Raw genomic sequence first — 72089 nt, 5'->3', positions numbered from 1 at the left:
GAGTCACAGTGATGCTGATCATTCAAGTGGCAGACCTCTCTCAGTCACAGACAAGTCACAGTGAACTATGTGGATTGTGAAAACACTGGAAGACAGAGACTGAAGCTCCGTGCCAGAGTAGATTTGTGTGTTGTGCAGCACCCTACTATTTTGGAGGTCACTGTGATGCAGAGTGTATGGTGCCAAACACCCTTCTGCATTCAGCTCAGCACCCGTGCCAAGTATGGGATAAATTAGCCTGCAAAGAGCTGCCTCCTGCTGCAGCTATTCTGCAGTGAGGGTCTGAACCATCTCATTTACATATAGCCTCACTTATATGTAGTTCAGGTATGTCTACCTTGCACTGAAGGCTATGATGTAAATTTACTTCTGAAAGAGTAGTATTTGCATTTCACTCATATTCCGTATCTTTTCACCAGCCAATGGCTGTATTCAGAAACCAGACAATTGTGAAGTTTTTACTATTCATTGAAGAATATTCCTTCTCAACTAAGTAGCTGGATCAGCTTTTTCTGTTATCCTTCTAATTTTTCCCTGCTTGTCCCATTATTAGATTTTATGTTTGGAATTAGATTGTTATGTCTCAGGAAAATAGCCATTTGCATTTGCAAAGCATTTCTCATTCTTGTGAATGTTTTACTGACAATTTTTCAGTCTTGCAAAATCAGAAAATTGTTATATGAAAAAAGCAGATGACAAACTGGTGAAAATGCATATACTGTACTTACACTGTAATTTTATATTTGGCTTTCATTTCCTGACTTTGTTTTCATAACCACATCCAGGGAAAGATTTTAGAAAGTGTGCCTCATGACAAGTTTTAAATTTTGGGTTTGGATTCTGGTATATTTATAAAATTTCTAGTTAGATGGCCAAAATTGCTAAAAGTGCTTTGAAAGTAGAAGGTTCCTTATCTCTAAGAGAATGAATGAAAGTTAGTGGGGGAGGTTAATATTTTTATTTTATATATGACTTCTCTCTCCCTCTAATGTGTGTATGCATGTCTTTTTTAATACTTGTATTTATGGTTATGTTGGGAGATAGACTTGGTCTAGAGAGTCTCCTTGATTAACAGTATTCTAGAAAGGAATTTGAAAGAAGCCAAAATTGAATTAGGATCCAAACTTATAATTCAATGGTATGATAATCTATAACATAAGAAACACTATTAAATCAATAGGAAATGAAAAAGATTGCAGTTAGCCAAGCAACCATCACTCACCACAGATGCTAAGTGATCCTTGAACTGGATGAATCAATCTAGGCTGCCAAGGTCATTGAGTTGCCATGCTGGAGGAAATATGAACATATGCAGTAGGAACCTAGCAATAAAATGAGCCATGCCTGCCATCTTTTGTTAATAGAAGTTTTATCTGATTAAGGGAGGCAGCCCATTTATCAGCAAATTTATACTAACTTTTGGAGCAAATTGGCTGACATGGTTCAAAGAAGAGTTATGAAGTAGCAATGTTGCAGCATAGTTGTACACCACTAAGCTGAGCAGAAAGGTACTGCAGACAACAGATTTTAGTATCTCTATACACCTGAAAGTGTTTTAAATAGGTATGTTTAGTATTAAAAGATCTTGTATGCTACTTTATTTTTGGTCAAGTTAGGCACAAAGCTGAGATTTTTTTTTTATCTTTTATTTTTAAAAAAAAACATGAAGTTGGAATCTCAAACACTTTTCCAGAACGTGAATAGAAATATATTTGTCTTCACCCTTGTACATTTTTTTCGTACATAACTTAGTGTCTCTTTTGCCTTTCAGTCTCAAATCACTTCTGGTACTCTCATATCTATTTCACAGAATAGGATTTGCATAATGAACAATTTTTAAGAGATTCAAAATATATTTATTTATTTATTTTTCTGACACTGCAATGAAAGAAATTTGAAAAAATGTGATCTTTATTGTTAGCACAGTCAGCAGGGGTGGAAGTTAAGTTGTGTAGAAAGCACAGCAATTATGCTTTTCATTAGAACTTACATTTTCTCACTGACTGTGCTCAGTGCATCATGCAGATGGAAGACCTATCTTAAATATGACCTATTATAGTATTTCCCACATATGAGCATAATAATTCACTGTGTTTTCAGTTACAGTATAAGACCTTAACGCTGGCTACACTCATTTCTGTAGTCAAATAAAGCTAGTTACTAAAACACCTAGTAGTGATAATAAGCACTGAAGGGAATTATATTAGTGCCTTTAACCATTAAGAACTCTTTCCTGCTCTGTTGAGATTCTGGATTAAAATGTGATTATTTGAAAGAGGATAGCAGAGAGACTGCTTTAAGGACAGTGATAAGAAATTGCAAGGCTTGCTGTTATGCGAGAAGCAGCTGAAATGGAAATTGTTCCATCCTGAATGCCAACACCTGTCATTGGTCAAAATAAAAGCACTTGCAGCATACTTCTGAATGCTTTTTCAGAGTGGTTTTCATATGGGAATATGCATTTCTGAATGCCTTAATGAAAAGGCAAGAGTTGCAAGAGATACCAGTGGGTTAAGGGAATCTGTAGTGTGACTCTGTGAGGAGAGAGAATTTTTGAGTTTAATGCTGGATAGAAGGAGTTGAAGCTTCAGAAGAAATATGCTCTTCTGTTGGATTCCTTTTACAATTAGGAAACTGTTTTTTTCAGGTTCTTTGCAAGTAAACAAGTATGTGTACCAGACACATTTAATATTTTTTCCTTCCCAAAGAAACAATTTGCAAGGTCAGAACTTTAGATAACTGCTTATGTAAAACAGGGATATGCTAACCTGTGATCTTTGTGTTGATGAGAAATTTCCCTAAATAGAACCAACAGCATGAAAAATAGTCATGTCTCTTTTGGAGGATTTTTGGTGACCCTAGCTATCATAAGTCCTACAGTCCAATGAATTTTGTATAATCTTTCAAAACTACTACTCTATAACATGCATTATTGAAGTTCTAAATTGATGTGGTCGAGAATTGGCACAGTAAACATCTTCATAGGATTCAGTTATCAAAAAGGACTCATACTTTTTCATATATTTTGGAAAGATGATTTGAAAATTGTAGCCTTTACATGCCATCTTAGTTTATAGTAAACATTACCTCTTCAGAGATAACCAAGGCAGTCTAGGAAAGTATCCCAGAAGAAACACTTGGCTTATCCAAATTCTTTTACCAGACTTAGAGAAGAAAAGGAGTTAATCTGTACATCAACCAGTGGTGTAACTGAAGTATAATTAGGGCTAGCCATTAATCTATCTTGTATGAGCAGTAACGTAAATGAAGATCCAATACATGAGCTCTGGAGCAGGCTGTCACTAGAAAAAAGTTTGTCACTCTGTCATTCATGGTGCCCTTCGCTGCTAGTAAATAAATGATACGTTTCACTTGTTTACATTGAGTGACCACATTGTGGACATTCCCAGGGAGGGTTTTCTCAAGTGTGCTTCAGGATGTGTTGAGACTGCGAGGTCTTGATGAAAAACAATTGTTTCACCCATTATGAAAACAGAAAGGTTCATGAGGTATCCTTCAAACTGCAGTTAGAGCTTTGACATAGGGTGTTTCTTGTTGATGGGACCGAACTTTTTCTAGCTGTGTACTGATTTCTAGGAGATATAATTTATTATGTGACCATTTAAATACACTGTCTCTTCATGTTTTAAGATCTTTCTCTAGATTACGGTCTTCAGTAAGGTACTTTAAAAAATATTGCTTCAGACTAACACTGGTGAGGTTATTTTGAAACTACACTACTTCCCAGTGGTTTGCAGATGGCTGTCAAGGTGATTAAAGTATGTGCTGCCTCTGTAGCTCAAGTACCAGACGGTAGCATTTACTGAGAATATGATAGCTCCAAAGGTTGGTGACAGGCTTCTGCTAGGGCAGCTTGCTTAGTAATGGCTAGGCAAAATGAACAAAATCAACCTCCTCTTTTCACATTTATTATTAAATATCTAATACTAATAGCAGTGATTTATTATTATTATTATTTTAATATTGTCAGAGACTCATCCGAAAATGTGTTTCTGAAAGTCCATGTCTCAGCTCCAACTAGCACTCAAGCATTTTTAAATGATAATAATTTATAGGTGTGGTTGAATGCCCTTCACCAGTGTTATTGGTGGGATTCTAAACACAATCTCAGCTCCAGTGCAAAGCTGAAGCATTACATTTAATCTATTTCAGCTACAATTAAAATAAATTACTTTTGGAAGATTCTTTGAAGCAAGAAATCTTCCCCAGTCAGGTACCTTTATACCTGTGATAGTCCTGGACTGTCTGCCACCTCAATATCAAGCCCCCAGTAGCCAGGAAATAGGACAAGTTAGACATGTTTTTTCAGAACATCTATACCTAGTGTTACTGAAGATAACATCGTTTCAATTGATGTATTGCATAAAATTACTAAGAAGACTCAGCAAAAGTGAGAGGCTGAATTAATCCACTGAAAAATGTTTACATGCAGAAAAGTGGAGTGTCTATGATGCTAGCCAAGTGCTTCCCCAGCCTTCTGCCAGTAGGTTATCTGGGTCTACTGCACTTTCATAATTCCTAAAGACATTGTGAAAGAAGAGGAATCATGTTTATATATGAAATATGTGGAATGTGCTTCTAAGATGATGATCTGTTCCAAATAGCTTTATCACAAGCATCTTTGAAAATGATCAAAACTGAGAGATTTTAGGGACAATGATTGCAAACTTTAGCAATGAAACAAACATAGTGATTGAAAAACAATTGTGGAAAAACTGAAACTCACCGTAACCTAGACAAAAAAGCCACACTCGTAGGCAGTAAATCTTTCATGTGAAAGAAGACACAGCACTTCAAAATGAACTAATCATCCCTGTCCCTGGAATGAATTGAGCTAGACTACCAAATATTTTCTGTTATTGAAAGAAATATCAGATATACTGCATTCAAATAAAAAGATCTGTCCACAATCAGCAGAAATTTCCTTTTCACCCTGAAAAGATGGATATGCTCGATTATGAACGGGTATGGTTGATTAAGGTATCAACCAGATATCAACAAAACAGTCAAAAAGCAGTCCATATGATCAATATTTACTTTAATAAAATCTGAAATTGTAAGTACTATATAAAGTTGCTTGGAATAGGAATATCATTACATCAGTTTTAACAGCTGATGTTTAAGATAACCTTATTAAAATGGCATGTACATGATAATTATTTACAACAGACCAACATAACATATTGGAATTTCCTGTGCTCTCTAGAAAGCTAAATATATTAATTGTTGCTCTTTACATTAATAGAAGAAAAAAATAGAAAGGTACACCATTTAATGGTTTTGAACACAGGCCAAGAAAGTTTAAAATTACCCTAAAGAAAACAAGGCTTAACGCAAATTAAATAATTAAGTGTGCTCATTACTGATGTAAGGACCCATAATTAAGCTTATTAATAACTGACTTAAGGCTTGTAGTTAAGCATACTCATAACTGGCTTTTATTCCAGTAGAAATTGGATCATATTCTTAGAAAACATTAATGGCTCTGTCACACTAGGGTGCTTAAGGACTGGGTCCTAATTAAAAATTACCTGTTTTTAAGAAGGGTTGAGCTATTTTCAACCCTGCTAACCTGCAAGGGGCTGTGATAAACCCTCTGTGATGGCTGAGATGAATCCTACCACAGGGCAGCTGAGGTGCAGGAGCTGCCATCCTGACTTCTCTCCATTTCCTCCTGTCTCATGATTTTCTCATGTCCCATTGGTGAAACCCCCCAAAAAACGGAGTAAGGTACTGCTTCAGGCATGAACTTTGCTATAAAAATAATCATTAGGATGAAAATTTTCAAAGCGGAGTGGCTAAAGGAGCTAACTAGATAGCCTAATCCTTCAAAACACTGAAACCTCCAACATATTCAGGTCTTTGACTGAATACCCGGAGTGCTTGCAAATGGGTACTTGCACTGTTTATCAGCATTACTGACATCTCAAGTTTCCCTGAGATTGTTTTTACCACCAGGTCTCTGACACTCTGATGCCCATAGCTGCCACGTTATTAAGTGTAGTGTAAGCATATGTATATAAAAAATTTTCAATTGTACTTCCAGTTGTAAGTCTTGTATTGGCAGTTCTTCCACTTTGCCTCCATGTGATGCTCCACTCTTTTTTTTTTTCGTCCTATACATAGTGTAATTGTTATTTGTCTAGTAAAGAAGAACTGTCGTATTTTCAAGAATCTTCCTGAGCATATTTTTGCAAAATATTTATTTCTGAAAAATGTAAATGTATCATTTGTGCTGCTTAGTCCTGTAACTTTACTGCCTGTTTCAATTTGGATATATCCCCACTGATCACTCCTACTACATCTGTTTTAGTGAACTAAGACAATAATAAAAAATATTATCCTAACTATTCATCATCTGGTCTCCTTTTCTTTCCTGCTTTCCTCTTCCGCAGGATTGCTAACTTTAACCAGTAAATTCAAATGTACATTTTATAGCTTATTGCTCTGAGAATAGGGATGATGTTGATAACACTCCAAGGTGTTTAACGTGTCTTGGAATTAAGATTACAGTCGAGGGAGTGTACAAAGAGAAAGGATTTACAAAATGTTAGAGGCCTAATTAAATGAAGGGGTATTGCAAAACTTCTTTTTAGATGCATCAAAATATGAGATCTTCCCTGATGTTTGACAGAGTGGCTTTTATATCACATTTTCTGTGAAAAGTCAAATCCCACTTTCCATACTCAAGAACAGAATCTTCAAATACTAGACACTTTGTGATGAGAAATAAATGTAAATTCTACAGTGCAAGAATTAAGAGTTAAGATCATCCAGGATTGCACTAGGGAGGGCCTTTTCATCACTGCATAGCAAACTTACCTTCTGCTTTATATCCTCAGAAAAGATGTGAAATCCCACTCCTTTTTCCCTCCACCCTATTTCAGGGGGATGTTTCTTTGAAATCTCTGTATGAACAGTGAATTAAAAAAAATAAAAAAAAGAGACAGAGAGAGAGAGACAAGAAAGCTTTATCTTAAGGGGAAGAAAGTTTGTATTGACTTTGAAAATGGAGAAAAGTGTAGTCCACAGGAGTAACCAGCAGACTTGAGAAAATAACAAATGCTCTCAACCCTAATGTGTATACATACAGACATGAAGCAATCAAACAAAAATGAGATTGTGCAGCTAATAAAATAAAGCACACTGGGCTAGCTACAGCCATGTACAAATGGCCATTGAGAGTTCCACATCACTTCTGAATGGCTACTGGCAAATATGTACCAACACTTGATCTCTCTTGGGAAGCTATTTCATTTATCTCCAAATCAACTATCTAAGTCCTGGGTGGGTGTATATTTTATATCACTATGTTTCTTTTATTGCTAAAGGATTCCTTTCATTTGACTAGTTTTTTCCTATATTCCCTCTTTATTTGCAGATTGTTTATCTTCAATTTTCTTACTCTAGGGAAGTATGTGCATAATTTGTTTGTCAATAATAAATAATGGTCACATTTTTATTATGTGTTGCTAATGGTTCTGTGTAAAAGGACAGAAGGAAAAAATCTTATAAAACTGCAAATGCACTGACTGTGCATAAAAAAATAGTGGTATTCAGCATATATGTTTCTATTTTTTTTTCATTTTTTTCTTCCATATTTACATTTTTCTCTTTCTTTACAAGTATATATGCATATACATAACATTCACTTTATTAATGGCATGTTAGGTGATCTGAGCTTTTCCTTTGTAAAGACAAAAAGTTTCTGGTTACTTCAGAAAATAAATAAATGGCTAAAAGTTTTGATATAGTCATTTGATATACTTTATCATTTTTCTCTGTCTATGACTGTCAACCTGAAATTCCTTTCTTCCTAAGTACACTGACTACTGCGAGAAACAACCTGCACCCAAACTCAGGCAAGAATCTCAGTGAAGTTACCTTTTTATTCGCGATTGCAATGGTGAGAGTTCTGCAAGCAGGAGCGCACAGCAGAAGTGTATCGTAACCTTATATCCCGTATTACCTGATGCTTGATTCCTTCCCTGTTTCCTCATTGGCTGATTACTACACGTTCACAACTGATTCTGCAACTGCTTGTCTTGTTTTTCTTAGCCATCCTCCTTATTTTAGGACAGTGGGACCTTCCACTCTCCCTTTATCTGCTTAACATACCACCCACTGTTATGCCTGCACAATCACTTTTGAATATGCAAGGCTAGTGGCATTTTCCACTGCAAAAACATAATCTTAATTCTCATACTACCTTCTGATTTCTTCTTTTTAATGTCTTCAGCAATGACTTGAACTTGCCTGAACTGTCTGTATTAGGTAGTGTTACAGGATCAAATCTTGTTGCCTTTGCTCAGTTTTGGTAGCATCTTGCTTTTCAGTTATGGTTTCCTTGGAGAAAATAATCCCATGAGTTATTGGCTCTTCCTTAGCTGCCAAGGTCCTGTGACACAAACAGACTGGACAAGAGTATACAGGGCTTCGGGATGTTCAGATGGGCAGAATTTAAGACAGAAGCAAAGCTGATATAATGACAAACATAAATAAAGATACCATAGTGTTTAGTGTAATGGCTGTGATGCTGTAAAATACTACAGGCATAAATTATGTGATTCTGCATTTTGGGAAACAAAGCCTACATCTTTCCTCTGTGCGTCTTGCTCCATTCCAGTTCTGTGCTTTGACTGAAGGCATAAAACTTCCAGCCTAGGTGTAGTCCCTGCCAGCGGCAATGAGAATGAACTGCCTTTACAGAGCAGGTTCCTCTCCTCATGGCTTGGAGGGGTCTTTTGGATACTTCAGTCTAAGACACTGTAACGGTAACACCATCACAGGGATTTCTGAAAGCATACCAAGCACTGCTTTTAAATATATTAGCCTTTGATCCTCACAATTGCTTTGAAAATTGCAAACCTGTTCTGATTTATGACATATGTATTCACAGCAGTTTTATCTCCATTTGCTCTTCTTTCAGCACTGTCCTTGTCTTTAATATTTGTGCTTGATGTTCACTTCTTGATGCACTAGGACAAACCAGTCATGTTACTCTTGTTCTCCATTTTAGACTTCTGGGCAGGCTTGTCCATCTGTTCCCTTAATCATTCTTACATGTCTGAACTGATTCCAGACCAAACACGTCTTTTGTAGTGATGGCTCTACACACAGCTCCCCTGAACTCTTACCAGCTTCCTGCACAATAGATTGCCTGAAGATTTGCTAGGTTTACTGGAAAACACCTTGGTGGCTATATTTTAAGCTTCTATTGCCTTTTCACAGGCATAACATTGATGAATTATATATGTAATGAAATCAAAACAAGCACCAATTTATTTCATTCAGTCATCTCAATCTACCATCTCCAGAAATCAGCATTATTTTATTCACCCAGTATGAGGCCTTCTATTTTGTGCTATTTCTGTACCATTCTGTACATTTCTCTCCATTTTCTATTTCAACCCTTATTTCAAGGTGATTCTTTCTATAAGGTCTGTCCTTCATTCAATACCTCTCAGCTTCACTCTGTGAACAGATTTTATTAAGATACATCTATATTTCTCAGGAAAAAAATCTAACTTTGCTCCCATCCATATGATTCCAGTAGGGTCTTTCCAGATTATATCTGTGCATATTTTGACTAGTCTCTGAATTAAGAGCCACAGCCAGTCAATGGCTTTTATGGTAGAAAGCTGTTCTACCACAAAAAACTTTGTATTGATTTCACTGTATAAATACCCTGGGTCTTCTGGCTGGTATAAAATCCATGCCACAAGATTCTTGCATATACACATACAATTATTTATATATATAAAACTGATGCTGAATTTACTTTCAAAATCAGTGGTGAATATAAGGCATGACTGCCACAAAACCAAAACAAAATTCACTATTCAAGATAGATGTATTCCTCACACAACAACTGCAAGAACAGGTTCTGTGCCTTGATCTTTCCCTGGGAATAGAACCAACTCAGCTGTCTGTAATTAAGAAATGTACATCAGTCTCTCAGTGAGGAGCTGGAGTAAATTCAAGCACTGCCCACCAGTGAAAGAAGGGTTGTATTAATGATGCTCCACAGATAAGGGTGGCATAATGAGAAGGAGGAAAAATGATAACTAAGCTCTTCTATTTGTGTTTTGTTGCGACATTCCTGAAGGCAGACCAATATGACAGGTGTTTGTTTCATTCATGTGGCCTTACACTTAAACCTTCAGCTATGATTCAACTGTGTGAGTGGGGAATTATGATCCAATTCAGTCATTTCTTTCTCTCACATAGAGAGCTTTGGCTGGGATATTACCTCACCACGGCTTGTGTTTCTCTGAGTTCTTGCTTATAGTTCTCATATTTATAAAGACATCAATGACTGACAGTGGAACAAAATAGTTATTTTGTTTCCCCACAACATTCTTGCAATCTTGAAAAATACATAAAGTGGAAATAAAATAATTTTACTTTAGTGTCAGGGATAATGCAACAATTATTGCACTCCCATGAATGTGAAGAGGTGGGAAAAATATAAATGTCACATATTATATAATTTTTAATCTTCAGTCTTTGTGCAATCATAGAGACTGGAAATATATTTTAAATGATTGTTCCCCAAAACAAGCCCAAATTCTGCAGGGCTTCAAGAATGGTGAGCTCTAGTCTTTAGTGGTTTTGTGTGGATATTCCCATGACTGATATCCAAGAGAGTAACATATAAGCAATTATAATAATAAAGACTACAAAGAGTCTGAGGTGAGACATTTTTAAAGCAGAACAGTATGTCAAAGCGATGTTCTTCTGTTTACTTTAGAGAAGGATTGTATGCAGTGAAAGATGCCATGGGTAGCATCTGCTTGTTTGTGACATTAAATAAAAAAAGCTATGTTGGTCCCATTAATACATTTTCCTGCTTGTGGCTATCAATAGAATGTGCAAAGGGTTTAGTTTCCTTTTACAGGCAGCTTGGTTTTGAACAAGTAATCTCTTATTTCTGAGATACTTTTTGTTTCTGTCTCTCTTTTGTAGATTTTTTTTTCAAACCAAAGATAAAGTAAATACTCTTAAAAAGAAATCCAGATATTGGTGCAAACAAAATCATACCTCTAACAGTATCAGAAGTCAAACTAATAGCTTAAATATGTACACCAGAGGTGCTACTGTTTAACAAGGCTAGATGACTAATAAGAATTAAAACAATTAATCCACAGATAGGCAATAAAAGTAGCAGGGATTTGACAGATTTTCACAAATATAAAGATAGTTAATATTTAAGTGTTTTCCAAATGACTAGTTTAGAGATTCCTGTTTTCAGGTGCACAAAATTAAGTTCTAAGCTGATTCTCAATCATTAGTACTTTTCCATTCCCTCCTATAGGATATTCACTTGTTGGAGATAAGAGGTGAAATACAGTGTCACTGGACATCATGCATAATAACAAGCAGATCATAGACACAAGTTTTTGCATTTATTAAACTCTTGCATACCTAGATGCATAAATGAAAAAGCATCTTCAGGCATGAATTGTTCTTTGTTCAAAATCCAACACATTACAGTTTCTTCGTAGTGGTTTGTTTTCCTGCTCTGACAGTGTGAGCTCTATTAATAATCTGTGTTCATACAGCCACTGGCAAACCAGGAAAGTAAGTGATGTGGTGGCACAGCAGAAACAAGAGCTTTTAATCACACCAACATTGTTGTCTGGAGGGAAAAAGAGGAAGTCAGTGCTAGATGTGCAGAGGAAGTAGAGAGAGACCGGAGCAAGTCCGTGGAGGGTTTTATAATCAAGAAGTTCATTTTGCACAGGGTTCTGAAATTAATGATGAGCCGGTGGAGTTGTTTGACAATGGGGGTGATATGAGTTAGTGTCCAGGGATCACAGAAGTTATTCTGAGCCAAGACATATTGAATTGTGCATTGTTTTCTCCTAATAAACACTCTTATAATTCAAATACTTCATCATAAAGAATTACCAGGTTCTCTCTCTCTGATTTCAGCTTTCTCACCTTTCTCAGCTGGCTGATCATGCCTCAGATAACCAGACTCATCTCTCAGACATATATATACCTGATGCCTCCCCTGTCCCTCCGTGCCTGTCTTCTCCTTTGTACTGTTGCTCTAGTTACTACTTCATATTTCCTAGCTATTACCTCCAGTCTTCTTGCATCGTTTTGTTGGAGCAATGGCCTGACTTACAGAATTAAAAGCAGGAAGACCGTAACCTAAATTCCATGCCGCCCCTGCTATTTCTTTCTTATATTGTTCTGTCCTCATTCCTTTTTCACTCTGTGGTATGCCGTATCTCACTTGTTAGATAGAAATGCCCTTTTGAAGCTCATATATCAGGATATTACAGATTTCACTAATCACACTTTTGTTTATGACCTCTTGTCTTTTGCAGATTGCATTTCCCAGCCACATCCTTGGTCCTGGGCATCCTACTGACTTAAACAGAATTCTGCCTTATGCAATCAAAGCAGATTTCCCTGCAGGATAATAGCTCAGAGTTTTGAACTCCTTCACTTACTCTGAGTTTTAACATAAAAAACAGAGTGTATAGTATGTACAGACATACTTATCAGCCGCGAGTGCTGCCTGATTGCAAGGTTCTCTTACGTAAAAGCATTTAGCACTGACTATGGAGAAGCGAGATGTAAGTGGGTAATAGCCACAATGGAGAATAACTGAAAATATCTTGGCAGAAGCAACTTCAAATTTTACTTCTCTGTGTCTAATTATTCTTCAAATAAAACAATCAAATTCAAGATGTTCAGGAATAATTTTTTGGATAATTGTTTGTATACTTTTCTTGAAGACAAAAGAAAAGTGAGATAATCACAGAATTTTCAGAGGACTTAGTAACACACAAGTCAAATGGATTTATCAATAGAAACAGAAGTGCACCTTTTTGGAGTTAAGAGAAAAAAAGTATCCTGGCCCCACTGGGCTTTAAAAATGATAAATCTTTGGCACAAGGAAGGGCTTTTTTAAATTAAATTTTCTTTGCAGCCTAAGGCTTTTTTGATTTATACCATCTAGCCCCAAGCAAGGGTCTTAATTATTTGTGATTTATTTCCTTCGTTCCTGAGAAAGGTCTTTCAGTTTTTCTTTATTATTATTATTATTATTATTTCAGGCTTTCTTCTCCTTCTCTAGGCATATCTATATATTTTTTAGCTCCTTTACTACTAGTTTTTCATGTTTTCTTTCCTTCTGAGGTGAAATAGGCTAAAGCCTTCAGGTCTGACTCAAGCAAGTCTGGGCTTGTTTTTAGAAATGTAATACTAGATTTGAGTCTCTTTTTTCTCTTAATTTCAATTTGTTTGTTTTTTTTTTTTTTTTTCTTTCCATAACTTCTGTTACTTTGCTATAAATGTAGTGTGTTGTGCCATCTTTTCAAGCAAAAAGTTTCCTTTGGTTAATAAGAACTCTTTTTCCTTTCAATTGCTATTTTTAGGTAAAATATGCTGTACAAGCTTTGCAACATTTTCACTTGGAGGTAAAATGGAGCTTTATCACTGTTTTCTATTCTTAATGAGATATAATTCTGCTTTCATTTTATATAAGGAAAGATATAAAAGGCAATATATAAAAAAGCATTTTACTTTTTTTGTATATAAATGGAAAGAGTGTCTCTCTTTTGCCCTAGACACTTTCATAAAAATGGGAGGAAAATACACGTGCACAGCAAGCTCAGAAATTAGAGCAATCTCTACAACTGCAAAACCTTCATTCAGGGAAGGGAATTGAACCTTTCTCTCTTCAGATTCAGCAAGCTGTGGATGTTATATAAAAGGAAGAGCTATTTTTGAGGAGTGTTGATGCTTTTCTAGCCCTGCCATTGCAGGCTGCTGTGAGATATCTTGCCTGAGATGGGTTTGTCCTCTTGGGTTGAGGTGTAAGCAGCACTTGGGGTTGCTCAGCTTGTACAAGACCAGGCAGTTCTGCCAAAATGCAGAACTGTGAAACTGAGTGCCTTGCAGGAAAAAATGAAAACATGGGAATTTAGGTAAACCTCTAGAGTTTACTGAGCGGGAGCTTTTAGTATCCTCATTTTGGACTTCAGTACCTATTTTCTCCCTAAGTCCCGCTGAAAGTGCCCAGGAGCTTTTTTGTATTACACTGCTGTTCCCATACCAGTAAGATAAAGAAAGTGAAACCTTCAAATGACTTTAAATAGGTGGCAAAAGCAAATTTATTAAAGAGTATTTAGACATTAAACAAGAGCTCTCTCTCTATATGTATATATTATATATAAATACCTGGAGATAATTTTTAGATGTGTGCTTTTTGATTTTTCATTTGTCTTTACATTCATATATTTCCTTTATGAGTAACATTTCTATAGAGGTATTTTTATTATGGTGTCAGTGCTACCACCTCATGCTGAAGGTTATTGCAGGTAGAAGGGGTTATACTGCAGCAGAGAAAATCTTGTCAACAAACCCTGTGGTTCTGTTGGAGTTTATGTTGGAAGGAGCACCCAGATAGTTACAAACACAAAAACATCCGTTTGTGCCTGTCATTAGACAGTTGTTAGATTGTATCCCATTCTGTTAAGCTCTGAATTGGTTAGAAGCTTGATTAGGGTCTCTATCCAGAAACGAAGCTACAGAATATCAAAAAAAAAAAAAAAAAAAGTAATTATTTTGCAGATCTACATTAGAGAGCTGACTCCCTCAGCACACTGGTTTACACTTTGATAAAATGAATGAGTTTTGCTCCCCATCGCACCCCCTCACATTAGCTGCAGCTGAAGTTCAAACACTGAGGAAATACTGAGCAGCTACTTTCCATTTAATCATGAGTTTGTATACAAAAGAAGATGAGAAAGCCAGGTTCCACAGGACTTGGACTTCGAGTGTATAATGTCCTCAGGCCAAAACCAAACATAGAATTCAACATAGCAGTAATAGTAGGAACATACATGTCTAATGACATTTTATTAGTTTAAATAAAAAATATTTTCACTGCATCTATAAAAACCTGTGGCTATAGCCAGTTAAGTACTTTGTGTGTATTGAACACTGTAACCTGACTTTTCGTTTCATGAGAAATTCAATGGTAGCATTTGTCATGGCAACAAGTACAAGATGGAAAATATTGACATTGATATATGCCATAACAGGATCAAGAGAAGCTTTTTCTTTTATACAACTGAATATTTTGTTTCTATATTAACATTTTAAATACCCTAAAATGTATTTTTTTACATAAAAGATCAATTTTATATAAAAAACTAGTCAGAATGGAAAACATAAACCCTTTCTCTGGAAAGAAATATTATTCAGAACTATGACAAATACTAATTATAAATACTTTTTTTCCTATAAAAATGTAAAAAGTCTAAGTCTAAAATTATCTAAATCTGTGATATATTCTAGACAACTTTTTATAGTCATTGTATATTTAATGATTAATAGAAGGATTTTTGAAGCAAAAGACTTGTGAAGCACTGATACTCATTTCAATTCCCACTACATATCAAAGATATCAGTTAAGGCCTGATGCAGAAGGGCAAAACATCCATTGCCTTTGCTGAAAACAATTATAAGCTAAAAGAAGGATTTTGTGTGATCTTACTGAAGATTAGCCCAGCCCCAGACATAAAAAATAACATGATCAGCACCCAGTTACTTGACTTCACAAGAAATCAGAGGCAGCATTTTTGCAGCAGTGTAAGTACCTAAAAAGCAAACCAGCAAAAGCAAAATTAAATGCAGAAGAACAAAGGCGAAGAAACATAACTTTTTGCCATGTCTTCACAATGACTGAAAGTAGATTGACAATTTCAGGCCCAGGGCCTGAAGTTAACTTCGAGCCTTATGAAATTGTGTTTAAACATGTTTTGATGAATGTTGTTCAAGACAACATGTTGTTTTATTAAAAAATATTTAGTGATGTGGGCTTTGTAGTAAGGAAATTACAAGGAGACAAATATATTCTGATACAAAGCATGGAAAACCCAGAGTGGAGGATGGGATCTGCTGTGTAGGACATGTAGACCATGTAGACTGTTGAAGTATATACAAAGTAAAATTCAAGGCAAAGCCTCTGTGATTGCTCATTCATGCAAAGATGGGGTTAATTCAGGAAATTTAATTCAGGAAATACCTTTGCCAGTTATATAGATTTTATTTTGTTTTATTTTTCATTATGATAAATTAGGCTTTAGTGGTCCAAAGAGGAAGAGTAGAAATGTATTGCCAGGATGGCTTTACTTTCTTTTTAGCCTTCTGCGTGTATAGAACATAGCCCTTTGAATTTCCATACAGAGGAAGGGCTAAAACACAGAGATCAGTGATTCCAGGGTAAAAGCCCTCATGTCACTGCCTGTAAAAGAGAGTGTGGATAAGCTGAGAGTTTCAATGCATCTGCACATTAATAAATGTGAAATTGCTGTGAGCAAAAGCTCTGCAGTAAGGTAAAGAAAGACTCTACTTTATGTCAAATTATTTCTGTTCATGTGGGATGGACCTACAAATATTTTAGATATCCCACCAGCCTAGCTACTAGTGCAAAGCTATCTTAATCTGCTTTTAGGATTGAATGACACAAAGGGAACATGGAGTGCTGTTATTTGTCAAAATGTGACATAAATATGGAAGGTAATAAATCAGAGAAGGCAGCTTTGAGTGGTGTAAAAAATGTCCCGTTTTATTTGATGACACCACATAAACAATGCGAATGCAAGCTCCAGAACTATTCTGCAACTGGGGGGTAAAGGGTACAGAGCTCTTTCTGGATCTTAATAAAAATGACACAACGGCAAATAGTATAGTAAATTTGGTTTTAATAATAAAACAGAAATAGGAAGAGAAATATAGACAGTAAACGTTACATCCCTACAGGTGAGGAAATACCAGGTGGACAGTGACAGCATGCTGTGCACATCCCATCCATGGCGAGGTTCACCTTGTCCCCTATACTGTACCTCTTCATATCTAGCGTAACAAACAAAACTATATATCTTGTCTGAAGAGGTAGGAATTTTCTCTCTTTCTTAATGCCCACCAGAGTATATCCATCTATACATCTCTTGGATCTGTATCTAGGAACAACATGTATCCAGGGTATTCCAGCACATTCCCTTACATTGCTATATATATATATGGGGTTATACTGTCATCACTCAGGCTAACATATGGGCTTTTCAAGCCCTGAGTACAGGACCCTGCAGAGCAGACATGGCTTGCTCAGGATCACTGACTCTTTGAATACAACTCCTTCCACAAGACTCCCAATACACAGGATCAGATCTACAAAACAGAAAAAAATCATAGGCAAATAAAATACAGTTGACGGGTATGTAAGTTCACATTATGACTACAGGGTATTGATCTAAATAGAATGGCAATAGCTGGACAGAAATCAAGAAAAAAATAAACAGGATAATCAAAAAAGTAGATGTTTAGAGGATATTCACCCTTAGGTTATGCTGCTAAACATACATGATTCATCCCATGTGGAATGACTTAAAGTAAATAAAGTATCAGAGTAAGATATTAAGGCTAGTGGCTAAAGAAGATAACTAACTATAGCTGAGTAAGCTCATGTTTTATAAGCAAATACATAGACAGAGCCTCTGCTACCTTTCTGCGCTTAAGGTCATTTGCACTACAACCAAAGTTACAGTCCTATTGAACCTGTAGAGTTATCTGTGGTTTATCTTTGGCCTCATCTGATTACAATCCAAAATGTTAAATCTTGCTTTGAAATAACTGGGAGTTGGAATAGGACTCTAAATTTACCTTAGACCAAGACTGCAATATTGGTTCCTGAGGATGTAGTGAAAAGCTTGAACAGTGTTAATAAGATGATTCTTTCTTAATTCAGAAGAACTAAATGGATCCAGAAAATGCAAAAGTATTATCACTACCCTCTCACTATGTAATATCAAGCAGTTAAACATGGATCAACGTTCTTATTGGAGGCATCTCACTGCTTACTCCTGTAGAATACAAAATAAGGGAAAAAATGAGAAATGTAATGCATAACATGAACAAAAGAAGTATATATATATGTATTAAAGAAAAAAAAGAAATTGAAGATTTACAGAAGACAAATGCAATCAAAACCTGTTGGCTATAGAAAGGCTACTAGCTAAAGCTCTAGCTTTGCTAACAAAGCCATGTGAGCAGGGAAGAAGTGGTTAGTGTCAGCCATGAAATTCAGCCTCGGAACACAGTGGTGCCTTTTCTAATTTTGACGAAATAGATAACCAGAAAGAGATGTGTAGGCAGGATAATAAATTCTGAGTAAAAAGTGTGCTTTTTGTTATGTTCTTTGAATTCAAGATAGTTTATCAGTCACATACTTACACCTAGTGGATACTTCCACCTGACAGGCAGACTCTTGCAGCTATTCCTTCAGGTCATGATGCACTTTTGTCTTATATGTATTCTGATGAGTCTTGTCGGTCCTTCTTCTTCAGCTGGTCTTCTTCATTGGAGAAGTAGATGGTCTATCTATCTGCTCACATGCAGGATTAATTCTGAAGTAAAAAATGGCAGAAAAACGAAAATAGGTACAGAGAGGAGTTACAGGAAAGGAGATGAGGCAGAAAGGGATCTTTGCTAGTAATGGGGAAAAGCACTCTGTTGCTCTATGCATTGTAACAATGAAAGATCACCAGCACGGACAGGTTTTGCAAAACAGCAAAACCATGATGGCTTTTTCCATGAGATTGTCCAGGAGCCCACTTCAATTATTCTGGACAGTGTATCAGAAGAACATAACAACAGGTAGAATAGACCGTTTTCTCATTATCTGCTCACATTAAGTTAGCTTAATGTTTAAAACAACATGTCTGGTCTATTAAAATCACATGTCTTACCACTCTTTACTGTACCTGAGATGAATACAGTCTATATGGTAACAGTAAGTTACTCAATTTGCATCTGGTTGTGTTCTACTTTTGGTGTTTCTGACATTATTCATTTTTTACAAGCTACACTAGCATTTCTGAAAGTTTCATCTGCTTCCTACATTCAGGTTCAACATTAGTAACTTAAACCTGATTACTATTTGAGTAGTAAGACGTTGTAGAATCAGTATAGTTACTTGAATTTTATAGTATAAGTACTTGAAATATTTGACCGTGTAGGTTCTGATCTGACTGTGCTGAAGCTTCTTGTGTAAGAACTGGATTAAATGAGGTTGTATTTGCCTTGACAACTTGCATTCTGAATACTGAATTTCATATCCTCAGGTACAGAAGGAGGAAAAAGGGGGAAAACAATTCTGCCAATTCAGTTTCTCCCAACTAACTGTCTTTCCTTATACCCACATTGAGAATCAAACTAAGAATCTCTAGAGAGCCAAGGAAAATGTTATTCATCCTCTTGCTCAAACTGAGCAATTGCTTGTCCTAGTGATTGACATATTATTAGACTTCCCATTAGCATAATGTATAGGTGAGTAGATTTTTCTCCTTTAGTTATTGTATTTTCTGGAAAACAATTGGGGAGCTGCTTCAAGTGTTTCAGTGTATATTTGTCCTTTCTGAAGTCATTTTGCTGGGCTAGCAGAGTATTTTTTCCCCTAAAACCTAAGTTCCATTAAATTAGGTTAAATTTATATGCTTTTCAGTGAAAAGTGATTTTAAACTTACAAATGATTAATGCATTAAAAAAATATATATTTTTTTCATATCGTAGAATCATAGAATCATTAAGGTTTGAAAAGACCTCCAAGATCATCTGGTCCAACTATCACCCTGGTACCAATGTCACCCACTAAACCGTGTCCCTGAGCACCACGTCCAATCTTTCCTTGAACACCCCCAGGGTGTTCAAGGGTGTACCACCTCCCTGGGCTACCCATTCCAATGCCTGACTACTGTTTCTGAGAAGAAATGTGAAGGGATGCACGACACGGACTCCTGATGGCTCTTGAACAGGAGAACCTTTATTGCCATTTTTCAGCACTACGTATACTTTCCCCGTAGCCCCCCACTCCTCATAGGACTTGTGTTCCAGGCCCTTCACCAGCTTCATAGCCCATCTCTGGACACGTTCCAGGGCCTTGTTGTCCTTCTTGTACTCAGGGGCCCAAAACTGAACACAGTACTGGAGGTGTGGCCTCACCAGAGCTGAGTACAGGGGAACGATCACCTCCCTGTTCCTGCTGGCTACACTATTCTTGATAGAAGCCAGGATACCTTTGGCCTTCTTGGCCAACTGGGCACACTGTCGGCTCATGTAGCACTGTTGTTGCAGCCAAAGTGCAGGACCTGGCACTTAGCCATGTTGAACCTCATCCCATTGGCCTCCGCCCATTGACCCATCCTCTACAGGTCCCTCTGCAGGGCCTTCCTACCCTCCAGCAGAGTATCATTGTGGGACAAAATCTTGATTTTTCTTCTGTTGAAGGTTTGTATTCTCCCTTATTTGGAGGGAATGCAAAAGGTTTATATTTTATTATTTTTCCTTTAGCCTTTAGATTTGATATGATTCTTGTCAATATTTATCTTATTTTCCCAAGAGCAGATGAAAAATCTAATTTCTTTATCTACCTTTCTTTTTTTTTTTTGTCTTTTTTTCTTTTTTTTCCCTTTTCTTCTTCAGTCATGAGAATTATTCTGCTATTGGGTAGCAGTAGCACAAGTTCTTTTGTTATGGTTATAATTAGCTTTGTAATTATTAACCTTATTTTTGACCTATTTATTCTGCTTAAATTCTGTAAGATGAAACCTGTCTGCCCATGGCTCTTACCAAAGGGGAATTCTGCAGGAGATAGAAGTTAATTGGGCTAAACTATTTGAAGGCAAAAAGAAGAAAGGGAAAAAAGAAAGAAAAAGCAACAATCTTACACTGAAAAGTCTTCTTTATATTGTATTGTATTCTTTGACATTTGTATGGGAGTGTGAGGGCAGATTTCTCATTGCTGTAAAATCCCTACACTTGAAATTTAAAACAGAGAAAGTTGAGAAGACTATCTTCTCAAGTCCCAGACAGGGAGCTAAGAGGATATCAGGAACATGATCCTATGATACATTGTAATATAACATAAATACTTGATTGAGAATAAATATCTCTATGTAAAAAGAGAACTATATTTTCTTTGGATTAAAAATAAATTTTACCAATACCGAAGACAAAATAATTCTTTAGCTCACATATATTATTAATTTCATTTATTACTTGAAAAATTTTATCAGAATTAAACACCGCTTTATATAAAACAATATACAATTTATTAAGAAAAATATAGGAAGTCACAGAACTGAGAATTCATCATTTCCCAAATAACTTAATCTTAACCTCAATTCAACATGTTTCTTTTAATTATTGATCAACTTGCCTTTTGCACCAAGCTGACATAATGCCTCTCACTGTATGTGATAACTAGAAACTCTCAGTTTACCAAAAATCCATGTACATGATCTGCTAGGCACTAATTTGATAGGCAATAGCAGTAGACACTCTCTGTCAACAACTCCACATCAATCTGTCAAATATTAATCACTAGAAAAATACTGACACCTCATTTTTCTCTTCCCTCCCATCTTCCAAATGCAGCCCCTTCTCTGTTCCACCGTTCAGCTCATTTTTTTCATTCATTCTTCAGTGTTAACAGTGTTTATAATACCTGGCAATACTTACCTGATTCATCTGAACCATTTGACATGGATCAGATAACTTACCAAAGAATTCTGACTGTGACTGGATGAACTCTTGAAGGAATCAGAAACTACACTATACAGATGAGCATTGTATACAAGTACTTGTTGTCATGGTTATACTGATAGGCTCACTTCTGACTTTTCCCTGGTCTTTCTGAATAAGTGATAGAAATCCAGAAAGACTTTCAAGCCTCACTCAATGTACATTGCACATTCCTACAATTTTAAATGTGCACGTATTTGGGGGGGGGGGGGGGGGAAGAAAAAAAAAAGAAAAAAAAAAGAGTAGGTGGTCTCTAATCCACCTACTTCATCTTCTAAAATATTTATAGATAGCAGAGTGTAAGTCAACATAAATAAAAGAAACCTCTACAGGCTGCACTACATTTTTCAGAGCCAAAATACTGTTTTGCTGTCAGAGAAATCAAAATAAAGTAGTTAAACAAAGTACTGTAAAGAGAAAACAGAACTGAGTGCCTGTCAATGCTTTATTTCACCAGACATTTTAAGGAACCTGATCTTTTCAAGAAATCCATCAGAAGAATTGTATGTGCAGCTGTATGCAGCAAATAATAATGAATCAACAAAAGGTGTGTTGCCTGTCCTTGAGAAGACTGTGCTGTGTAAAAAACAAAAACAAACAAACAAAACATAGTCCTAGCTTTTCTGTGTTTTAAGTTTAAGATATGGCACAGAAGTTTAAAAACAAAGTATGTAATTTCGAGTAAGATGTTACACTCTAGAGACGGAGAAGTTAAGCAGATATTTAATGCATGGTTATCTCCTCACCAGACCACCAAGCTCTTTTGTTTGTTTGTTTGTTTGTTTGTTTGTTTGCTTAGTTTCCTATATAGTTGCTGACCTAAATATTTAACTGATTTTGCTGTTTATGTATTTGCAGGTTATTGATCTTAGGTGGCCTCTAAACTGACCTGCATATCTGGTCCAAGAACTTTTCTAATTCTCCTATCTAGCCAGCATACAATTGTGACTTACTATTTATGGGGTGGATTCCTGCAGTTCTCTTTCAACAGACTGTAGTTACAGCATTCCATTTGTTGATTAGATGTGCACAATCAAGGACACATTGTTTGACATATTTCTTTCCAGGACAGGTAGCTAGAGATGAAAATAATAACCTTCAACTTCATAAACATAGCACTGAAAGTTAAGAAATAAATTGCAAAATCAAACAAATAGAAAGTTAAAAGAATAAGCCTATATGCACAGCTATTTACCTTACAGCACACTAAACACTGCATTTGGAAAGACAGGTTAGTTCAGTTGCTGTAGACCATGCAGGAGAGTGTCTGTTTATTCACTGTTCCTGAAAGAAACTGCCTGATAATGCCCACGTATAGAAAGAGACCTTTGAATATTGGTAATCCTTATGATCTGACTCCCAGTCTTGGCAAACATCTCTTAAAACCTGGAAGTTGCAAACTAATCCCTTCAACATTGTGTCTTTAAAACCTACTGCTACAAAGTTCGTTTCTGGAGCCAAGCTTGGTAGTAGTTTCCCAACCACATTCCTGTAGCCTTGTATAAACTACACAGAAGCTTCTTAAGACATGATTCCTTACAACATTTATTTTTTATTACAGATTAACTCAACAATATTTCTTTGTGACATCACATAAAAACAGTCACAAAACTTTGTTCCCATTAAAGTCAGTGTAGGAACAGCACAGTTTTTGAAGAAGTCCCCAACTTTTTTTTTTTTTCCCCCCCATCAAAATGCTGAGAAATCTAGACGTGCTCCAGGAAACAAGTATGGAATGAAATGTAAGTAAATAAGAAGTCTGCTTAAATCACAAGGCTGCTGTTATGAAGCAATATAGGATCAAATTTAAAAATATCTGATCAACTATAACATTAATTTACATACATATGGCCTCGTATTTTATAAAGCATACTAATAATTTTTATTTCCTTGTTGCCTAGCAATCTTATAGATTTGCATGCTGTTCAATGACACCATTATGCAAAATATATTTCTTATTAGTATGAATAAAAAGTGCATTTACTCACTGTGTTTCTGAAGTAGTTGCCTGGGACTATATCCCACAATTTTGCAATTTTAAATAATTATTTTTCTTGTCCCTTATTTGTGAAAGACCTTGTTATTTTAATTTATATTTATTCAGCGGAAAAGGTTTTTTCCCAATTTTATGTATATCTATAGTTGCCCACTTTCCTCTCCTTAACAAGATGTTCATTTATTTATTTATGTTAGTGTTCATAGTGTGCAAAGGACTTGCCTCTTGCCGAGGCGACCGGCTCCGGGGCAGACGCGTGCTGCAGCGGAGCGCGGGATCGGGACAGGCAGGGCTATTTTTCGGGCATCGAGCCTACGTGAGGGAGCCGCCAGGCACCGGCAGCCCCCGTGAGGGAGGCTGACGAGGCGTAGGCGGGGCCAGCAGCGTCAGCGACAGCTCCTCCCCCCGGCCGTTCAAAGGCAGCCCTTAGGGAGCGCGAGCGACCAGGAGCGCGGCGAGCAGGGCCGGCAAACAGGGAGTGACGCGGCAGTTAGCGAGGCAGTTGGCGCGGGCAGGCAGGGCGGAGCGCTCACACCCGCCCATAGGGACAACTCCTCTAACGGCACTCTCCTGTCGACTGGGCTACAATGGTCTCCACCAGGCACGGTGCCTTCTCTAGGAAGTCAGTGCACACCCAGACCGACTGCCCGTCCAAACATGCGGCAGTTCAGGTCTCCGGATGCGGGGAGTGTATGAGCCTCTTGCTGCCATCGGCGGGAGGCAGGGAGACTGCTTGCGTGAGGTGCGAGCAGGTGGACGACCTGGTCCGCATGGTGGCGGAGCTCAAGGAGGAGGTGCAGAGGTTGAGGGATATCAGGGAGTGCGAGCGGGAGATAGACTGGTGGAGCGACTCCCTGCAGGACCGGAGGGAGAGGGACCAGGGTGAGACGCCCCAAAGGGGGGTGGACCCCCTGCCCTGTTGCCATCGGGCAGAGGGAGGGGACCTGCGAGTTGAGGAGGAATGGAGACAGGTCCCTGCTCGACCTCGCAGGAGATGCCCTCCCCTTCCGGCACCGCCTTCTCAGGTGCCCTTGAACAATAGGTTTGAGGCCCTGAGGCTCGAGAGACCCGTGGGTGAGGATGAGGTAGGAAGCCTACCCGGGAGGATGCCTGAGGTGAGGAAGTTGACTCCACGCCTCAGGACTGCCTCCACCAAGAAAGAAAGAAGGGTGATTGTTGTGGGCGACTCCCTCCTCAGGGGAACGGAGGGCCCTATTTGTCGGCCTGACCCCACACATAGGGAAGTCTGCTGCCTCCCTGGGGCCAGGGTCAGAGACATTACCAGGAAGCTTCCAAACCTGGTTCGCCCCTCTGACTATTACCCGCTTTTGATAGTCCAGGCTGGCAGCGATGATGTTGAAAAGAGAAGCCTCAGGGCCATCAAACAGGACTATAGGGGGCTGGGACGATTGGTGGAGGGAGCGGGAGTGCAGGTGGTGTTTTCGTCTATCCCTACGGGGGAAGGGAGAGGCACGGAGAGGACACGGAAAGCTCATGTGGTTAATAGGTGGCTCAGAGGCTGGTGCCAGCATAGAAATTTTGGGTTTTTTCACCATGGGGAGCTTTACTCGGCACCCGGCCTGATGGCCCCAGATGGGTCTCTATCTCCAAGGGGAAAACGGATCCTAGGCCAGGAGCTGGCGGGGCTCATAGAGAGAGCTTTAAACTAGGTAAGAAGGGGGACGGGGCTCAAACAAGGCTTGTTGGAGCTGTGCCGGGGGAAACAATGGCTAGGCCGGGGAAGAAGGCGATGGCCCAGCTGAAGTGCATCTACACTAATGCACGCAGCATGGGTAACAAACAGGAGGAGCTGGAAGCCATTGTGCAGCAGGCAGGCTACGACTTGGTTGCCATCACGGAGACGTGGTGGGACCGCTCCCACGACTGGAGTGCTGCAATGCCTGGCTATCGGCTCTTCAGGAGGGACAGGCAGCACAGAAGGGGTGGTGGCGTGGCTCTCTACATTAGAGAATCTTTTGATGTTGTGGAACTCCAGGCTGGGAATGATAAGGTTGAATCCCTGTGGGTTAGGATCCGTGGGAAGGCCGGCAAGGCTAGCATCCTGGTGGGGGTCTGCTATAGACCGCCGAACCAGGATGAGGAGACGGATGAGGAGTTTTATAGGCAACTGACAGAAGTTGCAAAATCGTCGGCGCTTGTCCTCGTGGGGGACTTCAACTTCCCGGACATATCCTGGAAACACAACACGGCACAGAGAAAGCAGTCTAGGAGGTTTCTGGAGAGCGTGGGAGATAGCTTCCTGACGCAGCTGGTCAGTGAACCTACCAGGGGTGGTGCCCCGCTAGACCTTCTCTTCACAAACAGAGAAGGACTGGTGGGAGATGTGGTGGTCGGAAGCTGTCTGGGGCAGAGTGACCACGAAATGGTAGAGTTCTCTATTCTTGGCGAGGCCAGGAAGGGGACCAGTAAAACTGCTGTCTTGGACTTCCGGAGGGCTGACTTTGAGCTGCTCAGGACGCTGGTTGGCCGAGTCCCTTGGGAGGCGGTTCTGAAGGGCAGAGGAGTCCAGGAAGGCTGGGCGCTCCTCAAGAAGGAAATCGTGATGGCACAGGAGCGGTCCGTCCCCACGTGCCCAAAGATGAGCCGGCGTGGAAGAAGACCGGCCTGGCTCAACAGAGAGTTGCGGCTGGAGCTTAGCAGAAAAAAGAGGGTTTATAATCTTTGGAAAAAAGGGCGGGCCACTGAGGAGGACTACAAGGATGTAGCGAGGCTGTGCAGGGAGAAAATTAGAAAGGCCAAAGCTCATCTGGAGCTCAATCTGGCTACTGCCGTTAAAGACAACAAAAAATCCTTTTACAAATACATCAACGCGAAATGGAGGACTAGGGAGAATCTCCATCCTTTACTGGATGCGAGGGGAAACCTAGTTACTAAGGATGAGGAAAAGGCTGAGGTGCTTAATGCCGCCTTTGCCTCAGTCTTTAGCGGCAATACCGGTTGTTCTCCGGACACCCAGTGCCCTGAGCTGGTGGAAGGGGATGGGGAGCAGGATGTGGCCTTCGCTATCCATGAGGAAATGGTTGGCGACCTGCTACGGAGCTTGGATGTGCGCAAGTCGATGGGGCCGGATGGGATCCACCCAAGGGTACTGAGAGAACTGGCGGAGGAGCTGGCCGAGCCGCTTTCCATCATTTATCGGCAGTCCTGGCTATCGGGGGAGGTCCCGGTTGACTGGCGGCTAGCCAATGTGACGCCCATCTATAAGAAGGGCCGGAGGGCAGACCCGGGGAACTATAGGCCTGTCAGTTTGACCTCAGTGCCGGGGAAGCTCATGGAGCAGATTATCTTGAGGGTCATCACGCGGCACTTGCAGGGCAAGCAGGCGATCAGGCCCAGTCAGCATGGGTTTATGAAAGGCAGGTCCTGCTTGACGAACCTGATCTCCTTCTATGACCAAGTGACGCGCTTGGTGGATGAGGGAAAGGCTGTGGACGTGGTCTACCTTGACCTCAGTAAGGCTTTTGACACCGTTCCCCACAACATTCTCCTCGAGAAACTGGCTGCTCGGGGCTTGGACTGGCGTACGCTTCGCTGGGTTAGAAACTGGCTGGATGGCCGGGCCCAGAGAGTTGTGGTGAATGGAGTCAAATCTGGTTGGAGGCCGGTCACTAGTGGAGTCCCCCAGGGCTCGGTACTGGGGCCGGTCCTCTTTAATGTCTTTATTGATGATCTGGATGAGGGCGTCCAGTGCACCCTCAGTAAGTTTGCAGACGACACCAAGCTAAGTGCGTGTGTCGATCTGCTCGAGGGCAGGAAGGCTCTGCAGGAGGATCTGGATAGGCTGGAGCGATGGGCTGAGGTCAACTGCATGAAGTTCAACAAGGCCAAGTGCCGGGTCCTGCACCTGGGCTGCAACAACCCCAAGCAGCGCTACAGGCTGGGAGATGAGTGGCTGGAAAGCTGCCTGGCCGAGAAGGACCTGGGAGTATTGGTGGATAGTCGGCTGAATATGAGCCAGCAGTGTGCTCAGGTGGCCAAGAAGGCCAACGGCATCCTGGCCTGTATAAGAAGCAGTGTGGCCAGCAGGTCGAGGGAAGTGATTGTGCCCCTGTACTCGGCTCTGGTGAGGCCGCACCTCGAGTACTGTGTTCAGTTCTGGGCCCCTCGCTACAGGAAGGACATGGACGTGCTCGAGCGAGTCCAGAGAAGGGCGACCAAGCTGGTGAGGGGTCTGGAGAACAAGTCTTACGAGGAGCGGCTGAGGGAGCTGGGCTTGTTCAGCCTGGAGAAGAGGAGGCTCAGGGGCGACCTCATCGCTCTCTACAGTTACCTGAAAGGAGGCTGTAGAGAGGTGGGGGTTGGTCTATTCTCCCACGTGCCTAGTGACAGGACGAGGGGGAATGGGCTAAAGTTGCGACAGGGGAGTTTTAGGTTGGATGTTAGGAAGTACTTCTTTACCGAAAGGGTTATTAAGCATTGGAACGGGCTGCCCAGGGAGGTGGTGGAGTCACCATCCCTGGAGGTCTTTAAAAGACGTTTAGATGTAGAGCTTAGGGATATGGTTTAGTGGAGTACTTAGTGTTAGGTCGGAGGTTGGACTCGATGATCTTGAGGTCTCTTCCAACCTAGAGAAATCTGTGAATCTGTGAATCTGTGACTTTACTATTTATTTTATTTTGACTTATTGTCTTTTCTGGATTGTGATGAGTTAGCCTATTCTTTCTGGTCTCTGTTCCTTTGGGTGTGTGTAAAGTAAGCCTATCAAGTACTGAGATATCTTTTGTTATTACAGTAAGGTCTCCTAAACACTTTGAAAAGTGCAAAACCAAAAGAAAACACCTGCACTGAAAAACCCAAGCAGCTAACCAAACAGAATTTTTTAGAGTGAAACATGAAAGATTACTTAGCTACCCACGTCAGCATAGATTAAGTAATAATGTGGTATAATTTAAACACTATAATTTCTCTGCAAGACTGAAGAGGATGCTCTGGGTTAAAATATTAGTAGGAATATGATGTTATCTGGTGAACTGAAGTGAGAATATTTTACTTTCACTCCTCTCCTTCAGGCTTTGGGCAACAGATTATTATGGGGATGATATCTGAGTAAAAAATGTAATGCTGGACAATAGAAGGTCACAGTAGTACAGGAAACTTCAGAGCCTGTGCTTTCAAATTCAACTGCTTTTTGGGAGATATGTCTTTTAGTTTACTTTGGATGTTTATAGCAGCTTTTATGCACTGTCTGCAGGCTATTTTAAACTATGTTATTGTGACCTGGCTGACCCTTCAGATGATTATTCTCCTTTGGGTTGTACATTTTTTCCTATGTCTTTTTGAACTCTTCCCTTGTTTGTTTGTTTGTTTGTTTGTTTATTGAAATATTTATGTCATTTTGTCAGTAAAGGGTTTCCAAAGGGTTTCCATCTGATGTGCATTCAAACTGTTCACTGGTGATCTGGTGCCTATAGTCTGGTAGATGATATTTCATCTAAAATTGGTTAGAAATATCATTTATTTTTTTCTCTTATTGAAGATTCTGCATTCTCTGAAACTGAAAATAAATAAATAAATAAATAAATAAAACAGTCTAAATCCTCAGTTAGACATATTCCAAAATTATGCTTATATTCTTTAAGGGATTTATCTTATTTTCTTGATTAGCGTTAGATGACCAAAAAAGGCTGCAGAAGTAGGAGCTGGGATATTCATTTTGGATGGCACTGCTTGGCATTTATTTAAATGATGTGGTGGTTTTACTCAGGTGGACAGCTGAGCTCCACCACAACCACTCTCTCATTCCTCCCCCCCCCCCCAAAGGGAAAGAGGGAGAAAATATGATGAAAAGGGCTGAACGGTTGAGGTAAGGACAGGGAGATCACTCAACAATTATCGTCATGTGCAAAACAGACTCAGTGTAGGGAGATTAGAGAAATTTATTGCCTATTACTAACAAGCTAGAGAAGTGAGAAAAAAGAAAGGAAATTAAAAACGCTTTCTTTCCATCCACCCTCTTCCACCTCCTCACCCCAAGTGGCACAGGTTTGCAGTCAGTCTATAGTGTGTCACCTCTGCCACTTCCTCACGGTCACTCTCTGTCTCTGCTCCACGTGGGGTCCCTCCCACTGGATGCTGTCCTTCCTGAACTGATCCTGCGGGGGCTGCCCACAGGCAGCAGCTCTTCAAGAACTGCTCCCACACGGCTCCGTACCATGGGATCCATCCCGCTGGAGCAAACTGCTCCAGAACGGGTCCCCCACGGGCAGCAGCTCCCCCCCAGTTCCCCTGTGCCTGAGTGGGCTCCTCTCCATGGGCTGCAGCTCTGGCCTGGGGCCTGCTCCTGTGGGGGCTCTCCATGGGCCGCAGCCTCTTCCAGGCCACATCCACCTGCTCCACCGGGGGCTTCTCCACGGACTGCAGCATGGAGATCTGCTCCATGTGGGACCCATGAGCTACAGGGGGACAGCCTGCTCCACCAAGGGCCTCTCCACAGGCCTCAGGGGAACTTCTGCACCATGCCTGGAGCACCTCCTGCCCTCCAGCTGCAGTAACCTGGGTGTCTGCAAGGCTGTTTCTCACTCCTCATTCTCCCAGCTGCTGTTGAGCAGCATTTTTTTTTTCCCCCTTTCTTAAATATACTCTCACAAAGGTGGAAACACATCACTTCTTGGCTCGGCTCTGGCCAGCGGTGGGTCCCTTTGGAGCCGGCTGAAACTGGCCCTTACCTAACATGGGGCAGCTTCTGGACTCTTCTCCCAGAGGCCACCTCTGCAGGCCCCTGCTACCAAAACCTTGCCTTGTAAAACCAATATAAATGAAAGCAAAACAATTTAAACAAGAAAAAGTGGGAAACATTTCTTAGTTTCTCTTCAAGAATGATGGTGTAGCAGTTTCCTGGGATATAAGATAGATTCAGATCTTTTGAATATAGATCTTATATCTTGATCATCCATACCCAGTGAATATGGTAACCACAAAAAATTAAAAGTGGTTATCAAGGTTATGATCTTTTCTAGTTCCTTTTGATAAAGAAAGTTTACAAGCTGTTTGGTTCTAAATTAATGGTTAACCAAAATCCAGGAACATTTCTTTGGGACCCTGAATGAGCATGCAGTGTCCATGTAAATTGTTCTTTGTCCTTATTATTTATAATAATACAAAATGAACATACTGGTTTATTAGAATCTGATTTTTGTGTTTGTGTCATCTCTCTGTGTGTGAAAGCATAGCTCTTTAACTTGAGGTTTTATTTTCTGTGAAATTAAAACACCTAAAAATTAGGTACTTAGAAAGTGTGTGGGGTTGTCTTCATGTTTCTTGGGAATCTAGCCTAACTGCTTACCTCCTAGCCTCTAGAACACGTGAATGCAGCATGGTGCTCTGCCCAACCGGCCTATCCAAAACACTAGATTTTTAGCACCAAGTTTCTCTCAGACTGATAGACAACACTTCTGAAAATGGTTAGAAATTAATGAAGTTCTATTTTAAGATAGCTAGCAGTACTCATCCGAAGCCCGCTTTGGCTGCCCTGTAATGGGTGTAGGCATGTCATTATGTTATGCCCAGAACGCTGGGTTCATTTCTGGATATCATTTTACCACCAAAAAGCTGTTGACAAATTAGAGAAAAGAACAATGACATTAACTGAGGTTACAAAACTTGTCAGAACACAATTATTTATACTAGTAAATGGTGCCCTAATTATGAAAAATTGAATGAAATTAAGATACAAAATATTTAAAAAGAATATTAGGAAGTGCTTTCTGACAGTGAGATGTAAGGAGCTGCAGAACAGTTTCCAAAGAGAGGTGGTGGGACTCTCATCACCTGAAGCAATTGAAATACACAGATAAAGAAATGTTAAAAAATCTTGAGAAGTTATATTACATGGATCTAAATGTTGTTTATTTGGATTTAGACCTGCACCTGATTCTTTCTAAAACTTTTCAAAGTTTCTGGTCATTCTCTTGTTCCATTCTTTTTTCCCCAAGACCAAAGTATGGCCTATGTAGACCTCTATACCCTAATTAATGTATAAAAATTGATTAGTTTTTCTTCACTATATTTTTGATGCTTATCACAATTCAAGTAATAAGCTATAGAAACAGCATTTCCGGTACAAACTTGGAAAATGACTACAAATAAGTTCTGTTTTTCTCAGTCCTGATAAAACATCCAGCTCAGCAAATGTATTAGCATTAAACACTCTACTAGAAAGAGATCTATGTTGTAAGTACTCAGTTCAATCACTTGGATCTGCAGATACAGATTTCCTATGCTTCCACCTCCTTCCATCCTACCTCTGGGCTTTTCAATGAGCAGAAAATATCCCTTCTAATTCCTCCAATGACTCTCTCAAGGCTGAGGCACATTAAGGTTCTCTTCAGCCTCTGCAGGTTGGAAGATTATTCTAGGACTTGTCCAATGGCTGGAAAACAATTTCAGCTCTTTTCTAAACCAGAGTTTCCTTTGCTTGTGAAGCCAACCTCTATTTTTCCTTCACTTTTATTTTTTATTTTTTAATGTTTTTTGACCAGTTTTTCAAAAGCCCAGTGATTCAACACCTTTTTTAGCAGAAAAAAAATATTTTCTTCCTTGCACTGCTCTAAGTTGTATCCTTTCTAACTGTGTTTGTCTACATATTTGTATTTAGCTGGCATACTCCACATAAGAGGCTAAGCTGACCTTCACAAGACTACAGTTTCATTTTAGACACTTGCCTTTGCCTTGTTTAGTACTGACAGTATTCTCAGGTCTGTCCTGTGTGAATCTTAAAAAGGTGTGCATCATGTTAAAAAAAAAAAAAAAAAAGTTCCCTTTGGAACCCACCTGACGGTCTTGTGAACATTGTTTTTTGAAGTTTTTCCCCGAGCGAGTGGTGCTGGCTGTTTTGTCCTTCTGGCTCTCACAAGTGATTTCATTCAGTACAGTCCTTTCTTTTGCACTCTTCCTCCCATATTCTGGGTCATAACATGGTTTGCCATAAAATGTATAGGTGTTTTTTGTTGTTGTTCTTCAATTCAACTCTGAACTCTGTGTGCTTTTCTCACACAAGTGTTCTTTTTGTGTTGGTCATGGCAAGTATCTGTGCATATCATGTTGTCTTCATGGCAACTCACACTAGACTTCTAAAGACTTGTTCTGAGTCTTCCATTAACACCATTCCTCTGGGCTTTTTCCTTATTGGACAAGCACCATCCAATTTCCTAATGAAATATCTGTAACTCCATCATTTATCCTTTGTGCAACTTCAAACTTCATCATCATTAATGTTTTTCTGCAGTAATTTTTTTTTTTTTCAAAATACCACTGACTAAGAAAGCAAATCACCTTTATCACCTTTATACTTCATTTTCACAGGGAGTGAAGCACTTGTCAGACCATTAACACAGAAGTTCATTGTTAATTTCTTCTGCCTGATTTAACTGAAAACTACTAAAACATCAAGTCATTTCAGAAGCATCCTGTCAGAAATATCTTCCTACCTTACTTGTTCTTGGCAATCCATTCACCATAATTGCAGAATAAAGCACAGTTAAACCCCTTTTCCAGTTCTGCATATTTTTGGCTTTTATAGGTGTTTAATGTCAATGAGATTGCTGAGCTGGATATTTAATCAGTTTTCTGCTCATGTACTCCTGATACATGACTTACTGAGAAATCACAAAGTGCTAAGGACTAAGGCAGGAGCCTGCTCCATCAGGGTGCTAAGTTATGTCTGACAGGTCCAAAGCCACATGAACCTTTGCTGAGTGCAGCATCAAGTCCCATATGCATCCTGTGAGGGTACCTTCACATGCACATTCCTCACAGACAGGATTTGCCTCTCTTTTCATGCTGCTCAAGCAGAAATGCAACCAATCAGCCTTTTCTTCCTCACCCTTTCTTGAACTCATCCTCTGCATGGGAATGTGATCCCCATTTTTCCTTATCTGCCTTCATTCCCTTTGGACTTTGTATTTTCTAACACATATCAAGGTTGGATTGACAGATGTGCTATTGATGAGGGGACGCAGTTCTTCTGACATTACAGCCAAATTGATAATGATCTAATGAAAATTTTCACATGCTTATACGCTGAAATTAAAGAGAAGCTGGTCATAGGAATGTGTATGTTACCACTTCAAATTGTTATGAAGTTTGAAAGAAGATCAAAGAGGTTGTTTGTGGGAATAAATGTGATAAAGAATTTCCCAGATGGTGATGAATGTTAATGAGAGAAAGAAGTTAAGGCAGTTTGATCCAGGAGTCATGGAAAAGGGACAAGATGGCAGTAGTTGCAGATGTAACTGAACCCCATGGGTAGGTAGACTGAGCGTATGCAATCCAAAGCCCACCCCATGATATGGCTTAGTGTCTACTGCTTTTCCAGTGTTGCATTTTTGCAATTAAATCCTGCTTCTGTTTCACTTCTTCATTTATGTTCATATGTATCTACTGGAAAGAAAATTTACTCTAATGCTTAAGCAGAATACAATTTGAGTCCTGACATAACATTTCATATTTTATTTCTGCAAAGAATTTCATGTTCGACAACAACAATTATATCCTGATCCTGAAAGAAAAACGTTTCAGACTTTTGAGGAGGGAGAGTTCTATATCTTGTGAAACTCAACAAAATTTCACTTGGCTGACTTAGGCTTAAAAATATATCTTTAAGGTAAAGGAAAATGTTTCCTAATTTCACTTCATTTTTCCTTATCTTTCTGGAACAAAGGTTTAACCAATACATGTTTAGCCAAACATACATTAGCATGTATTTAGCATACATTGGTCAGGGACCTATGCATTACATAGAACATTTATTCTTAAATAAGGTAAATATCACACATTATCTTTGGTGGCAGCATTCATTATACGTATAAGACACAAAAGATTAAGCAACAAAAGGAGGTCAGAGTTGTTCTAACTTTTTATTTTATTTTGGTCTTGTCTTACACTAGCTGCAATCATTTCCTAGGAAAAATGGAGGCAGATTCTAAAATTCTCCTAGGCAGCTACAGTATGTATTGTCAGGCAGCATACCAGAAGAAAATGTTGTGGTACTTAAGACGTAACTTTTCCAAATGACCTGTTTAACCTGGAATTCATGCTACACCCCACAAGACAAAGTAAAAACTCTGCGCTGACTCTGGATTGCAAAGTACAAATGAATTTGCCTCTATCAGTTTGGGCTCACCCATGACATATCCACTTCTCTAGGCAAATAAACCTCTTTAAAACATATAGAAATCTAGTGCTGGAGAGTTTTTTTAAGCCTTCAGAGAGGATGTGCATGAACTGAAAATATTATTATTTTTTAACTGAATGCAAAGAAAGATTTGTTATGTATGCTACAAAGCATTTACCTTGTATGCAATTGAAAACCCATAAGGAATCAGTATCGGCAAAACATGTTTTTCAGAAATTAATGGTCTTGTTTTCAAGCACTTGAATTCTGGAAGAACTCTAATTTTAGAAGCATAATCCTGTACGACCTAGGAAAATGATCTGAAAATTCTCAGAGTATAGCAGGGATAAGAGAAGAGTTATTTTTCAGTGAAAAGTTGAGAAAAACACAGAGGAAAGGTTGAAAAGGGCAACAAGATCTGAAGCAGGCACCACTTATCCATTCTGTAGAATAGTAAATAGTATGTTGTCCCTTTTGTCTTTCATATTCTTTGTTATATTCTTGGAGTTTAAGAAGCGTTTGGACTGTGCACTTAGTCACATAGTCTAAAATTTTGGGTAGACCTGTGTGGTGGCAGGAGTTGGACTGGATGATCCTTATGGGTCCCTTCCAACTCAGGATATTCTATGAGTCTATGATTCTATGATTCTGACACTATATTTCCTAGAACAGCATTAACTCTTTTTTTTTTTTTTTTCCATGACATAGTAATCTTTTTATCAGTCAGCTACATTATGTTTATGTGATCTATGATGTAGCATACTTTCAACCTGGAGAGATAGATTTACTTTCCTCCTTTGACAAAAAAGCTGGTATGAAGTGTATTTAATATGGTGCTTAAGAAGTATGATCAGTAATGGTCAATTAAAAAGAGTACAGTAAGAAATCTGTATTACAAATGGTGCAACTAATGAAAAAATATTTAAATATTGAACAGAAGTACGGAAAAAGTACTGGAACAGTTTTCTAGAACTTCATTGATCAGCTATTAAATCAGTACTTCTTTCGTGATTAGCCAAGTTATCCAATGAACAGTCAAAAATAAAGTAAATAAAATAAAAACTCTTTTTTTTTAAAAAAAGATTTTTTAAAATGATGTATCACTCAAAAAAAAAAAAAAACACAAATAAGCAAACAAAAGCCAAGAAAAAAACTGTTACTGCTGTTGTACGTAGACCAGTCATGTTCCACCCTGCTCTGATGCTTGCAAATGTTTCAGCAGGGGAAAAAAAATAGCTCACTACCTCTGTCTTTGTCACACTTAACAGTAGTCAGTCAAGAATACAAGCAAGTACACTTAAATATATTGTTTACCAGGCTATCTGTGGGGGGGAAAAAAAAAAGGAATCGGGGGCATTTGAATGCAACTGTATTCTTAAAAAATAAAGGAACAAACAACCAAAAAACTTATCCAACTAGAGAAATGCCTGGTGTTTTAGAAACCAAAAATAGTTAAATCATCACCCCAGAAAAAAAGTCCTTTAAAATGTTCAGCATATGAGCACGATCTACCTCAAATGTGCTGCTAAGAACTGTATCTCTAGAGATACAAAGCTGAAAACAACGATGTTGTATATCAGAGAGAGAAAAGATCACTGTGCCTAAAGTAAACATCAAACTATAACATTTAAAGCCTGAAACTGCATTTTGTTTATAAAGTTTTTACCCTTCCTTCATTTTTTTCCATATATTTTATAAAATAATACCATTTCCTTAGAAGCAATCAAAAGAATCTAAAGAATATAAGGAATATAAGTTTTAAAGAGAACTAAACTCCACTTCCAAGGTTTGTTCATTTAAGGTTAAATTCTCTAAACATATTTTCCTCTCTCTGAAAGATAAAAAGAAAATGTTTTTAATATGCTGACTGTATGAAAAGGCATGCTGGCATTTTAAAGACTGCAGAACACTTTCCCAGACATGCAGTTAGTCCAAATGGAAATGCTAGCTGCTATCTTGATATAAATAAAAGAAAGATACGGTTAATTTGTTGTTCAAATTACTGAAAATGGCCCTGACAGGGGCAGTTTGAATAATTCCAGATTTGACTGGCAAGCCACTAGTGACACTCAGTTATTTAAATCAAAGGATTGTTACTCTTTATTACAGTCTTCCTGAATGGACCTTACTTCCACATCCACTTCTAACCAAGATTTGCTTTTTATTGGCCAACTTTCTACTGATAAAATGTGTTTATCATAACCGTAACTTATAGACTTAAATGATTTATGTAGTAGTGTATCTTGAAGAAGAGCAGCAGAAGAGGAAGTACTTCTAAAAATAATTGTACTGTGATCTGTTTCTGTATATAATATAATATATTTTCTGTAAAGTAAAATAATGATCAGTAGGACTTGGTTTTCACTATGGAATCTAGTAAGAAACATTTCAATGTATTAGCTAACTCTCATGGGTTACTATTGTAGCACGATCTGCTTTAAAAGATTTTTTTGTCTCTAAACCAGCCTTTTCTTGTCCCCATAGTATGCAGTGATTGTAAGGAAATACACCCTCTGCTTGTTTTGTGCTGTGTGGACTTCTCAGCCCCCAGCAATATTTCATATGGGAGAGAACTCTACCAGCAAGCACCTCAATAAATAAAGCCTATCAGTATGGTTCTGTTAGATCAATATGGCTAGCGACTGTGTAGACACAAAATGGGTGCACAAGCATCTTGGCCTATAATGGACTCATCAGTGGTGGATCTTGAACTTTTGGAATCTGAAACCCTTAAAACACAGCTTTGAATCTTTTCCCCATCTTTCATGCCAAATTCTATTTTGTTTTCCATGGGGATGTATAATACAACCAGTGAAAACAGACAGTAAGGCACTCAATCTGAATTTACCGTAGAGGATAGAAGTAATATAAGCCATCGTTACCTTGAGTAACACAGTGACTGCCTTCTGCAAATTATTTTTGCAGAAATAGAACTTTCTGCATGGAAGACTGAAATATGATAGCAGCAATAGAATCAAGAAGTTATACGATTTATTTTTAAAGGTTTTATGATGGCATTATACCATAGTGATTGTTTTCTTAGCACAGGCTGCATTGTGATTCTGTACTGTTTTTCTGAGAACCAGTTGCATTCCTTTTCTTTCTGTTTAGCTCAGCAGCTTAGTAATGTGAGCAATAAGAGAAAAGGATTTCTGAAGAAACTGCATTCCTGTTTTCTATTTATACTTGGTAGAAACACTTATTCCATATTTCTCACAAACTCATTCCTAGCACATCACTGAAGCATGACAGCAACACTTAAGTTTACAACAAACCATTTACCTGGTAGGAGGGAACAAAATTCTCTTCCAAGACTTACAGCACATCCTGGAATATTGCACTGGTTCTTAATACAAAATCAAACTAGGCATTTCCCTAGCATTGATAGTGTATTGACAAGAATCTCTTCATCCATGCAACCAAGGCTGGGAAAACCATCTAAACATAGTACACAGTTCTTGGATTCTCTGTACAATTAATGACTTTGAAAAATGCTGAGACTGCTGAGGAGAAACAAGGACTCTTGATGTTAGATAGGGCTACTTAAATAATATATTGGGAGGTGGTAAATTTCAGCCTTTCCCCTTTTTACAAATATTCTGTGAATGAATGCAGATTTTTGAGTTAGGCTGCTCTGAAGTTTAAGAGAACATTTTATTTTTTATTTTTTTCCTACAGATTCTTTCAATCAAGAGCTGAGATACCACAATGAAAAGTATATTATGGAATCAGGGAGAAGTTAAATTGTTGCTTGCCTGACTGTTTTCTGTAGCTAGTAGAGCCTAGAATTCATTATTTATGTTGTGTAATTAGTCACACAATATTGGTTCTGCATCTAACCATTTTGTAAATAAATGCAAGGACTGTGTGAAAGAAACCTTGATACTTATACAGCCTAACTGCTAGGAGCATTTTGCTGCTTCAAAGAGAGCAAAAAAGGATTGTTGCTGTCCCCTTTTTACCTTTTCCTCTTTTGCTTTTCACAAGAAAAAAGTAGTACTTGTCTATATATGATGACTCAGGATATAAAGTCCTAATACCCTTCCCGTTCTGGAGAGAAAGATATATAAACTATCTTGTCTCAGCTGGCTGTTTACAAAATATATACTCCATTTTGTCTTGTCACAACCAAATACAATAATTGCATTTATATGAATACAACACTAATTGCCAATGGTTTGGTCACTCATCTTTGTCTCTCTTATTGGACTAATTACTTGACTGCCAGGGTTCCTGCTCGAGGGTTTACAGTGCTGCTCTGTCTATATGCTGCGTATTGTTTTATCTGTTTACCAGACATACAAACTGAGTCTGTTGCTCCCTTTTAATGTCACTCTGTTGTAGGTTACTTTTCCCTTCATTATCATGATACTTATTGTAGAGGCACTAATACCATATAGTACAATGCAGCATTCAAAGTTACTTTTACTTTGCCTTACTACTGTATTTTATGTATAAAAGTATGAGAAGTATTTGTATGAACACTCTGCAACTTTTGGACCTTCCTCAAATTTATTGCAGAAAATCAATAGGCATGGGGAAGTCTAAATTCTTCTTGGTTAAAGATTTTGAGATCTGGGAGAAAAAATCAACAACTTAAACTCTCTGAGAGAGAAAAAAAAATAGAATTAGAAAACAGAAGTCTGGTTCATCTGGTTCAACTTTGAGCAGAGCTGCAAATCAATAAAGGTAGAAAAATATGCCTAGATGCTCTTACTGGGACAGAACTCCATCTTCACATGGCTTCATCTATATTTACATTACATGAACATGGTGAGAGCCTTTCCTTAGCCTATGTCAGTAACAACTATTTCAAATATAGCTGAAATAGGAAATTCTGGACATATCATTCCTTCTTAAAAAGAGACAAGAGAAACTAGTACCAAATAGTTTGCATAACTGAAATTAGGCTATGAGCTCTTCGGTTTTGAAATAATAGTAGCTCAGATGACAGCATTCCCAAAAATCAGCAACTCAGTGCAATTTGTCAGAATGTTTTCTGTGCCTTTTACATTGGAGGGTTTATCTGGATTTGGAGTCTACAGGTAGTTTCTGATAGGAGAATAACCCAGTTGTGAAATAGAGTATCTCTAATACCATCCGGATTACTGCCCAGGGATGTACTGTATCCTATTTTCTTGAACACTAAAGATAACCATCAACAAGGAAAACTTAATTTGCCTAAAGTTCCAGACCTCTCTTTCCTCAGTGCTACATACAAAATAAATATTTACCAGTACTCCTGTTATTACTACTACCGTTAAGAATTAGATAAATTGAAATTTATGCCATCTTCTGGTTTGATTTTCAAAAATACTGAATAGTCATAGCTTTTTTTGACTTAAGATAAGTGTCTAAACATTTTGGAAAACTAAGATTTATAACCTCACAAGAGTGCAAAAAGCTCATTTTTATTTCCTAAAATTCATAATCATGTCCTTCCAACTCAGTTCTCAAAAATATTATCAACCATTTATTGTGAGTGCAACAAGATGATGTATTACTCCTACAGATATTCAGTCCTACAGACTATGAGTGTCACACAATCTCTTCTTTCAAAATACCATATACATCATGATCCTTGAATTTATCACTGTATGGTATAGTCTGCAATGTTTTTACTAATTTTAAGTCTCTTCTTTGAATATTTAGATTTTTCAACTTTCTCTGGGAAGTACAAATATCAGAAATGGGCATGCTATTCCAAGTATTGTCACAACAAACTAAAAAATCTGTAACTGTTTTACTCCTACTCAGAATACATCTTGGTAGACATTAGTCTTTATCATGTAGAATTTACATTCAGGTAATAATTTAGTAATTCTTAAGAACAGTCATCAGCATGGGCCTAGAAGCCCTTTCTATTTTCTTTCTTTCTTTCTTAATTCATGAACAACTGTACCACTGGTGATACTAAATTGTAAGATATTGTCTTTGGTTTTGGGTTATAAGTATGTCGTTATCAGCATATAATACAGATGTTTTATGTGTATTGAGCCTTTTTCCCAAATGCAGAACAGAAATATTTAGTGAATATTTCTTTTATTTTTCATTGTCACTGATATAACCAACATGTTTATCTAGCTCCTGAGCAATATCATTGCTAGGATTCTTTTTTCCATAATTTGCTTGAAAAAGCAAAAACAAAAACAAACAAACAAACGAACAAAAAAAAACACTTTATTTTCAGTCTTAGATGTGCTAATCAGAGATTTTTCCATAGGTATTTTCTTCTTTTTATTCATTATGGATGTTTCCTAGCATTTTGTGTTTATCCATTGTCATTAGCTATTGATTAATAACTTTATTTTTCTTATATTTTGATATTTATTTTAAAAAATCAATTCAAAATTCCTGTTTGCATATAAAAACCATAATCAAATCATAAGCGCATGGTCCTCTGTGGAAATGGAAACTAGCTAGTTACTGCATTTAGTTCAGTAAGTAAAATATATGTATGTTAATAGCATGAGATTTCTGTGATATGTTGTGCATTAAATTGCATTTCTGGCTGTGATAGAGCTTTTTTCTCTACCTCTACTCATATTTTATCTGTATTCACTAATATATACAGACAAGAGACAACCTTTTGGTCTATAGACCTAAATCTGGGAGTAAATGATGACAACTACTGCTATAACCAGAAGAGGCACAAGATAGAACATTGATCCATAAGGATTCAAAGTTAATGGCATCCAACCTATCAGTGATTTAGAAGAAAAAAAGGACTGCATTGGACAAAGAAGGCCTCTTTGTTCTTTGTTATACTACCTTCTGCAATAGTTTATAACCACCAATTTTAATAATCCAGTCATTAATTTTCTTGGTTTCTCTAATGCTAATTAAGTCAAATGGTTACTTATAAATGAGCAATTCTGAGTCTTATTTGCTACTTATTCCCAACACTGACATATAAATAGTTAATAAGTATCATTCCCTTTTCTTCCCTTAGCGCCTTGCCTAATTTTGTAATCAATATCTCACATCTGAGCTAATTGCAAGTTTCTTATTCCTCCTTGTGCCCATCCAGTCTGGGAGGTTAGCACTCTGGCACTCTGCTGACTGCCTTCACCACCCCACCCCCCCAACCCCTGTACAATGGCTCCTTTTTTAATCACGTAAAGGCAACCCAAACAATTGTTCTCTCTCCTCAACAAAGATCCCACAAATTTCCAAACTACTACATCACCATCAGTAATTCATTGCCTTTTTTTGTTTTGCTTTGTTTTGTTTTACCATGTTTCCTTCATTTATCCTGATTAAGGGTTTTAGAGAAACATAGCACATAAGCCTTGGAGTAATAGCATATGTACAGAAGACAGTGAATTTCTTATTCATAAACATTCCCTTTATAGGAGTTTGACTCATGTGATCAGGTTAAAGAAAATGTATTGCAGCAGAAAAGAAAGGACTGCATATTCCGTGATTGTGTTAGTTAAATTTAAACATTTTCTTCCTGTTCTCCTAAAGTCATTTCATGGTCTAAATTTTGTTCTGTTTATAAATACAGTGAGCTTCAGGTTTATTCCTTTTTTTTTTTTGGTACTTTTTATATGGAATGTCACAGTGCACAGCTAGAAAATTCAAAAAAAATAAAAGCAAGGGACAAAAAAAAAATAAATCAAAGAACTTTAAGGATGCTTACTCTTTGTTCTATGCATGATGCACTGGTCTCCCTTTCACTACCTTGTGGTTGTATCATTTTCATATATCATTTTCAAAGGTTTGTCTTCTGGGAGTGTCATATTCTCTGTGGTAAAGGAACATGAACATGTAATTTGGGATAAAGCATTTTGTTTACAAATAAATACAATCTTATTTACAAAGGTATACTGCAGACTTATTCAGAATTGGATTAAGAATTTGAGCTTCTAATACTCACTTCCTATGAGCTAATATAATGTATGTTTTCTGCTGATACAATTAATCTGAATGGTAAGCTCTAGAATGAGTGGAGAAGTCTATAAAATGATTCATGTCTCATCAGGTACCGGTGTATTTCTCCTTATTTCAGACTACAGAAACATACACACCAGCATTTCACAGGTGGCTTGCTCTTTTACCTCATCCAGGAGTTATGTGTCAGATTATATTTGCTGTTTATTAATTTACTACTTAATGTGTAATGCTGTTCAATCTTTCTCCAGCCTGAATGTAAAGCCAGCCACTGTTACACTCTCCTACACGATATATATACTCAGTCCTACAGTGCCTTATATTTGACTGTTGTTGAATGGCTTCTGTGGCCTGTAGTAAGATTATGGTAGGTTACAGACCCAAAAATTGCTTTCCCTTCAAGGGTTAAACTATATAATGTAATTGTGCCTTATTCTAAGAAAGCTGCTCTCCCTGGGGTCAGGCAGAGCACTGAGCTGCAATCATTAATAAGCCATTTTGTGTTTGCCTCTGTGATCAAAGAAATCTTGTCCAGAGTGCAGTAGCTTGTTTCCTTTGCATTTCAGCTTCAAATTTAGTTTCCAGAGAGAATAGAGAATAAATCCTGACAATAACAATGGTGAATCTTTAATGGCACTCATTAAAGTCAATGTTTGATTTTTCAACTGTGCTACCTGAAATTCAATTTTCAGACCAAAAATGCATTTAAAAGCTTTGGGGCCTTTTGTAATAAACACCCTTTCACAAGTTATACTGATCTGCTATGTTGGATGGAAGACTACTTTATGTTATTTGTTCCATTAGTTCCTTTAATTTCTTTTATAATAGTTGAACCTTTACAGCAGTTAAAAAAAAATCTAATAGCAGCTTTGATCTTCAGATATCAGCTAGAGGGTACTCCACACTTGGATTTTAAATAATGTACTGTAGAAAGCTACCATCCAATGAAAAATCCTCAATTACTTTAAAAGCTATCCTTCACCATGCTTTTACATTTACAGGCCTTTCTCCTTTTTTGAAATTTCAACCTTCATAATACCGAGGTGCTTTAAGCAATTATTTATGATAGCATTACCTCATACTAATTTTCTACTCAGTGCATATACCAGAGTTGCATCTGCTTTGTTAGAGCAAGGAACATGACCTAGCTGATACTTGTTCTCCCTCTTCTCTGACATAATTGATGAAAAATACTCCCCAGAGGAAGCAGTGCCTTTCTCTCTTTGCATGGGATGCAGTAATCCTTTAACTATAGTTCAGTAAACACATTAATTGCAACAAAAATCCAAAGCAGAACCCTGCATTATAAGATGTTGCAGTACAGTTATTTTTGTGCCTTTAGGTCTAAAAATCTCATAGATAAAACCCCAGGTTTCATATGCTGTATGAGTTAACATGCCTTTCTCTATGTAACTAATACCAATGCTATTAAGACTTGTATGTTTGACTATGTCTACGCATGCTGCACTTATTGCTTGTGTGACTGGATAATGAGTGCTGCACACAGTATACTGTGTATAAACAAATATGCATTTTCTCTTTAGAGCATAACTGATTAAGATAAAAAATATATTTTTAAAATAAAAATTCAGTTATGTTGGAAACAAGGGTGATTGACTTCCAAAAATAACCAGTAGGAAGGCTCTCTAGCTGCAAGGCCTGCCAGTTTCACCTGATTGCATATTATTGAAGATCAGAGGCACTGGAATGGGCATCTCCACGTGATGTGAGTGCAGCCACATGTTGTGCATAAAGTGCATGGGAAACTGTATTAGATTTAGAATGGGAGCCTCAAAAGACAGATCAATGTCTGTGAAATGCAAAGTAAAACAGAGGGTTCTCCATGCTGATTAAATGCCAGCTATTCCTTAGAACTATGAACTTCCTTCTATCATTCAGTATCTGTGCCTACGTATAACCAGATAAATAGGCTTTGTATTAAATGTTGAGTGATGTTAAAGCCCTAGTGTAAGAGACACAAAATCATGTTCCTGCTTGGATGGGAAATGTGGCTTGTCTCATTTGAAACCACCAAACTGCTGGGTAGTTTCACACCATCTCTCTCACAAACATCTTTCTGCCTTGTGTTAATAATGGACCATGTTTGAAACTTGTGCCACAGTCTTGCTATAGACAATGTCAACTAAGTCTGTTCTTCATTCTTCCATTCCTCAAAATATTTATTTTCTGGCACACAGTACTGCAGTCTCCCTCCTCCAAGGTGACTGCTCAAACTTCTTTGCTCTGGGATACACTCACACGTAACTTGCGCTGTCGTCAGAATCCTAAGCCACCTCCCTGCACATTTTAACTCTGCTACTTGTGTGCTAGAGTACTTCTTATCCTGATTCCTGAGATCAGAGTACTTCTGAACCTGCCAGTCCTGTTGAACTCTGTTAGGCAATTAAATTAGAGACATGTCACAGCTGAGAGATGTGTTAAAAGGCATTTTTTGACACTACTTATCAGATCCTGAAACCTGCTTCCAAGAAATGGGAGACAGACAATCCTAGTGAGCTCTGAAGTTTTCCTTCTCAACTCTGTTGCTTACGTTCAGCTGAATTGCGAACCAGGTGAATGGTGACAGGACTGTCACTGTTTTGTTTTGTTTTGAATTATAGTGTTCCTAGTTTTCCAGAAAGAATATGATTTTATTTTTTTTTCATACCCAGGATTAAAAAATATAAGAATACTTAGATAGTTAATAAGAATTATAAGAAGATGAAGAAAAAAAAAATCATTTTTTCAGCCAGCTTTATCTATGAGTGTAAAGCTTTTTAAATCTGGGTCTCAAATCTGCAAATGTTTTTTTTTTTAAAAAAAAATTACTTCCAAGGACTACTCAAATGTATCTGTAATTAAAGTTAGAGACACGCATAACTTTCATGTTAGAATCATAATTTACTGAACATAGGGTTATCCTTGAAGATTGCCTGGAAGACAGAATTGGTGCAGACACAGTGTCCATCTGTTTTCTGTCCTAAATCAAAATATCTGTAAAGAAATAGCTTCACACTTTCAAAAGTGATATGGGCTGTAAAGCTCATATATCCTGAAGTCGGTAGTAGAGGAAATCAGATAACTTAGTCTTTCTTCATGGGAATATTATAAAATCTTTAAAGATCTCCAAAGCTCAGACTCACAATAAATCTAATGAAACACATAACAAGCATAGAATGCATCCAAGGAGTCCTTCCCTCAGGTCATTAAAGTACTTTCTGCAAAGTGCTCCTCAAATCCTTGGACTGAAGAAAACAGAGATTTGTACAGTGAGATTTACGATGTGGTCATATGAGATTTGCAATTCCTTCATCAAGCTCCATGGCACTGACACAATGCTCAACAGATTTGCCTTTTTTTTTTTCTTCTTTTTCATTTTCAACTGAACAGTAAATAAAATTACCAAAGTAAATCAACACAATACATTTCCATTTCTCCTCAAGGGATTTATATTGCTTTATATTTGATATTTCTTCCCATCCAGAGAACTAGATTTTACTCCTCCTTGTTTCCTCTGAAACATAGTGAGTAATGGATGCCCAACACTAGGAAAAAAAAAAAAAAAAAGAGAGAGAAAGAGAGAGAAAATAGTGTGCTCTTGGCATTGCAATTGTTCACATTACAATAGTATCTTGGGACTTAGTTTGAGATCAAGATCCCATTTTGCTATGTTTCTGAGTATAATAGAAGATAATCTTCACTTCAGAGCAGTTTTAATCTCAGTAGAAATGATAAATAGAAGGTAGTAGAAAGGAAGACTGCTGTCTCTGTTTTATAGACAGGTTTAAAGCACAGAATTTACTCTTACACTAATTTGTCATGCTGAAGGAAGCCCCAGTGAAGGAGCTGTACCACAGTGTGTCAAAGGCAGACTCCTCATGGACGTGTCAAATATCCCCAAACCACTGTGGCACACACAGAGTAGAGCCTTTCTATGTTTGGCTTGTGCTCCATTTGTTTGCTCTAAAGGCTCACCTATAACCACTCTCATAACCTTAGGAGTGGCTCCCACATGCTACCAGCCTTCTTAACTGCATTCACAGCATCTAAATGCTCTGAAAATTTGCAAGTCCTGTGACTCAGGCAGAGTGAAAGAGTAATTTGCCTACTCCATTGACAGAGAAAGAGGGGGAAAATCATGACTTCCAATAATGCCTAATACATCTCTAGCTTGGAAAAAAAATGCTTTTCACTACGCAGAGAGGAATGAGTCACTGAAAGTGCCATCCTTGAGCTTTAATTCACTGCATTTGTGTTGTCAGCACTCACTTAACAACATGTAGTCCTAAGTGTGTTGGATGATAAACAGTAGGCTTTCAGTATCAGGAAATAAATTGGTATACATATTAGTCAGTCATTACTATGTCACGCAAACATTGTAAAACAGTAAGAAATATACTGGATAGGCTTTTCCAGGTTAAATTTCCATGATACAGGACAGTTTTGCAGCATTCTAGAGTCATGTCATGTCCAGCTGTTCCTCTAGCAAGAGGCATGGGCACACATTTCAAAAAAAAAAAAAAGTGATTATAAGTTGTTTTTTTTTTTTTAAATGATCCTAAGAAGAGTGGCTGTAGGCTTGCTTTTTATGGTCCTAAGGAGAGTCATTCCATTACTTCACGGGTCACCATGGCCATGGCCAAACTAATGTTAAAACACTAGCCGTGTCTTGAAATTCTGAAAAATAACTTGCACACTCTATTCATAACATAACCACAGATGAGTGGCATGAAAGGATCATACCACATCATCTGTACCCTTCTCTACCTTCTCTCAGCAGTGGTGGTTAGCTGCAGTTTCAGCAAGCACCCAGAATTAAGCTTGTTACTGTTTCTGTTGGGTGACCACTGAATTCATCTTTGGGTGATTCTTGTTCCCCTGCAAGTAGGTGCAGGATTGATTTGATGCAAGGAAGGAAAATGTCATGAGTACCCAGGCAAAGTTTTAATGCACAGATGTGATTTGTTGTCCTAGCTCTTCTAAGACAAAATTTGAGGCTGCCCCAAAATGTTCAGAGATATTTCCTATCTAAAAGGCGTGAGAATTTTGGTACTGGCACTCTATGAAGGTTAGCAGTACAGAGAAGAAAGCTAAAATAAAGAAACCAAGTCTAGACTAGTGATGTATGGTATTGTAAAGTGCAAGAATATTATTGAGTACATAGGTGATCTATTCCTTCCTAAATGCTGCCTGACATTTTTTGGCCTTGTATACAAAAATAGGATAATACATTTGCAGGAATTGCTGCCCATTCAAAAATCATGTTAGGGCAAAACGGTCAACTCAGTGTCTCTTGCCTCTTCCTATCATTCAGTTCTGCACACTTATTCTTCTGTAATTTGTGTTCATCTGGAATGATAACTTCACATAACGACATGTTGATGTCTTGAAATGAAAACATTTTTAGGGACGTGTTGTAGGAATGTTGTTTTCATGAGGTGATGGCAGTTCCTGAGAACGCAAATGTTATTAGATATATTTTGACACATCTGTCTCCTTATACACCTGTAAATACCCAGTCAGCTGTTAAAGGAGAAGGATTTTTTGTTTTCAGTGTTCTTTTGAGGAAAATATTGAAGTAATTACAGTTGTTTCAATGTTATTTTTCTACAATTGAATAGTACTAAATACCTGTTTGATATCCTCTTTTAAAAGTTGCTTTATATTTTGTTATTTCCAGCAAAATACAGGGCTGGGATTGGTTGGGCCAAGTGGAAATGTGTCCAAACCTATATTTAGGTGACAAATCATTCCTTTTCCAATTTGAAGCATTTTTTTCAAGAGCAGATTTGGTATGTGCAATCACCCATCTAGCCATGGCATTTCCTTACTACAGGAAATAACAACAGTCTATGACAGATAAATATGTGTTGTTTTTTTTTCTGAATTTTTGTTTATTTTATTTTATTTTTTTTTTCAGGCAACATAAACAAATCTATACATAAGGAAATGATTAATTTATTCTACATTGATAAAAATTACATCCAAACAGCTGTGATTTCTAATTGAATGCATATCCTGTTTTAATCCCTGCTTAAAATAGTCAGTTTGAAAAATTTCCCATGAACTGAGAATCAGCAGCGTTCTTTTATTTCATATTAGATTGGGATCTTCCCTATACCTTCCATTTTTTTTTCCTTAATTTCTCCCTCAGTGTTTTCAATTTCCTGCCACTCCATTGAATAGCGTTCTTAAGGGAACTCAAAACAGTTACATTCCAGACAGTCACAGATATAATTTTCCCTGATGTTATTTGAAACTGTACATTCATTAAAAAAATAAAAAATCTTGATCTATACAGTTCCTTAGTAGAGTTCCTCAGAAGTAAGGAGCACATTTCATCCATCTACCTTTGTGTTTGTGTGTTCTTTAAGTATCACTGGCTTGAGTATCTTGGTAACTGATGTAGCAATTTGACATTAATTAATGGTTTGTTTTGTTTTGTTTTTTCCCCCATCGTTTCCCCTTGAATGACATGGTAGTTCCGAAGTGCTGTCCAGTGTTAATATGAAGAATTCCAATGAGCAGATGATGTGTTTTTTTCATCCTATATGTACATCATCTTTTGTTTTTAGCAGCACAGTCCGTTTCAGTTCTTGCACCTTTTTCAGAATGCAGACAGTTGTCTTTAGTCAGTTTGTTTGTTACAGGGCCCTTTTCACATTAACCAAGAAAATAACCATGGTGCCCAATTCTTAATGGAATTTTCCATTTTCCTGGCAGATCTTGGAGAAATTATTGTGCTCCTGGACCCTATGTGCTCCAGTTCTTACTCTGATTTCTTAGCATGGACCTTTTTTGTTAACACCTGTTTCATTCTACTCACCATATGTCAAGGTTAGGGGCTTCTGGCCTCCACACATCAGTTTGTAAGCTAGCTGTGAGAGCCTCTGTTGCCTGCAGCTTTGTCCATCCTCCAATTTTGGAAGAAATCTTCCGGCAGAAGACTCACTATTCCTTTCTGCAGAGGACGTGGTTACACATCTCTCTTCTGGGAATGTTCTGAATTCTCTAATACCTCTCTGGGTACAAAACTAGTCACTCTCTTCAGCTTCTTCTAGTGACTTCTGTGCTCAGTCAGTAGTAATTACTCTTATGCAAACTACATTGGCAGCAGTTTCATGCTGTTTTCAAATTGTTGTATTCCAGTTCTTAATCATGGAGACGTGACTTAAAAGGGAAGCACTTCAACATAGGCTTAGGAAGATTTGCAAACTCCCTGAGTTTTCTTTTGTTTTTCAAATCCTCTGATATATATAAACTGCATATATATATATATATAAAGTTTAATTTTTATTTGGAGTAGTGCTTTTCAAATTTCTGCAATACAATTTCATAGTTAACCTCCTGTGCCCTGAGTTAACTGAAAACTGTTGAAACATCAAAGCTTTGAAGCCACCTATTGTTAGAAAGAGTTCCCTGTCTTCCTTTTTGTTAGCACCTATGGCCAAATTGCCTTCCTTTCGTTATCTTTTCAGCTGTTGTGAGGTTTTTAACTGCTTCATTCTTCAAGGTCTCTGCTTAATTTGCAGCAGTTGTGATTTGATTCTCACTCCGAACCAAAAGGTCTGTTTCTCAGTGTGCAAATTTTTGCTAACACATCTGCAGCCTGGGCCCCTGCCCAGAACCCAGGTCCTGCTGCTGCTGGAGTCAGATGTGGATCAGAAGAACATCTCTACACAAAACATTGCAGGGGTAGGCAGTGGATTTGCAAAGGATGAATTTCTAAGATTAAACATTATCTTCGCTATTTGGAAGACATTTAATTACAGTCTTAATCCTGAGTGATCCCAGAGATCCCTTTGATTTTTGAAGTGAGGATCAAGTAACTAATTACACATAACAGAGAAATATTGTACATTTTCATTAATGAGAAAATATTGTTAGATGGTCAATTTTGTCTAATGACTGTATATAACATACATAAAAGAATTCAGGGACTGATGATGGTATGGAACCAGTGCAGGGGAGAGATGTATTAAAGACAGGGAAAGATCTGAAGTGGGAAATACAGGGCAATACTTGTGTTCCCTTATTTGTGTGTGTGGGGGTGTTAAATTACAGTTTTAGCCATTCCTGTAGATTGATTTCAATTATAGTTAGTTCCAATATAAAAAGTATTTCACCAGTTCTTCCTATTGAAAGCCCAATTTCACATGCATTTACACTGAGATTTATTCAACTTAAGCTGGTACTCTTAGTATTCATTGTATTAATCTTGTGTTTTAAAATCAAGTTCACTATTCCAGTATCGCCAAAGCAAAAAATCGTAGCAGTCACATTATAGGCAAACACAGGGGGGAAAAAAAAAAAAAAAAAGGAAAAAAAAAAAGAAATATCAAGAAATAAAGTTCTTTGAATTCCAAGGGGGAAATAAAAATGATTTGTATTAAAGGTTAAATATTCCCTAAACTATAATGTTACCAGTTTTATAGTAATGATGTCTTTATATCCTTGTGCAATGCATCATCAATCCAAAGCCAAATACCACTGACACTGTACATTTTTTATCTCTACAGAACGATATTTGGATACCACTTAGCTCTGAGACAGTTCTTCTGGAAATTATAAATATATTTCTTTCTTGGGATCTAAAGAAACCACATCAAAATGAATGATGGGGCCTACAAACTGAATTTGCAGCTGTTTTATGTAAACTGTGAGAAAGTATAAAATTTCTTGTTTTAATTCACTCTACCCAGAGTCTTAAAGATAGTAATCTGAAAATGTTACTTTTGTAATATTACTTTATAGTTCTTATCTAGTTGTGTGAAAGATCACAAAAAATCACTCTTTCTTATGCATGGTAGGACCATGAGACTATAAGCTTGAAGTAACCCCCATGCAAAATCCTAGAGCTAATTCTAGCTGGACTGGTCAAACACAACCATTTAAAAAAAAAGCATTACTGAAGCAAGAGATCATTCTTAGTTACAAATTTGCACCAGATACTTTTAATAAACCTTTTTTTTTTTTTTAATTCTTTCTTTTGGTGATCCAGAACACCAATGCTGTCTAAAAAACCCAAAGTTATCACAAGCTTACTTTACTACCACTCTCTACAGAAGTCCTAGGACTTTGGTAAGGAAGAGATCTAAGACAAAGACATCTCCCTTTCACCTACTAAGTGTTGGAGAACTGTAGAAATCAGTGGTCAAAAACAACTGAAAATATTTTAAAAGCTATATATATGCAATGATTCTATGATTCTATTTTATTCAATTGCAAACTGAATCCAGCAAACATTGGGAGTATATAACATCTCTTGAATCTTCTTCTAAGATTTGTAGATTCAATGTGCAATTTTATCAATAAACCTACTGTAAAATAATCATATTCATTTTATTTTTAAAAGATGCGGCTTTTTTTCCTGTATTCTATTATGTGCATTATTCTTTCATAGTACCACTAGCACAGTATTGTAGAAATGTTGCCGTTGTGGATACAGTCTACTTGGAAGTGAAGACCTAGACAATGGTCTCATATGGCTAATTTGTAGTACTTCTGTCATTGTACTATTGTGTGCACATGATGACTGTCAGTTCATTAGAATTTTAATCCGCTTATAAATATTTGATATGATTTGTTTTTTGTTAAACTTTAAGCCTTGTCTAGTCTAGTGATATGTTTATTGTCTAAATTAAGCCTTAATATTTCACTTGCTCTAATGTTTTATGTGGCAATAGATTTTTACAAGGGTTTAATAAGAATGGGTTAAGCTTGTTCTATTGTCCATTATTTCCATGTTTATTTTTCCATGTTTATTATTTCCATGTGTGTTGGTTTTTTGTTGTTGTTGTTTTCTTTTCTTTTCTTTTTCTTTTTCCTGTGCACTTTCTACTCTCATTCCAGTCCCTTTAATTGATTCTAAGAGTGAATGGCTCAAGTGTTCTCTTAGACATAGTCATCTACTATATTATGGTACTTTGACTATTTCATTTTTTCTTGACTTCATGCCCAAGTCATCAATTCAGCTATTGGTTATTCAGCTTGTTAATGAAGGAAAAGTGCAATTGTCATTCGGTCAAATCACAGAATATAGAAAAGGTCAGGGTTCTATAGTACATTATTCTAATTCATAGAATATTGTACATAAGACAATATATTTTCCATTCTCTGTTACTTCATTTCATAACAAAATTATTACAAGAACATAATATGGAATAAAATTAATCCACACTAAAAACAAAGCCTGCAATTAAAATGCTGAATGGAACAACACGAATATTTTCTTTTGACAATTACTGAAGTAATAAGGTTTTAATATTGCACTACATGAATTGATAATCTTATAATTTGCCACAGGATGCCACATATAATTTAAATCTCCAGCAAGACAGAGATGTTAAAGTGTTGCCTAACCTCTCTCCTGAGAAGGATCCTAGTGAAAATTAAAATCCTATCTAGATTCGTCTAAACCTAGAAAAACGTGAAAACCCACATAATAAAAAAAAAATGATCAAGGAAAAGACAATGATGAAGAATGCACCCCAGATTTTTTAACCTGCTGGTTTCTCATAGTTTCTCATAGTTTCAATCACCCATGATGGTTGGGATCATGTTGGCAGTCCTTGCCCAGCAACTAAGCAAATATTCACTGCAATAACTGCTTTGAAACTGAAATTCTCTTATTGGAGCAGAAACTAAAATCCCATCCCTAGTATCAGATAGTAGTCATAGGACTACTGATTAATTTTTTACTTACAGGAAGTGTAAGACAGCTATAGTCTTTTAGGCAGAGGAGAAGTTAATTCCATCTCTTAACTCTTCCCTACAATGACTATTTAACCACTACAGCTTGAGACAAAAATAAGAGAAAGGACTAGATTTTTAGTGAAATAACACTTTTTTCTCTCTCTCTTTCTTTCTCTCTTTCTCTCTTCCTTTTTCTTCCTTTTTAGTTCCTCATCCTCCCTTTCCTGGCTAGTTTCTTTCTGTCAGAAAAAGCTTAGTTATGTAATTCAAGAGCCTACATCAATGAAGACAAGAACACTAATCATGAAGACACACAGAGTTTAAAATATATTTTCAAATTTCCTAGTAGATGGCATGTTACCTATATTTTACTTGTTATAGAGAAGATTGTGAGACATTTTGTAACTCCCTAACTTTATATTTAATTCTACCCTTGTATAGCTTCAAATTTATATCTGTGTGGAATTTCTTATTGCCATTTTCTCCATAATTTTGCTCAACTAAATCCTGCATGTCTACCTAGTTTTGTATTCCTCCCATCATACAAACCTGTTATTATTTTTATTCATACAAATATGGAGTTGTTCATGATGGTCATATAAATTTGCCTATTTCTGAAGCCTGTAATTTCAATTCTATTGTCCTTCATTAAATGAAGTTACTGATACTGTAATGACTTGAGTTATCGGACTGTGTCCCTTTCAGTTCTTTCTTGCCATTAATTACACTCAGTTCATTAATATGGTGAATTGAAAAGTTTTCAATTCTGTTAGTCTTTTCTTCAGTATTCTGGAAAATTGGTTTAGTGTCAGTCAATGACAATTAGAACCCAGTAGCAGATAGAAAGTGAGAAATTGAAAGTCAAATGACAGATTGGGTCAGGCCCTAGTCTGCATCTGTTCTGTGTTCACAATAACTCTGAATTATGAATCAGGTTGTTTTTAACCAGCTAAGGGCCTGTTTTACATTCAGTGCCCAATGTCACAGGTAGAATAGGGCTGTTAAAGTGACCCATTAGTCTCTCTAAAATTCCATTTTACAAGCAAAGAGCAATTGGGCGGGGGGGGGGGGGGAGGGGAGGCTTTTAGTAGCTGTTTCAAACAGTTTTCTTTTTTCAGTCGCTTGAGGAAGTGGGTATGTTTGGGTAAAAATATGAATTTTTCTCATCATTTATTTCAGATGATACTATTGGAACTGAATAACATTTGGGAACCGACTATTTGGTTTATATTTGAAGTTGTGCATTAAGAAGAAAATAAAGGAGCATGTACTTCTACTTACAGTAGCTGGAATGATGGCACACATGATCCTGAAGAAATAACCTCACCTGAAAAACATCACCTTTTATAGCCAAATACACTATCACAGAGTTGATATAATTCAGATAAACTTTGAAAGTTGTCGAAACACCGATGTATCCATTGACAAATTTGCCTGTATTTTTTTTTTTTTAACTAAGGGATCTAATCGTGTTGAACTACAAAAAAAAAATAGGGAAAAGGTTATGGACATCTTTACGTGGAAAACAAATATAAATGAAAGTAAGGACCATTATTTCAATACTGGGAGGTATCGGACTAAGGACTTTCAATATTTCTAGGAGTTTTTCCCTTCTCCCTCCTACAACTTTACTGTATCCTCTCAACTTGTCTTCACAGTGTTTTAAATCACACTGTTTTGTTCCTTCCCAGCCTCCCCCAAATGAACTATGAACCCTATAGTGGTCTAAGCGCTTTGGAAGAAAGGTATGATTTATATGCATAAATTAAAGTATAACCCAAATACATTAATCAAAGGGATGAAGAAATGTAGAAGACATGATCTCCAATAAACCAGACATTTTAGAGCTGAAAACGCCGCTCCCCTTACCTTTCTTGCTGTGGAAGAAAAGGTTGATGATTCTCTGGAGAGACTGTGATAGCTTAAGACATGCCAATGACTCATCTGTAAATATCTATTCCCTGAAGCTAGCAAGGAAAACTTCACAGAATGTGCCTGATAATATAAATCTCATCATGAAGTGATATACATCCTATAATTGCCACTTTATGGGTGAAGGCCAGATTCCCTGGCAGGTGTGAATTGGCATATCTCTGCTGAAATCACAGAACTGCTGTGTTACATCAGTTTGAGAGTCTGGACCTATTTCCTGAGCTATTTTTGTCTTGCCCCTAAAATCAATTCCTTGAAGGCTAAGACAACTGAAGAAAGGAAATGACTCCCTACTACTGGGATATCAGCTATCACATAGGATCTTGTCCAGTCTAAGACATTTAGGTTCTACTCTATTGTAAATTATAAAACATAAGTATATAATGTGAAAAATGTAGGAAATGAAACAAATAAAAAAAATATTACATGACTTCAAAACTACAGTTCAGTGACTTTTCTTCAGTTTGGACTATTTCAAATAATCTGGAGGTGAGTATGTTGAGTGTTACATTATGTAAGATAAATATATATATATATGTATATATATGAAGCCAGTGTTTCCTTATTGTTTCTTATAGTTTTCACAGTTTTGTCATAATTAGAGCTGTAGGGTACCATACCAAACAACATTTATATGCTAGACATTGCTAACTGACCAAATATTGCTGGCTGATCAAAGTTTATTTGTGGATTTATTTTATTTTGGTGATATCTTATGGATATCTCCTTATTGATAACCATTTTATATTTAATAGCAGAAATGGCTTCATATTTTCCATCATCTCTAATAAGCTACATCAACCAGTTTCATTTTCCATCTTTCTTGTCAAATTCCTTGTTCCATCTCTCATCCAGATTTCCTTTCTGAAGATTTACAAAAGCATATCAGGTTTATTTTAGAAATGACCAATGGTCACATACAAAACAAGCAATTTTGTGGTTAGAACTGATTATGATAAAAACAGATCACTTGTTGAGTCAAAGCAAAGAACTAGGAATCTGTAAGCATGAGATTTTCAGTCTCACAGAGGGTGTATTTGCCCACATTTTTGAATTTTTTTTGAAGGAGTCAATAACTCTAGACTTGGTCAGAAATGTAAAGTAGGTACAGTTGCTTAAAGGAGGCACAACTCAGAAATCCTGGGACAGATTAGATAAAATGGTTTGGAGGAGGAGGAGTGCTTCTTCAGGTGCTGGAACAGATATCCACACTGCAGCCTGTGGATGCCCCTAAACAGATGAGCAGAAGAGTATTTTCCGAAGGATCTGTGGCCTTGAAGAACCCACAGTGGAGCAGTCTTGAGAGACAGCAGCTCATGGAAGAGCCTATTCTGGAACATGGGAAAGCGTCAGTGGCTGCAGAGAGAAACTGCAGCTACCATATGCTCCCTCCCCTCTGTGCTGCTCAGGGCAAGGGTGGTAGATGACTTGGAAATGAAGGTGTGAAGTTGCGCACAAGAAAAGAGAGAGGTAAGTTGTTGTTTTAGTCTGTTTGTTTCTCAGTACCCAAATCTATTTTAATTGACAATGAATTAAAATATTTTTCCCAAAATTGACTTGTTTTTGTTTGTGATAGTCATTGGTAAGCAATCTCCCTATTTTATCATGACCCCTGAGCTTTCTCATCCTATTCTCTCACCCTACCCCCGTAAGGAGGGAGAATGAGTGAGCAGCTGGGTGGGCATTTGGCTGTTAGTCAAGGCAAACATATCATGTGTTCTTAGATGTAGATTAATTGTGAGTCTATAATACTTTGTCTGGGCTTAATTATGATCTATTCACCTGTGATGAGTACTATACTACTATAAAAATTTTGCTTTCAGTATCTGTTGCAAGTTTTCTGGGGGAATGCCTGCACAGCGCTTCCATAGGTGTAGCTTAAGTTTCCATTTCCTCATGTATATCTTTGAGGTGCAGGGGTCTGTTTTCAATAAAATCCTTTGAGATCTACATATGGAAACCAGTATATTTGAGCTGAGTTATTAGTTTTTGCTGAATGAGCATAGATCGTAATAAAAGATGTCAGAAACTGATGTAATGTTTGGAAATTTAGTGGGATATATTTTCTTCTTGATAGGCACGTATATTTCCTATTAATGCTAATAGGAATTATATGTGTGCATCAAGAGAACATACCACTTTGCATGTAAATTTCACATTTTATTTTACAAAGGATATGTAACCCTATTATCACCAGGATCTTAGTGTTGGCACAAAAATTTGTCCCAGCTCAGTTGGTTATAATCAAACATTAAAATGATCTAGCTGAGCCTAATTGTATTTTACCTTCCCACCACTTTTGTAATGAAAGTACTTTAATCCAAAGCATTTTCTGTGTCATGTGGATGAATAAATAGCGTCTTTCTTGAAGTTAAGTTGCTTCTAAACTCAAGCTAATAAAACTACTTACTTCCATTTCCATCAGAGTTACAAGTACAGTTAAAAGGGTTACAAAATTTAGATTTGAAACATTATTCTTCAGCAAAAGAGATTGGTAAAATACTATATCCTTGATTTTGAAGGTATATTCTAAAGCTGATACAAAATGGCATCTTTTATGAATTTTGTATTTGATCTAGAAAGCACGTTTGTTTGTTTTTGTTTTGTTTTGCATTACACTGATTTTTATTTATTTATTTATTTATTTACACAAGGTATGTTAAGTCCATGGTTGCAAATTTTAAATAACACAAAGTCTTGTGCAAAGGATGTAATTTAGGGTAACTGTGACTGTAGCTCACAAGCTGCATGAGAATTAGTGATAAGATTAAGATATTACTTCTCCCTTAATGATTTTCTTATTTGTAAGAAATTTCTTCCTATTTTGTTTACTAACCTGGCCAGTTACACCAGAAGCAGCTCCCTCTTCCCTGGTACATTCAAAAAGTGAGCTTCACATAAAGGAAAATTCAAATTCTGGACTTATGTCTGATTCAGTAGTCATTTATATTTTCATTGAAAATAAACTTGCAAATGTACATGGAATTGCAAACACCCTTTTATTGATATTCTGACAGAGAAAAGAATCCTAAAAAAAAGAAAATTAGATTTTCAGATTTTCCCATAGATAAAGCTGGAAAATCTGATTTGAATATGTCTGAAGTGTTTTGCCTTGCTAAATACACATCAGTTTGAGAAAACAGGCTTTTATATCTAGTATCAGCAGACCCAGGATGACTCAGCAGACCTCATGGCAAGGAGCTAGCCCAAGAGATCTGGCATGAGTCAGGACTTTCACTATTATCAGCCTCATTTCAGAACAGAATATCTCTGAAAAACATTTACATCTCAGTGTCTCAGTGAAAAAAAAAAAAAAAAAAGGTTAAAAATGATAAACTATGTCAGCAGCTGGCAAGACCCAATTGCTTTACTTGCTAATCAAGCCAGAAGCATTGTAAAGGTAAGATAGGAGAGTACAGCATTTGGACAATACCTGGAGAAGATCTAAGATCTTCTACCATATAGAAGTGAGAACTGATGTTTCAGCTTTTTTTTACAGGTGGAAAAATAAATAAATGTTCATTAGTTCATTTAAAATCACTGGACCTGTTTAGGATTTCATTCCTAATTCTGTAACTTGAAGACAAAGGAAAATTTACAATTGACAGCCTAGGTGCAGGGTAGCTTTTACGTCTAGCTAGAGGTAAATACTACTTTGTGATTTTGACTTCCAGTTATTTCTTCTGCTGGCTGACATTTTTTGTCTTGCTTCTCCATGAATTTATTTATTTATTTATTTATTACCATCTGTCTTGTACTGATTCTACTTCTGAGTGCTGGGTCAGATCCTAAGAAATGCATGCGGCTGAGATTACTCCAGCAGACCTGCTGTCTTCATTATCCCATCAGTGGAAAATTTTAATTCTTTTTTAATAAGGTCTACACCCTAACTGTCCTGTGAAAGTGTTTGTGTACACAAGAGTCTTAATGCACTACAAAGGTTTCTACCAATATTAATAAGGCAAAAAAAAACACACAAAAATATTTATGATAATATAACAATATTAGCACGATCTTTTATTTAAATAGATACCTTTTTTTTTTTTCTTTTTAATATTCATATTCCTTTATTCTGAGTTTGGAAAACAGGATATATAAAATTACTGCCTTGGTTCAAGAATCACTATCACTGTTCCCTCAAAAGTATTTGATTTTTAAAAAAATAAAAAAATTATTCTGCATATCCATTTTGCTGAAGTATAAGGGTAATAAATCTGATCATTCAGAAAAGCCACAACCTGTCAGACTCTAAGTCCTCTCTTCTCATAATGGCATAAAAATAAAAAGAAATGATAACCTTTCAGCAAAAAAACATTAAAACAAACTGTAAAATTTTGTAGTGGGTACTCAACATTTTAAAAGATAATGGAATTATTATTTATTAGTAAAAAAAATGCAGAAAGTATGAAATTCCATATTAAATTCTGTAAGTTTTCAAATAAAATTCTATAGACCTCTGTGCAAATACTGGTCACATGAAAAATCTCATTAGGCAAAACTTGTGTTATTTGCAGCTAAACTTGTGCACAAATTTTGGAATAATCTTGAATTAAATTTTTATAAAGTGCTATTATATTCCTCCCTAGGAAATCCTTTAGAAACTTCACTCTAATTGCTGATCCCAGTGTAAATTCAGGCATTGAACAAATTTTCTAGGGACTCTATATCCTGGATATTCTGTCTTCTCTCAAAGGTCTACTGTACACCAAATTTCATGAAATTTCCAATGTGGAATTTGGATAGAGACTATGTGGTCTTCTCTTTGCAAGAGCCAGCCAGAGCTAGTGTAGGGAATGCTTTCTCAGTTATCTGAATACACCAAGGTTGTAAGCTACAAGCAGTTGCCCATTGGAAAAAAAAAAGTTGTCAAGAAGATCCTCATAGAAAGATATACAGAATGTCCCATAAGGCTCAGTGAATGTATGGTTTCGGAGGGAAAAGTTATATATAAAGAAGTAATGAAAAATGACAATATATATTTACATTCTATTTTTCTTTTTTTCTGTCAGAAACGTCAAGCATTTTTCTGCATAAAGCCAGTCTTTCATATCTAATAGAAGACTTAATAGTTATGCAAAATAATAAGATTTTCAACCTTATGACTATTCTTATTACGTAAGTTTCTTTTAAAGTTGGATTGGAAAGTTTTGGTCATTCTATTAACTCTCATTTACTCCATGGCTATCAGTGCTTCCCTCTTAGGAGAGACAGAGCTAAAACACTGGAATAATTACTGGTCCTAATCAGTCCAGAAGTTGAGCCAGAACGTACTGTGAAATAAGAGCATCTGTAGTGTAAAACAAATCATAAAAGACTTCAAAAAATGAAAGTTAAATTCAAACCAAGATGGCCAAAACATATTCTTCCTGTTCTTCCACTCTTAAAAGTGGGTTAGATTATTTGGGTATATGAGACAATGTCTATATTGTAAAACAAAGATTAGCTAAAAAGGTGTCAGCCAAATCCTCTACCTAGTTCTGGATTGGAACCAAATCTGAACTTTCATGAGGGTCTGAGGTTCTATAAACTTAATTCTTCATTTCATTCCATGTGAAATGCTCTGAAAATTCATGCCTTTATCATCTTCTTGCTCCAGTTAACAGCCATATTTTTCAGCTGTGGTCTAGACCTGCAGCTGGGATCAGAATTTGTAGATATGAATTGATTAATGCAAACCTTTGTGTGCATAATTTTCTAGCACTGCTTCCATTAAAGCAATTTGAAATAATCTGCCCAGTTCTCTGCTTGTTAATACTAACACTCCTCGGATTCTGTAAAATAAACAGATTATTCTACAATTGCTAATGGGAAACAAAACCATGAATTTCTTTTTAAAATGAAGCCTTAAATATTTTTTGTGGATGTCCGCTTGCATTTCTGTGTTAGCTATTCAATCAAATCTCTTGGTATCATGCTGTTTTACTGAAGAATTTCTGTTAAAGGGGCTATGGTTTCTGTGTGGACATTTAGGAGGTCAGATAGCTGTTGCCTCAGGAAGTAGGGCAATTTTATCCATATTAATGCTCTTTAACATTAGCTGATATAAAGCCCTTTGTTTTGCAATATTTTTGTCTCCTGTATTGGAGACCATTTCTTCTAGTTACTGCTATTAGCTATTTTCTACTAGCTACACCAATCTCCAGTTGGTGCCCAAGCCTAATTCTTCTCTCTGATAAGCATCACTACAGAAAATGATTAAAATGACCAGTCACAGGAGAAAGGCTCCTCTAAAGCTCTCACTGATTTAGGCTGAGAATGTATCTCTGTATTCCAGTCCTTCTCCACAATGAACTTTTCAGCTGTTTGAGATTCTTCCAAAATATCCTTTTTCTTTTTAATAATTACATTGAAAATAATCCTAGCACATTTACTGTGACACTAATATACCTCAGGGCCACCTTCTTACTGCACAATTTACCTACAGCATTCATTAATGGCTGAGAAAAACACACCCTGTCATGGCTTACTACAACCTAACAGACTTAAATTGCATCCAGGAAGCTGACAGGCCAGTGCATTATTAACTGAGCCGTTGAGACCCTTTAAACTGTATTGTATGTAAGTTTATAGCACAGGGAGTATAGAATTTTAAGCTTGCACATTTTAATGTATTTAATTTGCCTCAGTCTGCAGTTTGCTTTGTGAACTGTTAATCTTTTCAACCGATACAGCAAAATGTCACTGTATTCATTTGCGGAATATAATAGGCTTACATCCTGAAACAATAAAGTTATAATAGCCTGCCTGCTGCCTAGTGAAGTTATACAAATTCAGCATGTACAAGGTGTTGTGTGTCCTACTTACCCTCCAGGTTTTTAAAACTTATCTTCTCATACAAATGCCTTGAAAATCAGTGGCACACATTATTTTGCTGAGAAAAAGCCAAGTAAATGTCATGGATCAAGCTCTGCTGAATTCTGTCTCTCTCTGGAATTACTTTTGGTACCTTTGATACTAATTCCTCCTTGCCACCTCCACCCATGACAAACGTAAGCTGAAATCAGGGACATCAAGATCTGTTCTGCACCCTCAATACATGCAGTGGTCTGGAACTGACGGGTGATTCCCCCTCTTATGGTGGTGGCAGGAACCAGCAGCCAGGTAATTACAGATCTTAGGGAAGAAAAACTGCTGCGAAGCTGTTTGGCCTCCAAAAAAGACGTTCTGCACACTCTCTTAAGCTTTACCTGTATTATATTTGCCCTATATACTTTCTCCTGACCAGTTCTGCAAAAATGGTAATCTTTCATTTCCTACAAGTATTATGAAAAGGACAATGTGATCTTTGTATTCATGGTGGGATCACAGCGTTTTGAATAGTAATGAATCATTGCCTGCAACAGAGAATCCTGCGTGTGAAGATTAAGATGGTAACACTAGTAAAGAACATACTGACAGTACCCATGCTATCATATGGAAAGAAGATTATGTTTCATAAGACTTTTCTATTTATTTTTCTAATAAGTCTTGTTGGAGAACTATTGTATTGGTTGTTTCTATTGTACAATTTCCATCCTGAGGAGTGAAAATGTGTCATCTCACAGTGAATTTCTGTCAGTTTGCTGACTGACACTGCAGTTGTACTTGGGCAACTTTATGTTCAGTCTATGAAGCGTTTAGTTGACCTGCAGGGCATATTGCAAAGCCTGTCTTTTTTAAAAAAGGTTATCTTTCTGCCAGAGTGGAAGGTTCATGAGGGTTCTTTGTCCATAGCAGGAATGATGTGTGGGTTACCTGAGCTTTCACACTTAGATACTGTTAAAGATTCTTTAGAAAAAGGATCTGGTAATGAACCAAAATGCAAGGAAAGAAAAAGAAACAAACAACAACAACAACAAAAACTCACACTTTCCAAATGAAGTCTATGTTTTCTGGATCTTTTCTACTCATAGTGATTAATTAAAATGTAGCCCGAAGCAGAAGAAGGTCATGCATCTCCGTCCACAACTAAACAAAATCTTTAGGGAAGAATCAATAAAATGAGCCCTGGCTGATTTTATTAAAAATGTAATGTAAACAAAAAGAAGATCCTCTAAACTAAACTTAATACATTATTTAAAAAAAAATAGATGTGGTGATAGAATGGAAATTTCTGGGTATCTTGACCTAAAGTGGTTCTAAAGAGGAGAGGGGATCCAAAAGGGAAAGATGACAATTATGGGAAGGAGGTAAGAGATCTACACTGATTTTTCTGACAACATAATTGTCCAAAGCCTGTACAAACCTATTTCTTGTGTCTTGTTGGACATAATTTCAAATAACCTGTGAAAGCACAAATTTGCTTATTTAACAGCACTGATTATGTAATCTTTTAAGTTTCTTTACTTGCATATTGAGTTCAGAGATTTCTGTGGCCAAGTACGATTAATCTGAAACATTCAAGTATGTATCTGCTAGCTGCTAATGAATTAATTAATTGAATATTATCTGGCACTGGATTGTACATGTTCCTTTTTAGCCTAGTGGACTTTGGGCACACTGGGTAACAAAACTTCCCAAGATACTAATTTTGATTCATAGGAACATGATTATAACTTTTAAGGTCTTAGACAGTGCAATCTTAGAAACATTAATTATTAGGAACTGATTGCTACATTTTGTATTTTTATGTCTACTATAACCTCTTGATTTATTCCTTTGATATTATTTCAGGTTCAGCAATCAATGCTGCTTTTGAGGTTCTTATCAGCTGAATGAATTTAGTAAAGTACAAGACAAAATTATTGTAAGTAAAATCATTTCACATTTTTTGCTGAAGTTGGGGTCAAAAAGAGTTCTTAAATAAAATATTTAAGAACTGTTTGAATGAGGACCCAGTGAGGATGTGGGAAAATTACATTTTTTCTTAGACTGTTTTAACATCAAAGGTAGCATTGGAGTGAGGGATAGTCATTAAAAGCTGAATTTCTGAAAGTGTCTGTCTTGTGCACTTAAACACATTTCAGTCGAGTGAAATAATTTAAAATCTGAAGTGTGATCCAGAATCACGTATGTCAATTACCATGTTGTCTGTGATATTAAAAATGTATGCAGCTGGAGGCTTAATTATATGAGATATCTCAGAGTTAGAAACACTTCATCATTTCCCCCCTTTTTTTAAAGTGTGGTCTTTTTACATATTGAATGCAAATAATCCTCAAAATGAAGGGAAAGGTTCTTCTCTCATTTGATGCTATTGAAAGCCAGGATAGCACTAGAGATTTGCAAAAACTATAAAATATTGTTTTGCTGGTGGAATTCCATTACCTGATGGTGATGTTGATTGACTGAATTTAATACTTTCTCAAGTGGAACAAAGACTTTTTCATGAAGAATTAGTTAAGACAGTGTCTACTGCATTTGTATGTCTACATCACTATAAAAAGTAATTTTTACATCAAAATGATCAGTGCAAAGTCTTGAACCATCTTCATGTTTGTTTAAAACTGATGCATCTGTTTCCTTTTCCTAACTTAAATCACATTTAAAAAGTAAACCTAATGCTACTGAAGTTAAAATGTTGTTCACTGTTCTGTTGTCTCAATAGCCCAGTACTGTATTGACCTTATTAAGTGTAGGAATGGTAACTATGATCTATCACTATTCATAATGACAAGTCACTGTGTCTTTCCTTACATCATGACGTGAGCTGAGGTCAGAAGAGATGTTTTAGCTGGTGGCCTAGGGAGGAGTAGAAGAATAGGAGAACTGTCTTCTGGGCTTTTTGAGTCTGAGAGGCACCTCTCGCTTGATTCTGGAAGAATAAAACTCAACCCCAAAGCTTAGCTGTTTTGGCAGTGAATGCCAGTACAAAGAAATAAATTTTCTCTTCTAATGGTCTTGGTGAATATCTATGTAAGAAATTCTATATTATTATTATTATTATTATTATTATTATTATTATTATTATTATTATTATTAATTTGCAATGGGCAATATCTTATATAATATCTTATATATTACAGAGGAAACAATGCAGAGATACAGATTTTCTGAGGTCACAGGGACAACAGTAGAATAAAGAGAGCTGAAGTATGATGCACTCCTACCAAGAAGACTGGAATTTTTTTTTACTTGGATTTGATTAGTTAGCTTAAGGGACCAAGAGCTGGACTGCTTGAACTGTGATAGTATGAAGTGTTAGCATCAATTTTAAAGTAACTTTTATTAATATTATTTAACAGTATTTCAGTATTCAACACCTGAAATTCAGTCTTCAGGATTCCATTCATATCATCCACACAGATGATCCAAAGATTTTTTTTTAATCAGTTGATTTTGTTCATGTGAATTATGATGAAATATAAAGTGTTGTGGTTTGTTTGTTTGTTTGTTTGTTTTAGAAATTAAAGGAAAAGACTTGTGAATCTGCAGACTTCATTTCATACAAGTTCAATATTGCTTATTCTCTTTTTTTTGTTTCCACTCTTTTGTTAACTGTGATTATTCTCTAAGAGAAAAAAAAAAAGAAAAAAAAGAATACTTTAAATAATACCCAACCTGTTGATAGACATAGCCAAGAACATTGTTTTCCAGCTGCTTTTGGAAGTACAGTTTCCAGAAGGTTTCAATTCAAGTTAAAAGAAGGCCAGGAGTTCTTGATTTCCTTTAAGTTAAAAACAGTATTTGAACTAACCAGTCATCCCATGCACCCTTATTTCTGAGTACCTCGTTTCGATTTACAGGATTGCGTTGCTTCAGAAGCTACTGGAAACCTGGTCAGAGGCTTGAATGTCACCTGAAAATGAAACTTGGCTTTTATAATCTGATTTAGGGCTTGAAATATTTTAGTTTGTGTGTCTTGCATTTAATCCACCTTATTGATTTAATAATACCTTAAAACGTTTACTCATTTCCTTTAGTCTCCGTAGTTTTAGACAAAAACTGGAAGAAAACCTGTCTGTGGTTGAAACTATAAAGCACACTGGTTCAAAGCGAAACTGTAGTTCATACATCAACATGGAATTGGAATGTGCTTGTTAAGACTCTCACAATAGCTGACATTGGCCTTTATTATTAATTATTATTGTTGTTGTTGTTGCTGTTTTTATTATTATTTTCCTAGAAAGAAAAAAAAAAAAAAGATGTTACCAAAGTTTAACAGTCAAGCATATCTCTGGCCCATTTTCCAACAGAACTGCATGGAAAATATAGTCCTATGGTCTTCCTTTCAACTTTTAAGGAAACAATGTATTCAGGCTTAACTAAGAACATGTTTTATTCAAAACCATAAGCAGTTCTCTATCCTACACAAAAACTGAACTTTAACAGCATCTCTGCTAGGTCATAAATCTGTGTAAGAAGAGTTCATATGGACAATGTGTGCTGACTTTTAGCTTCTTACTGCAAGCCCGCATATGTTGTATTTATGTTTAGCTCAGGTAGGGGTTAGCTGAGATAGATGATGGTTATTTTATTTAAAATTGATATTCTAGGAGGACCAAGAGGCAAACTACCATGAGGCACTTTACAAATAGAAAGCCAATGACAGCTTCTGTCCCACAAAATTTAAAATTTGCCTGTGATTTGTGACAATTAGAGGAACTGCCTGTAAAACAGCGAAATGAAAGACCAATTAATAATGACAGCACATTTCCAGCAGAATTCAAAAGCAATTCAACAAAATCCTGCAACAACTTTGACCATAAATAACAATTTTTGAGCTCCAGATTGTCAGAACATACACGTCTACAAAATATTAGTCTCTGACCACCTTATTTTTCTGTCCACTGAATTGCATGGTCATCAACACTTGGCAAAATATTTCTGTGTTACTGATCCAAACTTATTTTGGAACAGACAAGGGCTTTGACACTGTGCAGCTGAAGACAATTGCTGAATCCACAGAGGGCTCTCTTAAAATACATTCATGTTTCTCTTAGAGCCAGCAGTCATGGTTATGATGACAGGTGACCTAAGAAACCTGAATTTCTGCCAGCACATTCTTCCGTCCTATTATAGGTATTTTTCACCTGATGTAGGTTCTCTGGTATGAACTTCTCTGAAATTTACTAACTTTATTGTAAGTGGTATCTTTCTAATACTGGCAACACCTTCATACATTTTAATGAGCTGCCCTGAAAATAATAGACTTTTGTCAACTGGTTCAAAATATCTCAGCTCTGAAAGGAATATTTTGCATCAGCATCAATTCATAGACTCATATTCGCAGCCTCTCCTCTTTTACATCCTAGAGGAAAAAATAGCTCATTCTCATCTAATGTGGCAAGAGACATGGTTTTGTTGTTTTGTTTACCCTCAACTTATGGTTTATTTGTGTATCAAACTAACTCATTCTATTTTTAGTTATTTATTTTGTGCTACAACTATATTCTAGATTACTACGTTCCTCCCTATGGCTCCTTTCCAAGTAAGTCTGTTGAGCCAATGTAGCCACATGATAGCCTAATGAAATGCTGGCACGCACTTAGCAGTAGTTTTCCAGATGTCAGTGGGTTATTTCAAAGAATACAAGTTTTTAAAAAAATATTACAATAATAAAAACATTGGTCCCAACAGCTACTCATATGAGCTGATCTCTACTTCCACATTTGTATGTACGAAAATGGGACATCTGGTACACAAAACAATGGCAAGGAGCTCTATACTAATGCTTGATTAGAACAATGCCTTATTCAATTCTTTTTTTCTCTTTCTGTTTTGAAATGTATAGTACATAAGTAATACACTACATATTAAAATATGACAGGCAATAAAAAATCAGGTTGTATGATATTTTTGTTATTCTTATCTAAGTTCTGCTCAGATAGATAGGCCTAGTACAATGTACCTTACTATCCTGATTGTCAATGAAATGAATACTACAATTATTAAATAAATATATGCTGAACCAGAACAGCTAACCAAAGAAACCTTGAAAGACTGGAATTATTCTTCTTCTCCAACACAAGATCCATCAATACAGCAACTAATTTCCTTAAACACTCTTAATGCACTATTAGAACTATATATTTAACTATATTAGAAATATAGTCGTTAGAAAAATTTTATGGATTGCATACGTGCACTGACCATAATTCAGCAAAGTTCTTAGCATTTATTTATATCTAACCATGTGGTAAAGCACTCTCGGTAACTTCAAATATACCACCCTTATTCATAAAGTTAAGCATTTATTCAGATGGCCTAGTGAACTAAGAAATTAATCATTTGTGAATTTTGAGATCATACGTTAAAAGTTATTGACTTTAGTGGAGAACAAATTGTTACCAAAAAGAACATTAAAACATGATCTAGAATACTGCAGTAGGAATATATTTTTTATTACATTGCCTGGATGAAAACTTGAGTTCATATAATCCCATCCTGGAAAAAAATAATCTAATAAAGGAGCAAGTCCTTAGCTAGGGGTTGCAAAAGTCGATAGCAATGACATTTTGTGAAACTTCACACATACTGGAGACACACATCTATATGGGTTTTTAATACAACACTCAATATTACAAGCATTAGACAAAGTGTCTAACATAGTATTATCAGCACTAGAAAATACCCCATGCACATATGTTGGCATAACTACATCTTTGTGAGGTTTACTGTGCCTTTTGTTTTGAAAATATTTCTCCACTCTTTTACAGACTTTCTCTGAAATATATCAGCAATGTTAAGTTTTGCAAGAAAATCTTGAGAAAAACATTTGGAACTTTTCACCAGAATATTGTAGCACCTCATGTTTTGTTTTGTTTTGTTTTGTTTTGTTTTGTTTTGTTTTATTTTATTTTATTTTATTTTTTTATTTTATTTATTTTTAATAGCAGGGAAAGTAGAAGCTTATTTTTAGGTAATGCCTAATGTCTTGTTTTTCAGCAAGACACTTGCATTGCCTAAATTACATTCCAGCTGAACTGATATATACTAAGAGGATCACAAACAGTTGCTTTAGTCTTCACAGTGGTCAGCTGAACCAAAAAATCATGGAAGTAGATTGGACAGAGAAAAATTGAAAAGTATCACGATCTGAAATTAAATGGCCATTACTTCTCCTGTTTTTCCTGTTGTCTTGTCATGCTGTGGAGTTGTGATGCAGAAGGCAGGCTGCAAAACTCAGTCAGAAATTCTGTCCTGGTGCAGACCTGTTCTCTGGTTTCTTTTGCAGTGCAATGACCCGAACTTTCTGTTCTGGGTGTCCAAAATAAAATTAAGATTTTATTTCAGGTTCTCTGCTGGTATAAACTAATGCAGCATCATCAAAGTCAGTAAAGCTTTGCCTATTTACAAGAGTGGAAAAATTAGTACTCTCTCTGTAGAGATCTCGTAGTTCAACTATCATGGAAGACTGATTTCCTGTCAATAATAAATGTCCTCAGTATCCTACACAAGTCTTCGGTTTATCGCCTCTGGACATTTTTTAATAGCTGCAAGTCTCAAGACGGAAGCAGATTTTTATGCTTTATTTTGAAGGGTGAGGATTGTTCAGAAAACATACTTCCTGAGCTGCCCAGGGAAAAGACTATTATAACACTAGCGTGGTTCAACCTATCAGCCTAACTTGCGTAAGAAAAGAAACTTACTTCTTTGTAACTTGTCTTTCATTTTCACATCCATTTGTTCAAAGACATCTGAAAGTCCCTGAGCACTGACCTGAATAAAATGAAGAAGGAGGCTAATAGAGTGTTCACCTACAGTATTGTTTCCTCTCTTGTTATTAGATGGATATGACCCTGTCTTTGATCTTCCTGCAGATGGTACAGCCAAGGGTGCCTGGAATAAAGAGTGGCACACTCCTCCTAGGAGGAAAGAAAGAAAGAGGAGTAGAGTGGCAATATGCAGAAGCAAGAAAATGTTCACTGTGGTAATTACAAATGACAAAGATAAATGAGTAAGAATGTATAAACACGTTCCTCAGTGGGTCCTTAAATAGGTAGAAAATGTAAATATGCAGCATGGGAATCTCTGAAAGTAAGGTGAAATTACACTGAAATAAGTCCAGGAATTTCACTTTGATTCAGTAACTTTGTAAGTGAAATGATTAAAGAAATGCAATGTTTTTACTTTGTTTCTATCTCATGGTGGTTTTTTATGTACCAGGACACTGCCTATTTTTCAAGGGTGTATCTACTTATTTCTGACTGCTTGTCAAACACTGAACCTATGTCTATTGTCCATAAACAGTGAAACACTTGCTGAGAGACATAAGGGAGAAATAAGATAACTGCGTTGCTGTGTAAGACAGTATTTCAGAGAGGACATGCTACTTACTTGATTGAACAGACTACATATGTTAACTTCCTTACTGTATTTATCCAAGTGTCTTTATTTATTTCTCAGCTAGTTATTTTTTTAACTATGCAGTCAAAAATTTGAAGGAGCACTATTATCCCTTTGACATGAGAGCAGAAAATTCAAAGAGCTGTTGTTGATCCTTTATTTATTTATTTTTAAGTTAAAGAAAAACTCTATATATTTTTAAATAAAAATGGACAATTCTTTCTAGATTATAAAACATGTACAACTGGAGCAGGATTTGGCCATGTGTTTGCAAGGAAAAGTAACATTTGTTCAGGTTAACTCCTGGTTTTCTGTCATGCAGCACCATCCATGTGAGATTATTGTAACTGCCTGTTCAAAGACTTTCTTTCTAACTATTGGAGCTGTTGATTCAGGCCACTGTCTGAAACGCTGTATCATTATCAATATGGTTTTAGCAACATGAATCTTGACCCAGAAAACACTTACATATAAGTTCCATGTTATGGTTGGAGTCACCCTGTGAAGTTGCTGGGATGACTCATGGGTGAGTTCATACTGTAGTGGTACTGCAAACTCTGTCCATCTATCTCCAAGCATAGATCTTGCAAATCTGTATGGGTGGGGAGAGGAAAAAAAAAAAAAAAGTTATGCTTGCAAATTTGTATAGATGGGAGTCAAAGGTAATAGAGAAAAACCAACGGCTGAAATGTCCCTTTTGAAATCCTTCTGTGTCTAAGTACCTTGTATAAGCAGTGAAGCAGTACATTATCACTTTATGCTGACAGCTTCAGCATAGTTCGTACCATGGCTCACATACCTGCTGCCAATGCCCTACTGCTGTATGCAAAATGCTCTCTTGGTTAATTTTGTACCCACATACCTGGGACTCCAGACTGTGACAGCATTTCAAATTTGACTGTCTCTTGAAGGACACATACACATATCGTCTGGATTAAATATTATGGATAAGTGTTCACTCAGTGTGAACACACTGAAAGCAAATAAATTACATGAAACATTGGAATAAGAGAGAATAATAAAGGTTTCAAGTCTTGTCTACTGATCTTGTCTAAAATACAACTGTTACTCGATACTGGATCCAGGTATTGTCCCTGGCTCCACTATAGACACATTTGGTGACACTGATTGGGTCACTTAATCTCTTTGTATTTGTTTCAAGAGTCACTTACACTCTCTGCATTTGTTCTGAGAATAAATTTTGACACTTCTGTCCCTCACAGCAGCTTTGTTATATTCAAAGTTTGCAAAATGCTTTGAGGTCTTCAGGTAAAAATAGCTTGCCACACAATTCAGGAAAAAACATTTCTAAACATATTAAACTGCACATATTTAGGCTGGCATTTGTTTTTTTGCCATTAAATTTTATTTTATGCCCATATTGTTTTAAAGACAAATATATCAAACATCATAGGGACCCAAATAAGAACTCTGGCATTGACTGTGATTAAAAACTGAAATATGAGCCCATTCTCTCATACCATCTGTTTTGTTAACCCACCAGAAGGGAACAACATTTCTACATAGTGATTAAAGACTATGACAGATAATTTCATCCTGTACGTTTCCTGATTGATTGAAAAAATGGGAAATAGAGAATAA

At 36.9% G+C, this 72089-nt stretch overlaps 1 protein-coding gene across 3 annotated transcripts; it reads left to right on the top strand.

The window, feature by feature from the left end:
- Window positions 1-23624: 23624 nt before the first annotated feature.
- On the top strand, window positions 23625-68992 carry LOC310898905 (uncharacterized protein). 3 transcript variants are annotated; one of them, XR_014583838.1, is made up of 6 exons: window positions 50222-50348; window positions 51173-51312; window positions 54528-55769; window positions 56519-56750; window positions 63933-64005; window positions 65225-68992. XR_014583838.1 is itself a non-coding variant. In XM_083834598.1 (2 exons), exons 1-2 carry the CDS (start codon window positions 24214-24216, stop codon window positions 51269-51271), a joined length of 627 nt encoding a protein of 208 aa, XP_083690724.1. In that variant the 5' UTR covers window positions 23625-24213; the 3' UTR covers window positions 51272-54022. The 3 variants fall into 3 exon arrangements, 1 of the variants encoding a protein (XP_083690724.1); XR_014583839.1 differs by lacking the exon at window positions 51173-51312 and having other exon boundaries at window positions 50242-50348; XM_083834598.1 differs by lacking the exons at window positions 50222-50348; window positions 54528-55769; window positions 56519-56750; window positions 63933-64005; window positions 65225-68992 and adding an exon at window positions 23625-24741 and having other exon boundaries at window positions 51173-54022.
- Window positions 68993-72089: the final 3097 nt, after the last annotated feature.

The sequence above is a fragment of the Anser anser genome (genome assembly GCF_964211835.1).
Source record: "Anser anser genome assembly, chromosome: 4".
In the NCBI taxonomy this organism is placed as follows: domain Eukaryota; kingdom Metazoa; phylum Chordata; class Aves; order Anseriformes; family Anatidae; genus Anser; species Anser anser.
Note: the sequence above shows the minus strand (reverse complement) of the source record. Positions and strands in the feature narration are given on the sequence as shown.

What these genes read in the sequence shown, in the direction of transcription:
- LOC310898905 (XM_083834598.1), top strand. Translation starts at nt 24,214, where the DNA reads ATGGTCTCCACCAGGCACGGTGCCTTCTCTAGGAAGTCAGTGCACACC. An exon ending in TACCCGGGAGGATGCCTGAG is followed by an intron (nt 24,742 to 51,172) that starts GTGAGGAAGTTG and finishes TTATCTCTACAG; the next exon opens with AACGATATTTGGATACCACT.